Raw genomic sequence first — 66656 nt, 5'->3', positions numbered from 1 at the left:
TATTTTGGTATATGAAAAACATATAAAATGCTTCAACAATGCATACTAAAAACAGTGACAATAATGTGTGAAAAACAAATAGACATGAATTTGTTTATGGATGTTCGGAGCTCAATCTCTTACGTCACTCATTCTTTCTCCTCGAAAGGATCCACTAGAAGACTTTGATTTATACAACTCTTTGTACAAACCCAATCCGGTTTAGGACTTATCCAATGTCTAAACAAGAACTCCTAGAACACTCAATCGTAGGTCTCAACCTCACAATCCACATAATGTTTAACGTTTCTTATGCCAAAACTACAAACACAAACTTTATCAACTAATCTTTCAAAGAACATCTCTCGTATGTGTGTGAGTGATCTCTCTTCAACTGAAATTTAACAACATTTGGATGTGAAAGAGTGTTCTATAAAATGGGATTGGTGTGGAGGATTTAACGTCGAAAGCTCATCTATTTTCTTGTTTCTCACACCATGGGTTTGCTCTCTTCTAGCTTGTTTTGCTTCTATGATCTGCCCATGCTTTTTAGTTCCCATTATCTGCTCTTGTTTTGTCTTCAAAGTGTTGTATTTATATTTCCAAGAATGATATGAACGTTAGATTCAAGAATATGACCGTTTGGGAAGTTTTTTTGACTCTTTTTGAAGTTGCAACGGTCATATTTGAGTTGCTGGAGTTTTTCTCAACTTGAGCTGATATTACTGTCCATCGGGCTGGTTGATTGACCTGGTCAGATGGATCTGGATTGGTAAGAATTTGATATGGTCTGGTCCAACCGATATGGTATTGTGGAGACCCCGGATTCAAATAACAACACGATAAAAAACCATTCAAACCAATAATAATAAACAAGTTTTTCCCCTTACCGGCGCGGGCGCGCTGCCGCTGCGCAACCATGCACAGTGGGCGTGCTGCCGCCATGCAAGGGGTCGGCACGGCGCGCTCCCGCCTTGATTTTTGACCTGTATTTTTCAATTTTCTTTCCAAATCAAGCCGGACATGATGTGATCTCGATACATGATCAAAAATTATAATTTAAAGGGTTCAAAAACATGAAACGAGATAATAATACAACAATTTCATCAAGGTTGAAATACTAAACATTATTCAAATTACAGACCCAGTATAACGAGTTTAAAAATACACCCGGAGTACCATTTCTATACTTGAACCCAAACTCTAATTACCTTTGGTTACTCGGCCATGGTTCACTTGTTGCAATGGACACACACAAGACAAAGTAACAACCGAATAAACCAGTAAGTATAAAACCCAGTATGAACAGCGGAACAGTATAAATCAAATATGACATTTATAATGCATTTCAAAGTATGTCGTGATTTCATGAAATGCATGCTCAATAAAATGCTGGCTTCCAAACGACGGATAACAATCATCGAGGTTTGTATCCAACCCCGACATCGATATTCTTATTCAATCCTTGGTAATAGGGATCCCAAAACGGGGAAAGGACAACACAATCATCACCACCTACCCTACCTCTCGGGGCGGTGAGTTGGATTTCTTAACCCATGACTTTGGCACCACTATATAGAGTATGCTGGCGTGCAAGAAGCCTATGCTGCAACCTGACCCACTCCTATATAGGTCCAAAATGTCCTCTTGTTGCTTGCTCCTCAAACTGAAATAAATTTGGCTCAATATGTATGATATGTTGTAATGATGTATACAATTTATAGCTTGCTCTCGCTATATAAATTACTTTCTTGCTTGCTACTGTTGCCACTCATTAAATTCATCTCAACATATACATAACAACGATTCATGTAAAATAGCATGGAATAAAAGTCGATATCATGAAGTAAAACAAATATAATTTCATGCCATTTACTTCAAAAACACATGAATTGAATGAGCACATACAATAGCACATAATCTAGTAAAGTGTGTGATTTAAGGGGCTCAAGAATCAAACTCTTCTCGAGTAGTTAGTCCCCAAAATTTTCTCGTTTGGAGTGGCTAGTCCCGGATTACTATAACCATGTCTTGGTTATTCCAGAACCTCACTATAAACTGATAAGGCCCTCAATGTATTAATTACTATAAACTGAACACTCGGAATACTTATTCTTCCAAAATAACATCCAAATGGCCCTATTTATAGGCAAAATCCTCGATTACGATCGGAAGCTCCGTTCGGGATCGGAAGCTGTAGTGACCCTGCATGGAATCACCTACTAACTGGCAACTAATAGCATACATTAAATTTAATACAACATAATACTTAACAGAGTAAAAACGGGCGGAAACTTAACCATAATTTACACACCAGCTTAGTAATATAATAATCCAGGCTTAAATCTGTAAAGATACAACCATATCGAAATTCTTAAAAGTAAAGATTATACAGCTAATAAATCATGCTGTATAAAAACTCTTCAAGGCTCCTGCTCCCTGGTCCTGCTTTGAACTGCCAGCCCCGTCCATCCTGCGACCTGCCCCATGGAATAGGGTGTCCAAGATAACAACTAGGACGTGAGCGCTAACGCCCAGTACATAGACATGAGTAAACATATGTATATAATGCATGCAACATGATGACTGGTAAAAATCATCCGAAAAGTCATGCTCAGAACCGGCGCCATATGAGTGCTACCACCGCACGGATCAACCTCTGGGTGCAACCACACTCGTCTAATACACCAGAGTAGACAGACATAAATGCCCCCGCCGTCGCGGTACTCTCAGTGACAGACTATCGAGTATAGAGCTGAGCGACTCTATAATCAGGTATAACAAGGAATAGGCTCAACGTGTATATGCACATGACGTATGAGTATAGAAAACGGTAAATCATACATCATGCCATATAATAATGCCAAATAAATGCAACATATAAACATGTATACTCGCTGGCAATCTCAGTCAATGTGTACGTACCTCTAGGCTAGTTCAAGTAAGTAGATCCTAGGTTCCAAGCCTATATTCAAAAGTTCACCGTATCACTACACAAGTTCTATAAGCCTTAACTAAGCTAATAAGTACTCCCAAAACTTAAATAGATTCCCGGACCATACCTTCGTCCGTAGTAAGCCCTTTGAAGACGCTAGTTCCGGATGACTATAACCACAACTTGGTTATTCCAGAACTTCGATTATAACCGATAGGGCCCTCAAGTGTATATCTCACACTATATAACTGAAGAAGAAAACTCGAGAATTCGTAATTCAAACTGAATCAAATGAGCCCTATTTATAGCCAAAAATCTCGGCCATGATCGGAACTTCCGATGTCGGCATCGGAGCTTCCGATCCAGCTCATTCTGTGCATGTCCGACACGTCGGGATCGGAACTTCCGTTCCAGGATCGGAGCTTCCGATCTGCTCTATGATCAACAATTGTCAAAACTCACAACTGAGTCATCGAGCATTGCTGGCTGACAGAGATCGGAACGTCCGTTCCTGATCGGAGCTTCCGATCTCCGTGCATCCGATCGGCTTCCGAAGTGGTCAGGATCGGAGCTTCCGATCTGGGTTCGGAGCTTCCGATCTGGCCCAAATTCAAAAGCCCAAATTCTCTTCCGAAGTCCAATAACACTCCGAAATTGGTTAATTACCAACCCTTAATCATGTTTAACATATTATTATCTTAAAATGGTTTTTGGGTTACTACATTCTCCCCACCTTTAGATATTTCGTCCGCGAAATAACATCTAAAGACAATTCAAGATAACAATATGAAACATCAAACCATGTCTTATTACAGCAACGGTAATTACATATTACATGGAAATCAAAAGTACAAAGCAAATAACTCAGGATATTCCGCTCGCATACGGCTCTCAGTTTCCCAAGTTGCTTCTTCAATGCCTCGGCGCTTCCACTGTACCATCACAAGTGGTATAGTCTTGTTCCGAAGAACTTTCTCCTTCCTGTCTAGGATACAGATTGGTCGTTCAACAAAAGACAGATCTGGCTCTAGCTGAATATCAGTAGACTGAATCACATGAGATTCATCAGCTATGTACTGTCGAAGCAACGACACATGAAAAACATTGTGTATACTGGAAAGAGATGGTGGTAAAGCCAAACGATAAGCAACATCTCCGATCTTCTCCAGTATCTGGAAAGGCCCAATGTAACGAGGAGATAACTTGCCTTTCACACCGAATCTCATCACCTTCCTGAAAGGTGATACTCGTAGAAAAACATATTCACCAGGCTCAAACTGAAGTGGCCTGCGGCGAATATTCGCATAACTGGCTTGTCTATCTTGAGCAACTCTGATCCTATGTTTGATAAAATCTACCTTGTCTACAATCTGCTGCACCAATTCAGGACCCTCGACTTGCCGTTCCCCGACTTCATCCCAGAATAACGGAGTACGACACCGTCGACCATACAATGCCTCGAAAGGTGCCATATCAATACTACGATGATAACTGTTATTGTAGGCAAATTCGATCAAAGGTAATTGATCCTGCCAAGATAAGCCAAAGTCCATGACAGAAGAACGTAGCATATCCTCCAGCGTACGAATAGTGCGCTCTGACTGCCCGTCAGTCTCCGGATGATATGCCGTGCTCAAACTCAGAGTGGTACCCAACGCCTGCTGAAAACTACCCCAAAAACGTGAGGTAAATCGCGGATCTCTATCACTGACAATACTCAATGGAATCCCATGTAATCGCACTATCTCCTGGATATATAAGCGTGCCATGCGATCATAAGAATACTCCCGGTTATAAGGAATGAAATGTGCTGATTTCGTCAAACGGTCAACGACAACCCAGATAGCATCACACTGACGTGAAGTCATAGGCAAGTGGGTAACAAAATCCATAGTCACGTGCTCCCACTTCCATTCGGGAATCTCAAGATTCTGCAGTAATATACCTGGTCGTCGATGTTCAGCCTTGACCTGTTGACAAACCAAATATTTCGAAACAAATTGATACACACTTCGCTTCATCCCCTTCCACCAGAATCTAGTTCGCAAGTCCTTATACATTTTCATACTTCCAGGATGAACTGATAATCGACTCCTGTGAGCTTGAGATAGAATATCATTCCTGAGCTCCGCAACATTAGGTACAACCACTCTATTGGATTGGCACAATAAACCATCTGCCTGAAAATGGAATCCAGATGTATTAACTCCATTGGCTAGACGTGCCAATCGCTGAGTCTTAACATCAGATATCTGAGCATCTCTGATCCAAGAATACAATGCTGGCTCAGATAGAATAGTATACAAACGAATCACATTCCTCCCTTTCTTGTGCTTGAGCGTAAAACTGAATGAACAGCACTCTTGAATCATATGAGATATTTCATTAGTCTGAAGTGCAGAAAGTCTCACCTGCCGACTCAAGGCATCAACAGTAAGATTAGCAGAACTTGGATGATATTTGATTTCACAATCATAATCCTTTAGAAGATCCATCCAGCGTCTCTGTCGCATATTCAACTCTGCCTGAGTGAATAAATACTTCAAACTCTTATGATCCGTAGATATCTCAAATTTCTCGCCATAAAGATAATGTCTCCAAATTTTGAGCGCAAATACAATGGCGGCTAACTCGAGATCATGCACTGGATAATTATTCTCATGCGTCTTCAACTGTCAAGAAGCATAGGCAATAACATGTCCATGCTGAGTCAAAAGACATCCCAACCCCTGACCAGAGGCATTAGTATAGACAACATAACCTCCTGATCCAGAAGGTAGAGCTAACACAGGTGCAGTAGTAAGACGTCTACGCAGCTCGTGAAACGACTCCTCACAATCCGAGGACCAAATGAAGGTAACATCTTTCCGAGTAAGCTGAGTCAAAGGCCTGGCCAACTGTGAAAAATTCTCGATGAACTGACGGTAATATCCCGCTAGACCCAAGAAACTACGAATCTCAGCAACCGTTGTCGGACGAGACAAGTTCAGCACTGCCTCTATCTTACTAGGATCAACAGATATCCCTTCACTAGAAATCACATGACCGAGAAACACTACCCGATCAAGCCAGAATTCACACTTGCTCAATTTCGCATATAGCTGCTTATCTCGTAACGTCTGTAAAACAATCCTCAAATGCTGTGCATGCTCATCCTTGTCATGTGAATAGACAAGAATATCATCTATGAAGACGATGACAAATCTATCCAGATACTCTCAAAATACTTGATTCATCAGATTCATAAAGACTGCCGGTGCATTCGTCAAACCGAATGGCATCACCAGAAACTCATAATGCCCATATCTGGTCCTGAAAGCAGTCGTAGATATATCTGAGTCTCGTACCCGCATCTGATGGTAACCCGATCTCAGATCTATCTTCGAATAAACAGAAGTACCCTGTAGCTGATCAAACAGATCATCAATCCGCGGCAAAGGATACTTATTCTTGATGGTGACACGATTCAACTGCCTGTAATCAATACATAATCACATCGATCCATCATTCTTCTTGACAAACAACACAGGTGCTCCCCACGGAGAAAAACTCGAACGAATATATCCCTTATCAAGCAGATCCTGTAACTGATGTTTCAATTCCCTCATCTCTGACGGTGCTAGACGATAAGGTGCTCGGGATATAGGCGTAGTTCCTGGTACTAAATCAATACCAAATTCAACCTCTCGAACCGGAGGAAAACCAGGAATCTCATCAGGGAATACGTCAGGAAACTCGCTGACAACTGGTAGTTGATCAATACCCGGACTACTTGCAGACATATCAACCGCATAGATGAGGTAGCCCTCCCCACCTGACTCCAAGACATGACATGCCTTCAGAGCCGAAACAAGTGGCATCGGAGGTCGCGCACCCTCACCATAAAAGTACCAGCTATCACCCTCAACGGGATGAAACTGTACCAGATGCTGATAACAATCCACAGTAGCGTGATACAAAGTCAGCATATCTATTCCCAAAATACAGTCAAAATCCGTCATTGCTAATATCATCAAATTAGCCAATAACACATTACCCTCAAACTCCAGAAGGCAACCCATCACTAGACGCTTAGTTACTACCTCCTGCTCCAATGGAGTAGATACAACTAAATCCATATCTAATGATACGTAAGGTAATCTATGTTTCTTAACGAAGCAACGAGAAATAAAGGAATGCGATGCTCCAGTATCAATTAAGACAAGTGCAGGAATACCACATAACAAGAAGTTACCTGCCAACATGCGATCGCTTCCCTCAGTAGCCTGCTCCTGAGACAGAGCAAACATCTGCCCTTGAGTCTGGGAACGAAAACCAGAAGAACTCTGTGGTGCTGGCTGCTGACGTGGAAAAGTAGAAGCCTGAGATCCAACCTGAGATCCCGATCCACTAGCAGAACCCATGCGCTGAGGACAATCTCTCCGCAGATGTCCCTGCTGACCACAAATATAACAAGCCCCAGTAGCTCTCCGACATGAAGCTGCAGGATGCTTCCCACCACAGTGGCTACAAAACTCCTCCTCCTTCTTCTTCTTCCAAAAGCGAAAAGTACCTCGTGAACCACGAGAACCAGACGAATTAGTAGGAGTAGAAGAATACGTAGGTACAGATGGCACAATAGATTGAGCTCGAGGCTCAACAAATCCACTAGGCTGTGCTGGCATCATCAGCTGTCCACGCCTGTTGCTAGTCTCCACAAGACGGCAACGGTTCACCAAAGTCTCATAGGATACCGGGTCATCACAGACGACAACTTGAGCGTAGATATCTTGGTTCAGGCCTTACAGAAAGATATCATACTTCGACGCATCACTCGCATTGATATGAGAACTGAAAGGTAGCAGATCAAGAAATCGTTGTTGATATTGATCAATAGTCATTGATCCTTGCCTCAAATTAAGCAACTCCATAGATCGTGCTTGGTGAACAGCCGGAGGATAATATAATTTCTGAAACTCCCGACAGAAATCTTCCCAAGTAACCAGTCCTCTCTCAGTGCATGCCTGAGCAACCTTGGCATCCCACAAAAAACGTGCTCTATCCTCTAGAACGAATTCTAGAACTTCCAATTTCTACTCCTCAGTACACTCGAAAGCTCGAAAAGTACTCTCGAGTTTAGACATCCACCTCCTTGCCTGTTCAGGATTCTCGCCTCCCACTAAGGGTTTCGGTCCTACCTGCATAAACTTGTTAATAGTATAGCGACGTCGACCCTCATGAGGACGATGTCGATCATCCTGATGATGATGGCGACGATGATGATGACCACCTCCTTGGCCAACACTACCGTGACTCTCGTCAGCCATATCCTGAAAAGAATTGCACATTAAAATCCTAAATGCGCAAGAATTACTCAAGACTAAACTAAATCCCAAGTACTAATCCCAAAATCTATGCATGCTCTGATACCAAAAATGTAGTGACCCTGCATGGAATCACCTACTAACTGACAACTAATAGCATGCATTAAATTTAATACAGCATAATACTTAACAGAGTAAAAACGGGCGGAAACTTAACCATAATTTACACATCAGCTTAGTAATATAATAATCCAGGCTTAAATCTGTAAAGATACAACTATATCGAAATTCTTAAAAGTAAAGATTATACAGCTAATAAATCATGCTGTATAAAAACTCTTCAAGGCTCCTGCTCCCTAGTCCTGCCTTGAACTGCCAGCCCCGTCCATCCTGCGACCTGCCCCATGGAATAGGGTGTCCAAGATAACAACTAGGACGTGAGCGCTAACGTCCAGTACATAGACATGAGTAAACATATGTATATAATGCATGCAACATGATGACTGATAAAAATCCTCCGAAAAGTCATGCTCAGAACCGGCGCCATATGAGTGCTGCCACCGCACGGATCAACCTCTGGGTGCAACCACACTCGTCTAATACACCAGAGTAGACAGACATAAATGCCCCCGCCGTCGCGGTACTCTCAGTGACAGACTATCGAATATAGAGCTGAGCGGCTCTAAATCAGGTATAACAAGGAATAGGCTCAATGTGTATATGCACATGACATATGAGTATAGAAAACGGTAAATCATACATCATGCCATATAATAATGCCAAATAAATGCAACATATAAACGTGTATACTCGCTGGCAATCTTAGTCAATGTGTACGTACCTCTAGGCTAGTTCAAGTAAGTAGATCCTAAGTTCCAAGCCTATATTCAAAAGTTCACCGTATCACTACACAAGTTCTATAAGCCTTAACTAAGCTAATAAGTACTCCCAAAACTTAAATAGATTCCCGGACCATACCTTCGTCCGTAGTAAGCCCTTTGAAGACGCTAGTCCCGGATGACTATAACCACAACTTGGTTATTCCAGAACTTTGATTATAACCGATAGGGCCCTCAAGTGTATATCTCACACTATATAACTGAAGAAGGAAACTCGGGAATTCGTAATTCAAACTGAATCAAATGAGCCCTATTTATAGCCAAAAATCTCGGCCATGATCGGAACTTCCGATGTCGGCATCGGAGATTCCGATCCAGCTCATTCTGTGCATGTCCGACACGTCGGGATCGGAACTTCCGTTCCAGGATCGGAGCTTCCGATCTGCTCTATGATCAACACTTGTCAAAACTCACAACTGAGTCATCGAGCATTGCTGGCTGACAGAGATCGGAACGTCCGTTCCTGATCGGAGCTTCCGATCTCCGTGCATCCGATCGGCTTCCGAAGTGGTTAGGATCGGAGCTTCCGATCTGGGTTCGGAGCTTCCGATCTGGCCCAAATTCAAAAGCCCAAATTCTCTTCCGAAGTCCAATAACACTCCGAAAGTGGTTAATTACCAACCCTTAATCATGTTTAACATATTATTATCTTAAAATGGTTTCTGGGTTACTACAGAAGCTCCGATCGCTGCATGTGTGACACTTGTCAAAATCCCGTGATTAATCATTGGCACACGTCATCGGAAGCTCCGAACGCCACCGGAAGCTTCGATCTTCATCAGAAGCTCCGATCGCCGATCGGACATTCCGATCGCTTAATCACATATTACTTACTTATTAAACATGTAATTACTTAAATCGGGATGTGGGTTGCTATACCTGATACCTCAACTACTTCGTGTTTAGTTAGAGCACATTATCATGACATGTGTTTTTCTTAAAAAGAGCTTTTGCAGAACACTAAGGTATGTTGTCAATATCAACAATCAGTGAAAAACATAGGACAAAATGATAATGCAGTATGTATAGAGTTCTAAAAATGCATATGCATGTTTGATGTTGTCCTTTAGTGTTGGAAACATTTAGGAAAAACAGCCGTGAGTGATTATAATGAACATATGCTGACAGATTTTCTAAGACTGGATAATCTCTCAAAGTCTAATACTTTTGTGAATATATCAATAAATTGGTTATTGGTTCCAACAAACTCCATATGAATCATGAATTTCTCAACTAAATCTTGAATGAAGTGATGTCTTATGTCAATGTGTTTAGTTCGAGAGTGTTGCACTGAGTTTTTAGATATGTCTATGGCACATGAGTTGTCACAGTACACAATTGGAATTTCACTTTTGAGACCATAGTCTTCTAGCATTTGATTCATCCACAACAATTGAGAGCAACAACTTCCACCTGCCATATCAATACTGCGATGATAATTGTTATTGTAGACAAATTCAATCGAAGATAGCTGATCCTGCCAAGATAAACCAAAGTCCATAACAGAAGAACGTATCATATCCTTCAATGTACGTATAGTGCGTTCTGACTGTCCATCAGTCTCCAGATGATATGCAGTACTCAAACTCAAAGTGGTACCCAATGCTTGTTTAAAACTACCCCAAAACCGTGAGGTAAACCGCGGATCTCTGTTGTGAAAACTGCTCGCAAGCGTACGAGTGTCAAGTTTTAATAAAGTGATGAATCAAGTATCGTTCCCATAAGGAGAAAATTGAAATATTCAGTACTTGTAATTATAATAGTCTAAAATTTATCTAGAAAATCAAAATTTGAGAAGTTTGCAAAAAATAAAATATTCACTGAATTTTTTAATAGCACACACACAACTTTCAGAAATTATCAATCAAAGAAAAAATGGTATAAAAGTTTAGATTTCACCTGGTTTCAACAACAATCAATCTTAATTAATTTATCTTCATGAATTCCAGTCAATTAATAGCCAAGAACACTTAAGTTTATTATTTCCCTCTCTCGAGCAACGAATAATGTTTATCAACTACAATTCAATTCCAATATCCCTATTAAAAATTTAATTACAGTGATCTATGTAAAACAATGTTCTTTTTAAAGCTCTATTAAAATTATACACTCTCCCGAGCTATATAAATAATTAATAGTGTAATGTTTATTGGCCATATTAAAAAATCTCCTCTTCTGACTGCTAGATTTCAAATAAATATTACAATTTAATTATTGATCAGGTAATTGAAAATACATTCAAATCTAGAAAAACAATTAATCTAAAAAAACTCAATCTAATAAAATCAAAAATTCATGAAAATGTCTACACCAGGTTCCATTTGACATCTAGACTCTAAAAATTTAGTTCATAATAAAATTCTGATAAAAACAAAACATATTTAGAAATTCATACATGAATTCAGAATTTAATAAAGAAAATAAAAAAACAAATCCGTCGATCCGATGCCGTGTCCGGACTCTCGATCTCCGTATTTGTTCTTCAATTAAGAACCAACTTCTCCAAAAGGTTCACGATCAGCTCCAAATCTCTGTTGTACGTATGTGTGTGTGGCGGCTCTCTCAATTATTCCGACTTCAATTTGTTTTTATATGTTCACGCAAAAGCACAAAAGAAAGCCCAATAAAATAATTGCCCGATAATTAAAATCTCTCAATCCAGCGACGGGGCGGGCGCTCAACATAGCCAGGCGGGCGCGCATATGCTTCGAAATTAAACCTCTCACGTCTTCACAAAAGTAGTGTAGCGACCCTACCCAGATCCACTACCTAATCAGAGTTAAGAGCATAATTAAAACATGCATTAAATAAATCGCTGCGGAAGACTTAAATAAAAGCAGACCGGCAGAATACAACGGGTTAAAAAAATTCGATTTATACAATCAAATCGAATAAATAGCCTAAAGGCAAAACCTACAGCTAATCCTGCTGTCTTCACTGGTTGCTGGCTACTTCAAGCTCCTCATGCTCAATCCTGCACCTACAACTGCCCCGTCGAATGGGGTGTCCAGATACACAGAAAAGACTAGACGTGAGCTCTAAGCTCCATACGAAATCACTGGGTAAAACATACAAATATGATGCATGCAAATGATAGCGTATCCATATCTGGGATAAATGTATATAACTGCTCAGTAATAGCGCCTAGGACATGAGTGGTACAACCCGGGGAGCAAACCCTGCGTACACTGCTCATTCCTACTGGACGTGGACTAGGCATGCTTAAGGGTCCCGTCGGTCCGGTTTTGAACCGGTTCCGGCCGGTTCCGGTCATCCCGGTCCCGGAACCGGTCGGAACCGGTACTAAACAGGTTCGGTTCCGGTTCCGGTTCCAAGCTAAAAGCTTGGAACCAATTCGAACCGTAACCATTTTATTTGGGTTCCGGGCCGGTTCCGACCGGTTTCGGCCCGGTTTTTATTTTAAAAAAAATATCCCAAATTTTAAAATTTTATTTTAGAATATTTGTTTTATTTTTGAAAAAAAGCTGAATTAAAAATTCGATTGAATTAAAAAAAATTCGAATGTTATATTCACGTTTTGAATTTTCAAACACATATTTATTCATTTTCAAAGTAATTTAATCTTCCAATGAAATTTTTTTATTTGCATTAATTTTGAGTTTCAAACACATTTATTCATTTTCAAAGTAATTTAAGCTTCCAATGAAATTTTTTTATTTGCATTAATTTTGAACTCAAATAGTACATGATAATATAAAATTTTTATAAAATAATAACTTGTAACATTTATTTTCACAATTGTACATCTAAAATTCAACATCATTTACCAAAATATACTTCGAATATTCGTCGAAACTAAAACAATATTTTTTTAAATTGCAATTAATATTTAATAATAATATTTAATAAATACATGCAGTAGCCATTTGACAAGTCTGAATGATTTATTTTTTATTAGATAATTATGACCGAGGTCCTTACATAACTTGAAACGTTTAATTTTACAATTGAAATCTAAAATTCATCACGATTAACTAAAATATACTTCGAATACTCCGGTTCTTCGTCGGAGCTTGAACTTTGAAATTCGTCGAATGCTCCAGCGGTCCTATTCTTTTTTTCGGCTGCAAACCAGTCTTGGAGGCATGTCAACATACTAAGTGTTTCTGGCTTTAAATTAGTTCTTTGATCACCAATTATTCTTTCACATATTGAAAATGCAGATTCGGAAGCAACACTAGAACTTTGAATGGCTAGGACGTCTCGTGCAATTGCCGCTAACACTGGATAAAGCTGAGAATTTACTTTCCACCAATTTAGAACATCAAAACTTTCAGTAGTCTCAATATATTGGCTCAGATAAATTTGGATCTAATTGTAATTAGTTGTTGTAGCTTTTCCCTTCAACTTTTGTCTTTTCAAACTTTGAAAGAAGTTGATTGCTCCACTTTTGCCTATCTCCGTCGGTCTCTCATCCGACTGTGCACTCGGTTCACCCTGTTCTCTTGCATACAAATCAAATAATTCTTGGAGAGAATGTGATATTGACTTCTTTTGATCGTCAACATTGTTCCCAAGAAATTTAGCGTAATATTAAAAAAATATGTCTAATCCACCTTGGCTTTGACTAGGATCAAGTAGTGTTGTTAAACCATGCGAAATTGGGATATTCTCCCAATATTTCAAAAATTTATCTTCCATGTTAGAAATAAACTCATGCATAAATGAACCACCACGATATTCCATAAATTTAAATATCATATTGAAAATCAAAGGCAAAAACATGGGAGAAGTGGGGTAGTGAATGCCAGAAAATTTTTCGGTTGCTTCTTTAAAAATTTCTAACAAAGAAACAACATGAGTCAAAATATTCCAATCATCGTCAGTCAAGACTAAAGCATTTGCAGCAATATTATTATAGTATGGAGTAACTAAATCTTTAAAACGTAATAAAGTTTGAAGCAAATGATATAAAGAATTCCATCGAGTGTCAACTGGTGCAGGAAATTTTTTAAATCTAATCCCATTTGATTCTACTAGTTTTTTCCAATCACGTCCATATCTTCTTTCACGTAATAATTTTCCACATGTTTTGAATTTTTCTATTACAGTACACAAGCGATCATCCAATGCACATTTAACACATAAGTTGATAACATGACAAGCACATCTAACATGAAGCAACTTTCCATCTAAAATCGGTTTTAATGAATCCTTTATGTATCTAATTGCAAGAGTATTGGCACTCGCATTATCTAATGTAATAGACATTATTTTATTTTGTATTCCATAAGTCTTAGCAACATTACAAACATATCTAGCTATAGTGTATGCATTGTGTGACGATTCTAAATAATCGAGTGATAAAATTCTTTTTTGCATACACCAAGTTTCATCAATCCAATGACATGTAACAACAAGATAAGATTCAAATTTAATATTAGTCCAAATATCAGTCGTCAAACTAACTCTACACGAAATATTTGAAAGATGCGATTTTAGTGTTTCCTTATATTCCTTATACATATCGAAACAATATTTTTTAAGTGTATGCCTAGAAATATTATGAAAACCCGGTTGAATAGTACTAGTAAATTCAACAAAACCTTCTTGTTCGGCTAGTAGGAAAGGTTGACAACATTTCGTAACAAATTTAACAATGGCTTTTCGAGAAATATCTTTAGTAATCGTAAAAGCTCTACCACTTGAAGGATTAATTTGTTGTTGAGTTGGTTCTCTACCGAATGGTTGTAGAGTATCTGGGTCAAGTTTATGTACCTTGACTAAATGTTTTTTCAAAGTACCAGTAACACCGGAACCACCACCAGTTTTGTAAGCTTTACTTCGTTTTGCTCGGCTTGTCGTCGTACTCGTTGAAATCGTGTTGCTTTCCCGAGCGGAAGATGGTGTCCCGACATCTAAATTGGGGATTTGCATTGCTTCTTCCTCCTCGTTCCTAGGTTCGACTTCATCAAAGTCGGGTATATAGGAAAAATCTTGAGCAAGATCGAAGACACGTTCACCACCACGACCACCACCACGGTTTGAAGATGATGCCATTGAATGTAGAGAAAGTAGAATTTAAATAAATATATATTTGAGATATAATTATAGAGAAAGTAAAGTAGATAATTGTGAGAAAATGGTTGTGTCAAAATAATTAAAAATATCTAGTATTTATAGAATTTTTTTGGGTATAAATTATAATTTTTTTTTAAAAATTGGCCCCCTAATTTGGGGGCCAATTTGCAATTAAACCATGCAGTAGCCGTTGGCAACGGATACTGCATGGTCAACAATATTGTATCCGTTGGCCAATTGTTTTTTTTTTATTTTTTTTTTATTTTTTACCGGTTCCGGATCCGGTTCCGGGTCGGATCCGGACTTATCCGAATTCGGTCCAGGAACCGAAACCGGAACCGGAACCGGATGAACCGGTTATGAAAACCCTGAACCGGTTCAATCCATTAGTAAATGGATTGGGTTCGGTTCCGGGCCCGGTTCTTCCATACCGGGTCTGGTTCCGGGCTTATTGGGTCGGGTCCGGTTCGGTTCCCGGCCGAACCGGCCCATTAAGCATGCCTAACGTGGACCGTGTCCCCCAGATGCTAATCACCCATGACCCGTCAGTCACTGAGTACTAGACATCAACCGTCCAAACAGGGCTGAGCGGCCCTACATGACTCATCTCAAAGGATGGACAAACACAATATGATATGCACATGCTACATAATAATATGACACAAATGCAACATATAAGCATGCAAACCCGCTGGCTATCTCAGTCTGTACTTACGTACCTTACTACAGGCAGTTCCTAGCAGTCCCACTCTAGGTTCCAAGCCTACATCAGCTCTACAATGCAAATACTCATGCATCAATAATTAAGCTCTAAAAGCCTTAACTAAGCTATTGCATACTCCTAAATAATTTAAGGAGACCATAGCTATACCTGCGTCCGTCGTCAGCCCGCTGATGACAATTGCCTCAAAACTAGGCCACAGCTCCGCCTCGACGCCTGGATCGCTATGCCACTTCCGGATTTCCAATAGGATGCCTAGATCTCCCTAGATCTGAGTTATAAGGCCTAGGAATTGAGAGAGAAAAGAGGGAATGAGCGAGTTACAATTGAACCTCGGCTCCTCTATTTATAGACGAAGTTCGGGCCGTCCGAACTCGACTTCGGGTCATCCGAACTGGTTCGGATCCTCCGATCCCAACTTCGGGCCCTCCGAAGTCACATCAGTGACGTCACCAATGACGCATTATTTCAAGACAGCTGGCTGGCTACTGTTCGGGCCGTCCGATCGGTCTTCGGATCGTCCGAACTCCTCGGGCCTCCGATCCTTGGCTCCGGTCACGTTCGGGTCCTCCGAACTCAGGTTCGGAGCATCCGAACCTTCCGAACCCTCGCCACCATTTTCAAGTGTCCTGAATCTATTTTCGGACTCCGCTAATCCGCTTTGGAATTTCCTTAATCATGTTTTACTTAATCTAAGCATGATTACACGATTAATATATTCATTAATCGCTAATTACGGATACGGGTCACTACAAGTAGCGTGTTTGATATTTTATCTTCTTCTTTAGGGCTTCTTTAGCGCTAAACTCTTCCTTTCTTTTTATTTTCTTTTTTCTTTTCTTTTATTCTTCTTTACAGCCTTCTTTTTTCCATTATTTTTTCTTCTCTCTTATTTTCTTCTCCTTTCAACAACAATTCAGTAATTTCCTACAAACATAAAAAACAACAAAACTCGCGCATAAATCTGCTCGAAAAAATAATTAATAATTAAAATCATAATTAAATTAAGTGTATAAAATACACTTATCAAATACTCACAAACTTAGACTTTTGCTAGTCCCGAGCAAAACTATTAAAACAATCCAACCAAACCAAATAAACACCACACCAACAAAGATAAAATCAATTAATCAAACCAATCAGCCTCCGATAACCAACAAATAATCCATGTACAGTTAAATTTCTCAAGAGTTCTCGTGCGTGTGTGAATTATCAATCGTATCTATCCACTTAGCTTTCGATCCACTAATATAACAAGCTCGTTTCATAGAATCATCAACTCCGCTCTCTAGTTTCAAAACACTATCCACCAAGTTTTACTTCTACTAACCAAGATCAAAAGGACTTTTCACTTTATTTCATATTATTTTATAAAATTATCGGATTTTGCACCCAGTTTTTATTTAGCCCCATTTTATCCGCATACTTAACTATAACTAAATATAGGATTCGAATTTCAATCCTCTCGTCTATAGCCCGGATGGAACATCAACTTCATTATTAATTTTTTCGAAAACTTAGCAATGGAACAGTGAATATAATTTCAAAAACTTTCCAAGCCCGGATGGAGTTGTTAAATTTTTCAAAAATTAATTGCACTTTTGCAACCACATTTATTCCGCATACTTAGGCAAGACAAATGAATTAGGATTTCAATTCCTCGTCAAGGACCCAGATGGAGCTATTATTAATTATCATATTTTAATGCCTAAATCATTTCTAGGCTCGTAGAAGTCTACCTCAGTTTCAAGTATAAAGCACCAATGTTAAAAATCAAATCATCCAATTCACTCACAAAATCATAAAGTTTCTCTAATCACTAGGGTCTAGACAATCATGATATAGTGCATAATTTTGTGAAAACTCAAGAAAAATTTCAACAATACTAGATTTAAAATTCAATTTCCAAATCATTCATCTTCATAGGCCAATTATCACTAATCAACATCAACATATCAAATATATCTAAACATAAAAATTCAACCTCAACAACTTCAACTTCACTTAAAACATGCAAAAATATTTATTCACCCCATACTTATTAAAATCATTGTCCTCAATGATTAAATGCAATTAAAAGAACAAGGGACGTGTACCTTCAACACCGAGTATCAGGACTCGGCGTCATCATCATCATCATCTCCATGGAAGATAATTCTGCAACATGAATACCACGGTGGAGGAGGTGGATAACAACAACCACAAAAATTTTAATCCTGTAAGAAAACAAGAACATGGTCAGATAATAGCACAAAGGTGAAGCTCAAAGCAAACAAGACAATAGATATCGCTTAATGTATGGGAGAAGAAGAAGGGAGTGCACAGAGTGAAAGAGCCCAAGAGGGGACTCTATGGCCCATGAATAATAGCCTTGGAGAGGCGCGATTGCGCATTGAAGTGCAGCTGCTGGGAAATTAATGGCACAGGTTTACACACTTTGATCACACATTAGGAGTTGATTCAAGCGTTGTTTGGAATGCGCTGCTGGGAGTGCAAACTGCGTGATTGCTCTTGATTGATATGATGTTGATGGAGTTGTTGGCGCATGGAGTGAGAGTTTATGGGTATGCGCTGAACAGGAGCGCTAATGATGAAGGAGGAGGCGCGATTGCGCTCTGTGAAGAGCAAATGGTGATGGTTAGCGCATGGAGTGATGCGCGTTTGCGCTTGGTGAAGGGCTAGTTAGCGCATGGTTTGCTCTGTTGAGGATGCTTGTTTTCGCTTGGGGTTGTGCGGAATAGGTGCACGATAGCGCATGGTCATGCGCGGTTCGTAGCTGTTCTTGCATCAGTGAAGCGAATAGGTTGCGCGGGCGCTCAAGAGACATGGCGCGGGCGCGCCGTTTGTGCACTCTTCAAAATCAATTTCTTTCGCGCGGGCGCTCAGATTAATGGGGCGGGCGCGCCGCTTGCTCGAATTTGAGATTTTTTAAGCCTGAAAATTTTTGAAAATTGACAAGAATTAGGCTTCAAAAATTGATAATAATATACTAAACTAATTAATTAACAAAAATTAGATAAAATGAAAGAAAAAGCAAATAAAATAAAAGAAAAATATTGGGTTGCCTCCCAAGTAGCGCTTGGTTTATAGTCGTCAGCCCGAATGTCACCGGTTTTAGGTTTTCACCTTTTCTTTTACACGCCAAATATATTCCACGATCCTCTTTTTAAATTTTGCCTTCTTTTTTGTGGTTTTCTTCTTTGGTAAATCTGGCGCTTTCTACTTTGATTCAACCTCTATATCGGCTCTTTGACAGCACTCCAATTTCACAACTGGCTCAATTAAGCACAATTTTTTGATGGGTGGATTAAGTGTCTTCATGAATATGTTGAAAATTACACGTTCGCCTTCCACACCCATCGACAATTCACCTTTTTTTACCTCGATCTTAGCAGCAGCAGTGGCCAAGAATGGTATCCCAAAAATCAGTGGCATCTTCAACAATAACAAGTGGATATGGGATGTTCCTATCTGCCAAGTACAATGTGATCATGGTCGATTTCATATCTCCCAACTCCAAGGCCCTGTAAATAGATAATGACGTTAAATTAATACTGGCCCCTAAATCACATAATGCAGTAATAAAATGAGATCCACCAATAGAACAAGGAATAGTAAAAACTCCCTGGATTTTTCAGCTTTTGTGGCATCTTTTTTTGTAGCACCGCATTGTACTCTTCCGTTAAATTCACCACCTCGTTCTCTAGAAGCCTCTTTTTTTTTTTGGCATCACCTCTTTGATGAACTTAGCATAGTTAGGCATTTTCTCCAAAGCATCAGCAAAGGGGATGTTGATATGAATCTTCTTAAAAATCTCCAAGAACTTGGATAACTGCTCATCGAGAGTCTTATTCTTGAATCTTTGGGGATATGGAAGTGGAGGCTTGTACATCGATTTTTGCTCAGTTTTAAGCTCCTTCTCCTCGATTTTCTTCTCTTCAACAGCAAATTTTCAGATGTCTTGCTTTCAGGTTGGCCTTCTTCATTATCCATTTGCTTCCCACTCCTCAACTCTATGGTCTTACACTGTTATATAGGATTCACCTTAGTATTGCTTGGAAACTGGCCGCGGTTGTTATCTTTCAGTGCGTTCTTCAACTGCCCAATGCTAGTCTCCATTGATTCCAACACAACACCCATGTTGGCCACGTGCGTCTCTAGGCTGTCAAAGCGAGTCTCAGTCCTTGTCATCCTCTTGCTTGATTCCTGCATAAAAGTACTAACAACATCCTCCAAAGATGGCTTACCTCACCCTTATTTTTATTGTATCCCGAATGAGGATTCAACACATTTTTATTATTAGCATATGAAAAATTTTCGTGATTTCTCAAACCTGGGTGATAAGTATTTGGAACAAGATTACCTCTGTAGCCTCCATAACCTCTTTGATTTACTTACTGCACTTGTTCAGAATGATGAGATTCGCCCATAGCACCCGACACACTTGTTGATTCTGCAACACTCACTTTATTCAACGCGGCCACTTGCGTCGTCAGTGCAGATAATTGTGCAGATATTGAAGTTAGAGGATCCAATGCATATACTCCAACTGGCTTCTTGAATCCCATACACTCAGATGGCCATTGGAAGCTGTTAATGGTCATCTGTTCTAGCATCTCATATGCCTGAGCTAAATTCTTTGCGAAGATTGTACCTCCAGCAGCAGAGTCCATAGAAATTCTTGTGGGCGCATTCAATCCGTTGTAAAACCACTCGATCTGTTCCCAATCTGCAAAATTGTGGTTAGGACAACGTCTAAGTAACTCTTTATACCTTTCCCACGCCTCGTAGAGCTGTTCAGAATCCATCTGCTTGAATGTGCTGATCTCAATCTTCAGTCGGGTGGACTTGGCATGTGAAAAATATTTTGCAAGAAATTTTTCTGTCATCTCCTCCCATGAAGTAATGCTCCCTAGCGGCAGTGATTGTAGCCAACTTCTGGCTTGGTCCCTGAGAGAAAAAGAAAATAACCGTAACCGTATAATATCCTCAGAAACACCATTAAATTTTACAGTTTCTGTTATCTCCAGGAAAGTGCGCAGGTGTAGGTGAGGATCAGCAGTTGCACTCCCATTTAGGGGTATAAACGAGTCGAGCTACTCGTAAGCAGCTCGTGAGTAGCTCGGTCAAAGCTCAACTCGAGCTCGGTTTGACCGAGCTCGAGTCGAGCTTTGAAACTATGTGCTCGAGTAGCTCGCGAGCTACTCGATAAGCCACATATATAAAAAATATAATATAAATAAATATATATATATATATATAAATATAATATATATTATATAAATATAATATATATTATATAAATATAATATATATTATATTTATATAATAAAAAAATTATTTATATTATATATATATATATTTATTTATTATATTTATAATATTTATTTATTTTATAATTTATAATATATATAATATTATATTTATTTATTTATTTATTCATATATTTTTAATTTATATATATATATATATATAATTTTTAAGCTCGAGCACATATTTTACTACTCGATCGAGCTCGAGTAGTAAAATATGAGTAGTGTGCTACTCGAGCTCGGCTCGACTCGATAACACCACTACTCTCATTAAACTGGTTATGCTGAACTATGTTGATCAATGCAAGCTTTAGCTCAAAATTGTTAGCATTGATAATTCCACGAGCTATTCCAGAGTAGTGAGCCTGGATTCCTGGCCTGAAGTTCTCTCTAATTGGCACCAAGGGAGCTTATTGTGCATTCTCTTCAGCCATGTTATTGATTTCTTTTCTTCTCGCTCTTCTCAAAGCACGTGCAGTTCGCTCGATCTTCGGATCAAAAAGCATAGAATTCACACTTTGAGATCTTTGCTTGAACTGCAATAATGAACAAAAAGAGATCAATTAGTAACTTAAAATAAAATAAATAAAAGCTCTAAATTAAAACTTAGACGAATTGGTAACAAGACTAAACAAAATCAAATTTTACTCCCCGACAACGGCGCCAAAAACTTGTTGTGAAAAATGCTCGCAAGCGTATGAGTGTCAAGTTTTAATGAAATGATGAATCAAGTATCGTTTCCACAAGGAGTAAATTGAAATATTCACTACTTGTAATTATAATAGTCTAAACTTTATCTAGAAAATCAAAATTTCAGAAGTTTGCAGAAAATAAAATAATTATTGAAATTTTTAATAGCACGCACACAACTTTCAGAAATTATCAATTAGAGAAAAAATGGTCTAGAGATTTAGATTTCACCTGGTTTCAACAACAATCAATCCTAATTAATTTATCTTCATGAATTGCGGTCAATTAATATCCAAGAACACTTAAGTTTATTATTTCCCTCTTCCGAGCAACAAATAATGTTTATCAACTACAATTCAATTTCAATATTCATATTAAAAATCTAATTGCAGTTATCTATGTAAAACAATGTTCTTTTTAAAGCTCTATTAAAATTATACACTCTCTCGAGATATATAAATAATTAACAGTATAATTTCTATTGGTCATATTAAAAAATCTCGTATCCCGAGTGCCAAATTTCAAATAAATATTACAATTTAATTATTGATCAGGTAATTGAAAAGACATTCAAATCTAGAAAAATAATTAATCTAGAAGAACTCAATCCAATAAAATCAAAAATTCATGAAAGTTTCTACACCAGGTTCCATTTGACCTCTAGAATCTAAAAATTTAGTTCATAATAAAATTCTGATAAAACCAAAACATATTTAGAAATCCAGACATGAATTCAGAATTTAATAAATAAAAGAAAAAAAACAAATTCGTCAATGCGATGCCGTGTCCGGACTCTCGATCTTCGTATTCGTTCTTCAATTAAGAACCAACTTCTCCAAAAGTTTCACGATCAGCTCCAAATCTCTGATGTACGTATGTGTGTGTGGCGGTTCTCTCAATTATTATGACTTCAATTGCTTTTTATATGTTCACGCAAAAGCACAAAAGAAAGCCCAATAAAATAATTGCCCTATAATTAAAATCTCCCAATCCAGCGACGGGGCGGGCGCTCAACATAGCCAGACGGGCGCGCATATGGTTCGAAATTCAACTTCCCACGTCTTCACAAAAGTAGCGCGTTTGTTCTTTTCTCTTTTTCATTAGCGCTTCTTTAGCGCTAAACTCTTCCTTTCTTTTTCTTTTCTTTTTCCTTTTCTTTTATTCTTCTTTACAGCCTTCATTTTTCCATTATTTCTTATTCTCTCTTATTTTCTTTTCCTTTTCACAACAATTCAGTAATTTCTTACAAAATACAAAAAACAACAAAACTCGCGCATAAATCTGCTCGAAACAAACAATTAACAATTAAAATCATAATTAAATTAAGTGTATAAAAAAACACTTATCAATCTCTATCACTGACTATGCTCACCGGAATCCCATGCAATCGCACTATCTTCTGGATGTATAAGCGTGTCATGCGATCATAAGAATATTCTCGGTTGTAAGGAATGAAGTGTGCTGATTTTGTCAAACGGTCAACAACCACCCATCTAGCATCACACTGACGTGAAGTCATGGGTAAATGGGTCACAAAATCCATAGTTACGTGCTCCCATTTCTATTCAGGAATCTCAAAATTCTGCAATAAACCACCTGGTCGTCGGTATTCAGCCTTGACCTGTTGACAAACCAAACATCGAGAAACAAACGATATACACTTTGTTTCATCCCTTTCCACCAAAATCTGGTTCTCAAGTCCTTATACATTTTCATACTTTCGGGATAAACTGACAATCGACTCCTGTGAGCTTGAGAAATAATATCATTCCTAAGCTTCGCAACATTAGGTACGACCACTCGATTAGATAAGCACAATAATCCATCTGCTTGGTAATGAAATTCAGATGTATTAACTTCATTGACTAAACGTGTCAAATGCTGAGTCTTAACATCAGACATCTGAGAATTTCTAATTTGAGAATACAATGATGGCTCAAATAGAATAGTATACAAACAAATTTCATATCTCTCTTTCTTGTGCTTGTGTGTAAAACTCAACCAGCAACATTCTTGAATCATATGAGATAATTCACTAGTATGAAGTGCAGAAATTCTTACATGCCGACTCAAAACATCAACAATAAGATTGGCAGAACCTGGATGATACTTAATCTTGCAGTCATAGTCTTTTAGTAAGTCCATCTAACGTCTCTGTCGCATATTCAATTCCACCTGAGTGAATAAATATTTCAGACTTTTATTATCCTTGAATATCTCAAATTTTTCGCCATAAAGATAATGCCTCCAAATCTTGAGCGCAAATACGATGGCGGCTAACTCGAGATCATGCACTGGATAATTCGTCTCATGCGTCTAGCATAGGCTACAACATGTCCATGTTTTGTCAATACACATCCTAGTCCCTGACCAGATGTATCAGTGTAGACATTATAACCTCCTGATCTAGAAGGTAGAGCATGCACATGTGCAGTAGTAAGACGTCTGCGCAGCTCGTGAAATATTTCTCACAATCCGAGGAACATGTGAAGGCAACATCTTTCCGTGTAAGTTGTGTCAAAGGCCTGACCAACTGTGTAAAATTCTCGATGAACTGACATCAATAACCAGCTAGACCCAAAAAACTACGAATATCATCTATGAAAACGATGAAAACTATATTAAAGGAGATGGGGCACGACCCATTAAAAACCATTAAAAAGATTACCTAACAAAGCCACAATATATATATACACTAAATTTTTTTTTAAGGGGTCCTAAGGCACTAGGTGCCTCCGCCCCTACTCATTTCCACGTTTTATACAAATATTTCAATTTTTAGATTATCTAAACTAATATTAACTTATATAATTATAATAATTATTATATCGTTCTAATAAAATATAACAATCGTTTCATTCCAAAATTGATTTAATTGCTATTTTATTAATTTCCAATTACAATTCTAAATACTATATTTTAGATATCCAAACAGTGTTATCTGCTCCAACGTTGGCTTGGTTTTTTAGTTTTATATTTTCTGAAACTTGGTTTCCCTGTAATGGCGAAGAATAGGGTTGCATGTGGATATTATGTTGATTTTGATTCCATAAAGTGTATGGATGATTCTGGGTACGCTTCTATGATGGCACTTGTAGAAGCATCGGGGTTGAAAACATATCTTACAGCTGGGACAAGAGTTTATATGTGGAGTTTTTCAGTAATGCCAAAGTTGAGGAGAACACCGTGGTTGGTGTCAACAGTACGAGGTGTGCCGATAACCATATCTCAGGTGATGTTTGAAAACTCTATTTCTCTGCCTTGTGTTGGTTTAACCAGTATTTTAGATGTTTCCGAGCAGTCCAAGCGAGATGCGTGGAATATGGTAGCAGGTGATAATATACCTTTCATTTCTGCACCTTCTCAGAAAATGAAATTGAGAAAAGAGTTTCGAGTGTTGTGTGATATTGTTGCGAAACAAGTAGAATATAAGTCGGGTGATTTTGGTCAGGTGACGAAAAGCAAATATTGTTGTATTGTTACCGGACAACAGGTTAATTGGAGTTTTATTCTGTTTGAGAGAATGCTTGAGATGATTAGACTTACTCCTTCAAAATTGGGTTTTGGTTTAGCCTTGTCTCGGATTTTTCAGACGTTGGGTGTTGAATTAGAAATACCACCATCGATTCATCAGTTTGGAATTTTGGATTCAAAAACTTTGGTAAACCAACGTGGGAATCATAAGAGACCTAGGAAACATGTTAGACATAATGACACTGCAGATAACGAGAACTCTACCAAAATTGAAAGAGGAAAATCAATATTACAAATTTCTGCTGAATCTGAATCTGAATCTGAATCTGAATCTGATGCTCCTCTGATCATCTGTACGGTCAAGACACAGAAATTTAAAATTAATGTGTCGTCTCCAGTTCTTAATCCTTCTGAAGTTGATCATGAAGTTGCCCTCTGTTTGAAATCTGTGAGAGACAAGGAGAGTTTATTAAGGAATGATTATGAGAATTGGAAAATGAGTCGATTACAACTTTCTTTTTCGGAGCTCCAGCACAAAATCCAGTGTATAATCGAGTTGGAGAATAGATTGCTAACAGTTCTGAGAACAACTTCGATAAAGGAATTATTAGATGAAAATACTTATACGATTCTGAGTTTTAGATTACAAAGTGAATGGATTTGTGCTCTCATAGAAGAAAGGAAAGAACATTTGGTTGAGGGTGTTGATCAGCAGCATTAATTATTAGTTATTGAGAAGTTGAAATGCATCTCAAATAATTTGCCAAGTAGTATAGAGCTTCCGGGAAATAATGAAGAACATGCCTCTGGACAAATGGAGAACACTCATGATCATGCAACTTCTTTATCTTTCAATATCGAAGGTAATTGGTTGTTTCATAAACTATCAAATAATTTCAAGTCTTTACAAGATTTAAAGATATTTGATAGTTCTAATTTATGTAGAGTCCCCTAGTGTGCAACCAAATTCAGTTTGTATTGAAAGTAGTTATGCAATTCTACATGGAGAAAGCTTTGTTTTAAGGAATGTGCCCAATATTTTCGCTGTGATATCGAAGGTAATTGGTTGTTTCATAAATTATTTTTGAATGGTATGATTAATTTTTTTAAGAACATTTTTGTCTTTTTGCTGTAGAACTAAAGAAAATCTGTAATGTTGCAGAACTTGGTAATCGTAGAAATGGGTAATGTTAATACATTTTTTTCAGATGATTGTATCATTTCATTTGCTAATTTCATTTCCCAAACTGCGGCTTGCATCAAATTCAGTGGATTTGACAACCCATGAAATTTGTGTCTATTGCATGTTAGAAAGAAAATAAAGCTGTTGTCGTTATTAAATCAATCGCCCTGAAATATTAGCTGCAATGGCTGCAGAACAAATCATTGCATCTTCCAGTAATCCAAGGATACTTAAAACATCAAGTTTGCATGATGGGATGCAATCCACGGTTGATATCATTGGAAGGACCGAAAACCTGCGACCAGGTACTATTGTCTCCCTTTCAACGAAAAATATTTTTGATGAAATAGATTTAACACATAAAAAGAATAACAACATTGAAGTTGTTGTGCAAAAGAATGTTACCATCATTGGTTAAAGAAAGTGTCATTGTCTCTGTTTTAGAGCCGAGGAGCGAGGTTATTTTGGGGTTGCTGATGTGGATATTGCTGCTGCTTCTGCTTCCCCCTGTACTGCAGTTGTTCCACCCTCTGACTCAATCATCCAACCGATTGTTGTGACTACTGACTCACCTGAGGCTTCTCTGCCTCAAACTACTGCTGATACTTCTATGTTCTCGGAGGAACATCAGCAACGAGTGAGGGAATTTGATGTTGAGGATCCAGAACCAATTCTTCCATCTATTGAGGAACCAGCACATCAACCCACTCCGCTTGCTTCACCACCAACCCCTCAGGAACCCCAGCTTCATTTTACTGATGCCGCAGAACCTTCTTCTGCTCTGGCCGTTATTGTCTGTACAAACCCCATCAATCTTGAGGAACCTCCTGATAATCATCCAGCCACTTGTGCTGCACAGCTTTCTGAGGTTCAACTAAGGCTCCAGGTTCAGGAAACTGCAGATTCTCCTTCTGAAATTGCCCCTCCTTTTGAAGAACAGCTTGATTATATCAAGAAGAGTTGTAATAACCTTGAAAATCTCATGAAAGGCATCAAGTACGAGCAGCTTGAAGGAAAACTACAGTTCAATTTCTTCAAGGAGAGGGTGATGAAATATATTTTCAATATTGAGAAGGATATTGCTGCAACTCAAGTGTCTGTCTCTGGCTTCAGAGCAAATTACATCAATTCTCAGACTGAAGTCATTTTGAGCCAAAGCTCTTTGAGTACTACAGTCCATGATCAATCTGCCTCAATTCAAGCTCTGGATGCTAAGGTTGATAATCTCTCTGCACAGATTGCTGAATTGTTCTCGTTTGTGAAAGATGGTGGTGCCAAAAAGAGGGAAAGGACTGATCTTGAATCAGAACCCTAGAGACATATATCTTGCTCCCCCTCCTCCCTACTTTTGAATAACTTATCAGTTCAAAGTTCAGATGAAATTTAATTGTTAACTTATCTGTTGTACTGATGGAATTTGTGAAATTTTTATGTAAATAGTGGTAAAATATTTTACCTGTCCATATTATCCTTGTATATTTTGTTAAATGTCATCATGCCCTCCACCCATTTTTCACACTAACTAAAATATGAACACAAACGATCTTCAAGATTTTACGTGTACTTACTTGGAGAAAGAAGGAAATATCCTTTGGTTTTTTGCACTATATCATAATATCAATATTACGCAGAATCAAGAAAACCAATTACTAATTTACAAAACCATTATTTTGAAATAACACTTGCGAAAATCTAAATTCGTATTCTGGCTAAGTCACTTATATACACTGATTCTGTGCCGGTTTGTGAGTTCTTCCTTGCATTCTTGAGGTTCCGCAATCTCATCATTAGCTGTTGCCTTTCACCCTCCACCTCTGCAAACTTGAGGCTTATTTCTGAATATCTTCCCTGCATTTCTTTCAGTTCTTCTTCCATGTCTTTGTTCTTCTCTTTCAGTAATGCCACTTCGTTTATGGTTTCACCGTCTCCACCATTAGTCGCAGCATCTTTTAGCACCTCACTGCTGTAGAAAATGCATCAAGGATTAGCTGGGATATCAAATAATCAGAATTATAGTTAGCTACTAGCATACCCCTTTGTCAATGATGGCGCAGAATCGTTCAGTGTTGAGATTTCAACCGTGGGATTTAAGTGTTCGTCACAACTTATTGATTCTTGGTTCGAATTAAAGTTTGGAGCCACCTGCATCTCAAGAGGAATCGTTATTCGATTTCAAACTCTGGAACAGTTGTTAGCCACTTGTGTTTAATGTATTCTAAAACTTACAAACGGCACAAAAGGGAAATTTTTCGTAATTTGATCACTTATCAGGGCAATCAAGTGCTACTACTAACCTTTCCGACTTTATTGTCAAACAGATGAGCACTGCTTCTGTTGAGCGCTTCTAGTGTTGCTTCTAACTCCTCGATTTTGCTATGAAGATCTTTTTCCTTCTTCGAAAACAAGTTACTCGATGTCTCTAGAGCATTTTCCTTTAACATGATCTGATCCTGTACAACATGGAAACAAGATCAGAATCTAAACTTGTACAGAACCAGATAAAATTTGAGTGTGTTTCAAAAATATGCAGATTGACCTCAAGCAACCGTATTCTCTCCTTAAGATTTGTGATCTCTTTGTTTCCCCGATGGGTAGGCGTGGATTTTCCAGTAGATCCATGACTAGAGCTATCCTTTACCTTCCTCTCCATGCTATGGAGTGCATCTTCTTTCTTCTTCAGATCACCTTTTAATTGTGAAACTTGCTTCCTCAAGATGTCTCTCTCCGATTTATCCTCCGATAAAGAATGTTTCAATTCATCATACTGCGATCGAATAGCGTGGAGTTGGGACTGCAAATTCTCGACTAGTACTTCTTTTTCCTCCAAACTACGTCTCTTTTGATTTAATTCCTGCTGCAACTCTTCAGCTTCATTCTTTAGCAATGTAACCGAGCTTTCCAGTTTAGATTGTTCCTCATTCCCTTTCTGCATAAGCAATGCCATTTCTTCGCTTGATTTTCTCAAATGTCCCAATTCATCTTTTAAGGCTAGAATTTCCAAGGAAAGGACCCTCTGAGTTTCTTTATCTTGTGCTTTCTTTTTTTCCAGCTGCCCAAACTGATTAAAATTTAACACCATTTGCCTGGAAAGCTGAGCCAATCTATCCTCGTAACAACCTTTTACCGATTTGTGTTCCTCAGAAGCATTTTGGAGAATTTCTTCCAGATGGGTCTTTTGCATGCGGAGCTCGTTTGCTTCGGCCAGAGCTTTGGTGGCAAGTTTCTCATTGGCATCAAATGTCGAGGCCATCTGCGCAGAAAGCCTTTTAAATTCCCCTTGCAGCCGTTCCGCCGTATTTGCATTTTGACATCTCGTCTTTCTCAATGTTTCCTCAGCTATTATTGCTCTTTTTTCCTGCTCGATTTTGGCCCGTGTCAGAGCTTCAAGATCAGCTTCGAAACCTTGTGCCTGCTTTTCAAGTTCTTCCTCTAAGCTCTTTACATGAGCTTCAAGTTCACTTATTGTAACCAAAGAATCTGTAAATTCTTTTGATCGACTTTTCAGTTCATTTTCCAGATTTTCTACCTGGCATTCGAGTTCATGAACAATTTCAAATGAAGATGAACATTCATACTGAATTTTCAGCTGTTCCTGAAGTTGGCTCTGCTCTAGCTTATACGAAATCTCGTGATTCTCCTGTTTCATAATCTCATAATCGAGGGCAAGCTGCTCCATTTGCATCTCGAGTTCATCTTTATCCCTCCTGTAGATCTCAATTTCACTACGCAGGTCGATCATCTGCTGTTCAAGAAGATATGATTCCTTCGCACCGCTGTGCTCCTTAACGAGCTCTTCAAGTGCTCTCTGTTCTTCATCGTTTGTTTCACACACGGAGTCCACTTTGCTCGACTTTTTGCCCGTATCAATTAACACCAACGATCTGTCACCAAGATTCGACGTTTCCTGATTTTTCTGATCCAACATCTCCTCCAGATCTTGAACAGCAAGAATTAATTCAGAATTAGATTCTTGCGTCTTTTGAAGTTGGATTCGAAGGTTTGAATTTAGTTCTTTGGCATGATTTAGTTCTTGTCTGAGTTCTTTGACGAAAGTTTGAGAATCTCCTTCAAAATGCATATGAATTTTATTTTTTGATCCATCGGAATGTCTCAGGGACTCTTTAAGTTTTTCACATTTGTCCTTCAAGGAATCATTTTCCTCTTTCGAGCAAACAATCTCCTTCGAAAGATCCTGCCCCCGTTTACTCTCTTTCACAATTTGTTTACGAAGAGTCTGCAGTTCTAATTCAGACATCTCCAACTTCCTGGATAATGCAGTAACCTCGGATTTGAGATTATCAATCAAACTATCTGATGCCACTTCAGAAGGCTGCCGGGAAAATGTTGCTCTAGGAGTGCTTGAAGAGTCATCAGTGCTAGCTTCAAGAGCAGCATTTCCAAGCCACTCCCATTGTGATTTCTGATTCTGCTCGTATATTTCCATCGGAGTATCAGATTTTGATCCACTGTCAGAACTCGACAATGTTACATCAGATTCACTAGATGCTCGACGATTCATGTTCAAATCAGGCACTTTACTAACAGCCACATTAAATTGCATGTCCTGGTTTTAAGAAGAAACACCAAGGGGAAAAAGAACTAGAAATTGTAATCGATTGGATATGTTTTAAAATGTTGTTGAACGAGACCCTGTCGGTGACATTACCTCGACAGCATCTCTCTTGACGGATCCATCTTCATTCCCGTTACCAAAATGTGTCCTCAAGCTGTAAATTTTGGGATTCAATTTCGCATTCTCAATTTCATCAACGTCTCTGAAGAGAAGGAATCAGCAGAGTAACTATGTAATCACAGATCAAGCTATTGATATATACGCACTGGTAAATTAAATACCAAAAGACTTGGTCTAAAACAGCATTTTATTAAGCATTACTTTTTCACGTGATTTTTTTTTTTTTAAAAAAAACAACCAGAAGCAGTTTTATGTTTATGTATGGCAGTTAAATAACACTATTGTTTTATTTTCTTGACAAGAAACGAAATTAAATGGAAGCAGTCAACAATAAAATCTGATTCAGACTTTTAAAACACGTTTAAGCTAGAGTTTCTTTTTTTAATTCGACTTCTTTAGTAAGTAAGGTACGGATCAGCACCTTTTATCAGTTGACTCATGTATCCTCTGAATTGATACCTGTTGAGACACATCGATTCAAATGAAGATAAAATACCGATAAAATGTAAATTAAACAATCGTCAATCAATTTCAAAGATGCATAGACATTAGAATTCCAAAGCAACTAATCTATCTGTTACAGATTCGTGCGTGCAGGTGGGAAACAGGATAGATAACAGAACCAAGATTTTCATTAGGAAGCAGAAGAAATTCCTACACACAATACTATTTTAAAACATTAAACAAACAGTGAGGATATTACACTTGTAAATAAACCACACAAGAAAAGTATGTTTTATTTTTATCTGAAGATAGGCCGGTTGAGGGACTTACGTGCAAAACCGCTTCTGTTTGTGATTTCTCAAGAGGAAGAGACACCAGGGAGACTTTAGTTGCTTCAGCAAAACTCGAAAAATCAAAGGATGCTTCTCCAAAAACTCCACCTTTAGATGCCCCCTAAAATGCACCATTAAGGAAATTCAACATACACAAATCACTTGGGAGCAAAGCAAAGTATAAATTCCATTGCCACATAGCATTTCTTACCGTCCCTACAACAAAGTAGTATATCCTCTCAAGAACCTTTCCTGATTTAGAATCCCGATTAAACCTCACAGTTTCGTACACTGGATTCTCCCAATAGCAGCTCCCATCTCGAACCACCGCCTTGTCTGATTTTAAGGTTGGCTTTCCAGTATCAGCAGGAACAAGAGAAATCATCCATGTCTCCCCTCCAGCTTTGGTCAACTAAAATTTTAAATGGTAGATCAGTTGACAATCGTGAACAAAATTTTGAAGAGATATATGAACATATTTTTATGATTGTCAAGAAGACATAGCAAATGTGAACCAGGATGACAGCAATCTTAAACTACTTTCCACTTTTCTTTTTTTTCTCACATTTGTTTTCCCTTTCCTTTCGGTATCAAATTACACTATCTAGGTAGATTGACAGAATTAATCATAACCCTCCTTAAAAAAGTATGGCTTTAAATTTATTGTAAAAAGAAGATTGAACAAGAGTAAATAAAGTCCCACAGATTCGGATGCATAAATTAAAATCTGGATTACATTCATATCTATCTTTTCAGTGACTAGAAATCAATTCACGCTTATCAGAAAGACAAAATTTCAACTGTTCGCAAAGTGAAAGAAATCCACCATGCGTTGTTTCAATCTCGAAATCCCACATCCTCACCAAATCAAGAAGAGAACAATACAATTACACCAACAAAAATATGCAAGAAAATCAAACAATCAACATACATGAGCCGCATGAAACTGCAGCTTGAAAACAACTTTGACTTTGTTCTTGTCACTCCTCCATAGCCCCGACTTGAACATCTCTCCGGCACCCGCCGGAGCTCAGCTCATTCACTCACCGGAGCTCCGGCGTCCACCACCAGAAAACCACCATGCAAGTAAAATCCACCTATCCCCCCAAATTCCCGAATTCCCCTCACCAAATTTCCAGATAAATGTCCAAAACAATGATACAGGGAAGAATTCAACCGCCCTCCGCAGTTGACTCTATAAATAAAGGCTGCGTAATTCAAAACAATGAAAACCCAGTAATCAAATACAAGAAGAAGTGATGGAATTAGCACCAATGGATCCAAAGATAGATTCTTTTCCCCTTTCTTTCCACTCTTTCAAGCAGCCTGTGCTCTGCCCACAACTCTAAATGCCTGCGCTTCCCTCTCTCTCTCTCTCTCTCTCTCTCTCTCTCCATACATGTCTTTATTCTTTACGTATCTTCGTATCTACAGAAGCAGTGCACCGACGAGTCCACAATTTTTTTATACGCCGGGTTTTAAATCTCAAAAATTTGCATCAAAAACCATATTTTTTATAAATAAAGATTGAATCTTTGGTTTGATGTACACATGAGGGAATAAAAAAATCAGTGAAGCTTGTGAGTATTATTTATTTATATTAAATATATCATTTAAAGAGGGTGGTCTGAATTTATGTAGCAGAAGGAAGGTGGTATGTGGGAAATGACACAATTGCCTATTTTTTGGCATGATGTATTTGAATTTTTTCTATTGTGTATTACCATTATTATTATTTCTATTATTATTATTATTATTATTATTATTATTATTATCCCATAAATACAGTGCAATAATTAAATATATAGCGATGTTTGGGATTATAACGTTAGCATTGGATTCTGGAGCGCAGAGAAACAATCATGGGTAACGGTTTTCTACATTTACTCGACAAAAGAGGAAAGTTTTATCTATGAATTAATTTATATTTAGACGTGTCAAAAGTTGGTAGCGATCTGGATCATCCTGCGAGTTTAGTACATGTCGTCTGCAGGGCATTGCCCGTCGAATGACATGTAATCCCATGATTGGACAAAATCAGTGGGTCTCACGTAGGACCCATTGGTTTTTACCAATCATGAATCACCACGTCACCCGCAAGGCACTACCCTGCGGGTAGCATCGACTCAACCCATCTTGCGATCGTTTTTTTTTTGTTGGTTGAGAAATTAGAATTCAATCCACCTATTTCAAATAGTGCGGGATAGATTTAGCTAAATTTATATGTCATTTAGCGGGATACGTGGACATGCTATTTTGACAATTTATTCATTTTTTATATCTATGTTTATACCAAATTTACTTGAAGTTTATTTGATATCAATTTTGGGAGAATGTCTTGGATTGTAATAAACATCTACTCTATCTAAAAGAAATACTTATCAAGATATTACCTAAGGTTGAGAATCAAAATGTAAATATTTTGTTTGCTTTTTTTTTTCTTAACAACCACGAAATTATAAATAAGTTTTATATATATCAAAATGTAAATATTTTGCTTGCTGCTTTTTTTTTAACAACCACGAAATTATAACCACGAAATTATAAATAAGTTTTATGTGAAATATATATATATATATATATATATTAAAACTAATGATGATTGTTTGAGAGGATAAAATGGTAATTATCCCGAAATCAAACTTTTGGATTTGACTAATTTCAAGGCGACATGAAAGTTAGGTTAATGAAAGATTTAACACCTTTTACGCAAATAATGTAAAATGTAAAATCGCTGAAAAAGATTTAAGTGGAAACAAAATTATTTGATTCCAAGCAATAATTAATGGAATTCTATGATCGAGGCTAAGGGAACGGGACGGGTTTAAAAATTACCTATAATTATCACATGTCACTTGTATTATATAAATAAGTTTTGATCTAATACGACTTTGAATTAATTATTAAGGTATTATTTGATCATGAATAGTCATTTTCCTTCAAATGGAACGCAGATGACAGCCAATTTTGTTGACATTTCTTTCTTTCTTTCTTTTTTTAAATTTGTTTTTCCCTCTAATTTCTCATTCGATGTAGTAGATTATGGATTTATGAGAAATATCATGTTACACTGGATATGACATATCCGATAGACGATCGATAGTAATTGGATATTTTTAAAATATTTGTGTCACACATAAAATAACTTTGTAAAACTACCGAAGTAACATTCAACTTATCACGATTCGCAAAACTAGGAATAAAAGTATATAGGGATCAATACCAGTTGCAACTATAATTTTAAAGAAATTAACTAAATCTGGCCAAATTGAGTCTCACGTAGCTCATTTTCTCATCTCAAATCTTTCCCCATTATCTTTTTCATTTAATACTAATTTTCTTGGCATTCCCTTATACCAAAACATAATATAGGATATCAAAAATATAAAAATATGATTAAAATAGAAAATATATAATAAAAACAAGATTATATTTTATAATAAAAGTGAATTATACATATAAATTTTTAGGTGCCTTTGTCCTAACGGGAATAACAGAATCGGGAATACCTAACGTTTGGTGTAGGTTGTTGCGTATTGGTGGCCGTCATATATATTATACATCCTATCCTAATTTAATTAAAATTTTAATTATTAAATATAATAAAGATAACTAATTGAAATTGTTATTTGCTTATTTAATCAGTTAATTAATTAATTTTTCCTATTACCATTACTGCACAAATTAACCTTTGACTCCGATGTCGAAGCAATTATTTATTAAATTCTAAGAACATGTTACGTGTTCAAGTATATGACTTTCCTTTCTCCCCCATTATTGCATTAATTTTACGTACTATAACTTTGCAATAATTATTAGATCGATAAAAATAGCTGGGCAGGCTTCAAGTGTACATAACACAAGTTTTAATTTAATTATAATGGTCAAGTATTCCTAGCTAGCTAATAAAAACAAATTAAATATAGGTCAACCATTGATCGAGTTCTCTCTTTCAATTTTTGTTGGTTTTCATACAGAAATTTGTAACGAGCCAAATATGAAATTAAACTTAGATTTTTTTAACCTTTTTTTTTTTTTTTGCCAGAAAACAACATATGGAATTGAAGTATATATGTTTGTCTTAATTGCTAGGCCTGTCTTAGAGCGTATGTTTATATATATATATATATATATATTCTTAAAAAAATTAAGCCTCCTATATTAATTACTTTGGTGTGTAGGTGAAAATGAAAACTTCTATAAATAATCTTAAATCTTACTTATTCAAATTTTCATCACCTTTATTTATTCTCCCTAATTATCTATCTTCAATCATTTTGTATATACAAATTAATTAATACTTAATTTATAGGAGGAAAAAGTTCGTTGGTCATGTTAGGAGAAAGGTAGATAAAATTTAGAAAATTAGTATCTAAAGAGGAGGTGAGGGGTGGGGGGCGGGGGAGGTGAAGGTGAAGGTGAAGGTGATACCTTTATTTATTAATTAATTTATTATCTTAGCTTCCAAGAGGATCATATGTTGATTGTCAGGGGGTTCTTAGACTTACCCGTGCCACACCATTCTACTGAATTTATTCCTACCTTTTTTTATTTTTTTAATTCAAAACATTGCTTTACTAAAAGTTTTATACTAAAATAATAAAGTTTTTTTTCATCAAATATATAACTCATCTTCATCTACTTCAAACTTTGTAGTATGTACGATAGTTATTTTCTTAATTTGATAAAATACCTCTTTATAAAACTATATATATATTTATTTATTATTTTTAGGTTCAATGCATTTAAATGATATTCTCATATTAACTTAGTACTATAGTAAATAAAACACCACAGATGAATCAATTTAATAAATCGATTAAAAAACTTAAATGTAGATTATTTTAATTGAGTTTGTAAGATTGAAATATTATCGTTTTATTAAAATTTATAGTTTGTGTTAGGCAGGGTTGCAATTCAAAACACTTCAATTGTATAACAATTCAAATACAAGTTTCCGATCATTTTTCTAAAAACAACAATTTTAACACCCGACAGATTTCATATGACATCATCGCAAGTAACTAATATTGTACCCAAAAAAACCTAATATCGTGTAAAAATTGTTCGTATAAAATAAATTTATAATGTAAAATAGTATAAATAAGGATGATTTGTAATTTTATTAAAATGTAAAATTTAACCAATATATATATATATATATGTTCCAAATATATCAAGTCACCCCAAATCGTGCCACTCGGCGTGGCTTTCATGTCATCATTTCTCGTCGATACGGCCAACTTTTGAACCCAGCGAAGTCATTTTCATTCAATTTGATCGACGCACTTATTTGTCTACCCAAAACAATCTGTTGTTTAGTTGAAATATATTAATAAATATTATACAAAATTAACGTATTTTCAAAAATTTGAGGGTATTTATTATAGTAACAAGAATTTCATATGTATATAAATCAAAGTGCTTATTTTGAAATCTAAATAATATTATTCATTTTATTCCAACCACTCGATATATACCCACCACAAGCCTACTTGATCAGTAGAAAAAAAGTGGGGCATTGCATTGAGGAAAAAAGGGGCCACATTATTAAACTTTTTGGTGGAGAGGGGCCAAAATTTGTGACATTAATTCACCCAAAAAACACATGGTCGCATGCACCACCATAGTTGCCTTGTGTGCACACAATAAATACAAATTGTTAATCAGTGTCGGGACACTAAATCCATGATATATTTTGTCTAACAAATATAATTTATTCTGTCTAAGCTCATAAAAGTTTGATGTTTTTCAATATTAGAGGCTCTGTATGTCGTCCCGCGATGTATCAAATGAGTCTTGGTCTACTCATGATTTTTTATTTTTTTTTTGAGTTTTGATCTACTATTAATAAGTTTTCAAATTTTTACTACGGTATATATGATTGCAATTAGCTCAAATAATTTGCAATATATATGTATATATATGATACATTATCGTGACACAACATTTCTTAATTAAAAATATGTATAATGTATTTATAATATTAATAATCATATAATAGCAAAATGTAAAATATGAACATAAAAGATAACATCGTTGGTGGGTAAAAGAATAACTTTTCAAAAAAGGATTTTACAATAATAGATATTCGAGTTGGTAGAACAAGCAAATGTTTATTGATCATAAAGTTTCATTCTCTATATCAACACATTCTCGATCGAGCGAACCTATCGTACATAAGTTATAACTTTTTTATTATAGTTTATTTGACTAATATGATTTACAACTTTATTTGTCAGTTTAGAAGTTTATCCAATGCAAACGGAAAGTTGTGATTACACTTTACAACGTCTTAACAAAATTGATAATGATAATATTTCCATCAAAAGAAAGCAATAATCGTTACCAAAAAAAGAAGAAGCAATAATCAGAAGGTTGTTGTTAAATTAAATTAACCAAGCATTAATAAATCAAATCATAACTCACGTAAAAACAGAAAATAATAATCGTAATGGGATATTATTTATAAGAAAAAGTAGAGCACTAAACGGTTGGGCAATTATCCTTATTTATATATTTATTAATTATGAAATCTGATTTTGACGCCATCATACGTCATAATATTCAACAATACGTGTCACCATATTCTAGGGGGATAGACACACGCGTGTGAAAATATGAATAAACGTGTTGGTGGTTCAGTTTTTTTTTTTTTTAAGATGTTGATAGTGCAGTAACTGAATTCCAGTTTTTAGGGAAGGTGGTGTATAGAGATTGATGTATTTTCAAGTTAGATGCTTTTCAAAATGGGCACAATTTTTTTTTTTTCACGAAAAGAGTAAAATGAAGGGTAAAATGGGAGAAAAAAAACTTGGTATCCCTACGTTAGATGAGAAGAAGCAGTTAATATATCTATCTCAAATTTAATAAAATAGTAGAGATATATATATCAAAAAAAAAAAACTTTATATATATATATATATATATTCAAACCAAAAATATAAATAATTAAATTTAAAATAATAAGTTCAAAGTTAATTAGTTATTACGAAATAACTGAGGCGCATAATTAAAACTAGTACCCGGACGCATGAGTTGCGTGCCTTTTATTGTATATTTTTTAATTGAAAATAAAAAATAATAATAATAAATAGTGAAATTAAAAAATGACATTTTTTGTAAATGACAAAAAAATATAATGAAAATGACATATTCGTAATTACATAACTATTGAAGGACAAAAAAATCAAAAGGGTGTTCATACAAAGAGAACAGTTGCTCTTACATAATATATTGTAATAGATAAATAATAAGCTAAAATACAATTAAATAAATAAAAATATGATCTTAAATTTGTTGAATATATAATCTATTTTGTGCCAAACATGGTGTCCCTATTAAACACGAATCAGTTCAATGTGAGGTAAGGATCATCTTTCGAAAGTCATTTCTTGACATTAAACATTGCCAAAATTATAATTAAGTTTCCAAAATTAATTTTTCTAACTGATGTTATTGAATACCTATTTTAATCAAGAAATAGGCTTGCAAGGGGTAACGATTATAATTTTCTAGTTCAAGAGTTAATTTTGAGGTGATGAATTGATTTGAGGTGATGAATTGAACATGACATTAGTCAAGTCATAACCTAATATTAGTTTGAAATGTACTCTAAAATCGACAATCATTTATCAACCATTTCACCAATAAATAAAGAGATATTGTCAAGAAGGTTTTTATGTCAAATTAATATATGAAGTTTATAAATTAGAGAAGGGAAACTTAGAATTTGTATTATTGGTGTTGAATGTTTTTGTTTCCATTTTGTTTTGTAATGCTATCAAATTTCCATATTTATCTTATATATTTCATTTTTTTTTTGTAATTTTAGTTATTTTTCATCGAGAATGTTAATGTGACCTATATATATGGGCGATGCATAGTTGTCACACTAGCGCTATGTCGGAGAGAAGAACTAAAACTAGGCAAAAATAACAAAGACGAACTAAGACTGAAATTGAATAACATTGAAGATCAAAATAATAAAGAGACAAACATACATTGCAAAAATACAATTTTTTTGAAAGGTTATATTTTCTAGTGGGGTTCCTAGGAGCAAGAAAAAATGTACTATTTTTTTAAAAAATGCAAATAAAATTATAAAATATTATTTTAAAAATGAGATAATTACATACATTATCCATGTTAAATCTTGTGATTGTTAAAAACTCTTTAAGAAAAAAGAATGATCTATTAGGTCCTTGTGTTTTTTAATCTTTAGCACATACGTCCTCGTGTTTTCAAATTTTGAGCACACCGTCAATCCCTTGTCAGTACATATTTTCAGGAATATGTGTGCTCAAAATTTGAAAACACAAAGATTAATAGTCATAGAAAGTTTCAGCAATTTTGTGAATTTTCAGAGATAGTCCATGCAATTATACCTTTTAAAATCAAAAATTACTTGTATCTTGTATGTAAGATCAGTTTGTATTTTTAGGCCACATGTTAAGATGGGATATCTAAATACACAAGTTATCAGAGTTGTCAAGTGGGCTAATAAATAATTAATTTATATTCATAAGAAAAGAAAAACGAGAAAAGAATAAAGAAGAGGAATAATTGAAAGATAGAAAAAGGTACATACAATCACGAAGGATAGGTTGGCTAAAAGGAAAGGTCCCCAATATGTGAAGGTTGCAATCATCAGACGATGTAGTCGTGAGGGAGACAACATAAAGTGCTCGATTGACCATTTTTGGTCCATCATCCATCATGCCAATTAATGCACATTTTGCCTTAGAGTTTCCTAAATTATTATTATTATTATTATTATTATTATTATTATTATTATTATTATTATTATTATTATTATTATTATTATTATTATTATTATTTTCTTAATAATCAAACCGTTTTAATCTAAATTGCCAAGAAATTGATAAAAATATAATGTATTGAAGGACAGAAAGATATACATTGTATGTATGTGAACACCAACTATCATAAACTCATTTATACATCATTTTAGAAAATAAATAAATCTATCATGTTAGCCAAGGGTTTACACTATGCATATTGAAAAATATCAGCATTAGCTCAAAAAAGCCTGTAATGATTAGAAGCCATGGTCTTAGAAACTTTTTTTGAAAAAGAAAAAATAATAATAATAAAAGAAAAAAGAAAAAGCCAATAACGTGATGAAAAATATCCTTAAAGCCCAAGCTCGCACTAGTGGGAAGTCTGCTACGAACCAGCAAACTTCCACCAGGCCCAGAACAAAACTATAGGTCCGTTTAGATATTTTTAAAATGGAATTGTGGAATACAAACATAAACAATATTACTTTTGAGATGTTAAAATATTTTTATAAAATAGTTGTCAAAACACATATTTATTTTTAAAACAACTTTTAGAACATTTTATAAAAAGTTTTTTAAAAAAACTTTATAAAAACGTTTTATAAATACATGTCCAAACGGAACCTAACATTTTTTTTAAAAATAAAATAGAAACTAAGACTTGTTATGTTTGAGTTTTGCAAAATTTTTTAATGAAACTCAATTTTTACACTTGCATTAGGTTTGATCAAGGATTAAATCTTGTTAGGCTCCATTTCGATTGGAGAATCTGATTTCAGAAATATGGATCTTAAAAACCATCTATTTCAAATGAGTACTAATTGAAGTAAGAATTTGAAATCATCGAAATTAACTAAGAATAATAACTAAATGATTTCAAATTTAAAGAATTTAGAAACTAAAAGGCAACTTGAGATGGTCTGTTTGGAAGATTTGAATCATTCCAACTCCCACCATCCAAATGCAACCTTATATATCGTCAAATGGATCAAATAAGTTCAAATTCGACTCAAATCCAATTCGACTTTTAAAAAAAAAAAAAATATTTACTGGATAAAAAAAATGGGAACTAGTTATTTAAGAATAGTTTTGTTTTATCCAAGGAAATCGTATTGCGCTATTTTGGAAGTTGATGATTCGATATTTAACAAAGTATTACGAAGATAGTTGTGTGATAAATGCGAAAAACATCGCTGCTAATTTGAAACATATACAAGAACATAATACTATGAATAATATTTTGGAGAAATATTCTTTGAAAAATAAAATAAAATATTTAGACTCTTCAAGCCCACAAATCAGCGCAGAGCCAGAGCCAGTGGTAGGATTTCTGCATTCATTCTTAAATTATCGATCATACTCGAATCAAATTTAGTTTGCAAGTTCAACATAGTGTTTGCAAATACTCAAATAAAAATGATTATCAACTTTCCATAATCATTTTATTTTATGCATTTCCAAACACTGGCGACATCCATTGCCCAACGATTTAGGAATGAAATAGTTTTACAGTAGAAACAGGAATAAACACGAAACCCACTTAATCTTAGAATTCAACCCTATAATCATAATCCATTCAAGATTCTTCCAACTGTTAGTTACTAGTTGAATAATGATACAATTCAGAACTACGTCAGAAAAACCTACTCAATTTTTTGCTGATCAGGAAAACACATTATAGCAAGAGAATACAAGCAAAGTCGTATGTAACAGCATTACATAAATAAAACAACTACCAGAAAAAACATGAACAGCAGTACAGCACGCAACGAACACATTAGATGCAATGATGGAGAAAACTCCAGATTTTTGGTTGATCGTGCTTTCAAAAAATAAAGCAGTCTCCCAATTACCCAAGTCAATCCAGATGTCCAAGCCTCCAGGTAGCAAATGAACCATCGCCGGTTTCCATCTTGACTGAGTTGCACAAAAACATAATCAAGAACATGGAAACCCCCAATCTTTATTTGGCATCCTAAGAACATACATGAAAATTTAAATAAGAGAGACATACAAGTCTTGATAGAACCACCTCGACACACTAGGAAACGGTACATCATCTAAATAGCAAATGCTCGAGGAACTCACCACCATATGGTTCAGGTATCACTGACAGTAGACAGCTTGATCAATAAAAGGAGGAATTTGTTTTATTTCTGTACCCAGCTCCTGCTCAATCCTGTACCTGAAAGAAAGGGCAAGGCAAGCAGAGAAGAGGGGGAAAAAAGGAGATTAATACCGAAATTTAGTCTCTTACTATCAATGAGGTGAACGTGTTTCAAGTGCAAACCAAAAAAGAGAAATCAAGCAAAAGCTCTTTTAGGGAGAAAGATTAGACATACAGTTTGAAGCGATCTTCGTAAGTGATCAAATTGACAGCCAATCCGAGATGCACAAATCTCCCCGAGCGACCCACCTAAACAAGTAGACATACCAACATTATTTCACTATATCGAGTTCCAGTTCTTGGATCAAGTCCCAAGTATTCTTTGGCGAGTTGTTCCTTCAGAAGTTAATTCCACATACCCTGTGAAGATAAGTTTCTGAATTCTTAGGAAAATCAAAATTGATGACGACGTTGACAGCTTGTATGTCTATTCCTCTCGTAAATAAATCTGTAGAATACACGAAAGAAAATCTTGATATTGCCGAACATAGTGTTTAAGCACACACAAATACTAGTGTCGCTTCCATTACATTGATGTGACAGACTTTGAGCAATAGAATTTCATCAAGGCAGAGAGAAAAATCAGCAGTATACCAGTGCAAACAAGATTCCTGCAAGCACCATTTCGGAAGTCATGAAAAACCCTGTTGCGATGATCTTGCAGCATCTTAGCATGAATATAGAAGCAAGAATAACCCAACTCAGTGATTTTCTTTGCTAGCAACTCCACTCGATTCACGGAATTGCAAAAGATTATTAACTGGTTAATTTGCAGCTGTAAATGTGTAAAAAGTGTTACAAATTTCCCATAAAGAAGAAGGCTGCCATAAACAAGACTTGAGAAGTTACAATCAAACCTTAGAGAAAAGTGTATTCAGGCAATGAACATTCTGTCTTTCTTCTACGAAAGCATAATACTGGGTAATACCTTTGAGTGTGAGTTCGTCCATTAAATTAATGACATAAGGTTTATGCAAATATCTGTCTTTAAAATCTTTCACGGTCACTGGAAATGTTGCCGAATACATCAAAATTTGCCGATTCCGAGGAAGAAAAGCTATCAGCTGCGCTATTGAAGGTTGAAACTCAGGAGATAAAAGCTTATCCTCCTGAAAAATTAAATCTATTAAAAAGCTAGCATATTTTGAACACCAGAATAAGCAAAAGAGAGTCACTATAATATTTGAAACTATGGGTTTGGCAGTCATAGGATACATTGAATCAGAATGATACAAAAGAGGAATACTAAATAGCCAAAATGAGGGAAAAGAGTAACAAGCCACAAACCTCATCCATAACAAGCATCAAACAATCCTTCAAAATGCATAACCCTTTTTTGGTCAGATCGACTATCCTCCCCGGAGTTCAAACCAGTAAATGGACAGGTTGATACAATCTCATGATATCATCCTTCAGGCTGGTTCCTCCTGTGGTCACCATCACTTGAATTTCCAAGTGCTTTCCTAGTTCCTTACAGACTTGAGATGTCTGAAGTGCTAATTCTCTAGTTGGTACTAATATAACAGTTGCATTCATTAGTAAAAACACATAAAGCTCAGAATAAGGACATAAAATCAAAGTTGACTACATCAGATTTAATTGATGAATTTTCACAAAGATAATCGATGATAAACATTCACCGGTCAAAAAACGTAAGACATAGACAGAGCAGGAAAATGATATCTTTCAAGTCAGCCGATGTTTTGATGACATTAGTGAATAAACAGTAAAAGCCAACACTTTAACTAATTAGAAGTGTCTTTGATAATTAATCTCTTAAGAACTACAAATAACTTCATGGAAAAATGAAACCAGATAAAAAGATAATCTAATTACTCTGTGCCAGATAAAACAAAATGGTAAGTGTTGTTGATAGCATAACCAATTGGGGAAAACTAAAAACTTGTGCATATAAATAGTTTTCAGGGAACCATCAGTGGAGGTGTGAACATTTTTTACATCATCAAATGTAAAAAAAAGTTTCAGGTACTACATCAGCAGACACTAAAATCCTTCTCTACAAAATACAGATATAGTTTTTGAGCCAATAATTTGACCTTTTGTAGTTTGCCCACAGAATCGGATTAGTCAAGTAACAAAATTCCATTGGGTCTTACTAATGATTTTTTTTAGTAGATTCAGATTGATTATCAGCAATTCAAAATTTGGTTAAAATTTCAATTAGGTTCATAACATTGAATGATGATTGAATCAGACAAGGAGTGAGGCAGCGATCCTTGACCTGTCAACTCATGTTTTCTATATTTTGACTCACATTCTTTATCCCTCCCTAGTAGTGATCGAAAATTCAAATTAATAGATTAAGGAAGTTTCATAAAAAAAATACTAGTTTATTAGAAAATTGCAATATTTCCTCAACCAAACTGGATTGAAAAGGCAGAGTTAATGCTCGTTTACTCAAAGATTCGCTAGTTTTGAGGTATTGTAATGAAGCAAGAGAAATTCCTCCCGCAAATCACATCAGTAAACACTTTCACAGGTTAAAACGAAAGATTGATTATATTTAACATACTCTGGTTAAAATGACAGATTGACAATATTTATTTTCATACAATATTTTGAACGGCTACCCATATTAACACAACAAAGAAATTTTCTGTACAATTGGATAAATAGTTCTTTCTACCAAATTATAACAGGTGCATGGATACCTTGAATGACATTGTTATCTGGATCAATTTTTTCCAATACAGGAATGCCAAATGCAGCAGTTTTCCCGGTACCATTTTTAGCCCGGGCAAGGATATCCCTACCGGTAAGAGCACCTGGATGGGAGAAGGCCTCTCAAACCCCTTCTCGTATATTCCCATCAACAGTTCACGTTTCAGAAAGTAATCTTCAAACTCATTTCCTTTTGTTGCAGTTACATCCGGTACGAAATACCCAAATTTTCATAATATGAAATTCCAGAAAATTACTCATAAATCCTGAAATTAATATATACCAATTCTAACACATCTAACCATCAAAATATAGAGTTAAATAGCTCTTAACATTCAAAAATCTCAACTTGTATCAATCTGAATTTTTCCAAAATTCCACAATTAACGCTGGAAATTGAGTTCGATACCTCGAATCACTAAAGTGTACGTTGTTCCTACACCCAAAACAAAAAAATTATCAATTATTTGGATCGAAATCAAACCAAAAATCTCATAATTCGAACTAAAATTATTCTCACCCCAAAAACAGCCTGAAGTTGTGATTAAAGACTAAGTATTAAACTCAAATCGTCCCAAAGTAGAGCACCATGAATACTGGCGGTGATGGAGGCGGTAACTGGCATAAAACATGGATAGTGGGGTGGCTGGTTTTCAAGTGTCACAAGAAAACCTTACAAAATGGGTATCACTAGCTAGCCCTCATCGCGAGGATTCCGAAACTATGCATTTTCGAAAATCGATCACGCTACATTGATTTCGTGTGACGGGAAAAGTTTGAAGAAAAAAAAGAAGGATCGGAAAATCTGGGAAGATGATGATGAATAGGAGGATAGAGAAATGTATATATATATCTACATCTACATCTACATCTACATATATGAAAGTGTACTATTTCTTAAAATGGCCATTTAACTCCCGGTCTCCCGTCCGCCACAATTACACGCGTTTGGCTTTCCCCTTCTCACAAATACACGTGTCTTGTATCCTACTTCTCCATCGATTTACACAAAAAAAATGATTAAATGTTATTCGTTTTCACCGTCTTCTCTGCGCATACATATCAAACTTATCGATTTTCTCACTGCTCCGTTCTTTAATCGCTTGGCTCTCGTTTTTTACCGTCTACGTCGCCTCTCCTTGTGCTTTTCACGATTTGCTCACTGCTGGGTTGTCATCCTCGAATCGGTAGGTTTATTCTGGTTTAACGAATTGAGTTGTGTTCTCTTCTCTACGCTTACATCTAAATCTTCCGTGTTTAGGTTACGACACCGATTTGCTCCGATCTACTCGCCGATTTCCTCCGATCTGCTCGCCGATTTCCTCAGTGCTCCGTTCGTCAATCGCTTGGCTTTCGTTCTTTACTGTCTTCGTCACCTCTCCTTGTGCTTTTCACGATCTGCTCACTGCTGGGTTCTCAGCCTCGAAATCGGTAGGTTTCTTATGGTTTTACGAATATAGTTATGTTCTCTTATCTACTCTTACGTCTAAATCTTTCTTATTTAGGTTTCGACATCGATTTGCTCCGATCTGCTCGTCGGTTGGTTTTCCGACTGTGTTTATGACACGGATCTGCTCAGTTGTAAGTCTTCCGATTTTGATTCGCTTGGTTTACATTTACTTCTGTTTTCTTTGATCTGCTCAGTTGTAAGTCTTCCGATTTTGATTCGTTTGGTTTACATTTACTTATGTTTTCTTTTCTGCGCATCTGACTTCAAACAGCTTGGTTTATGTCCTCGCATATCTTTTTTTTTTCTTTCTATTTGTTCCTGACCTCAAAAACCTTAGTTTATGTCATTTCTCTTATTTTCCTGTAACTTAATTAATGCACTTTGAATTACTTGTTCTGTCTGCAACTTACATTGTTTTTAAATACAACATAACCACACATGCATATGGAATATTCGGCTACCATTTAACTGTGTCTTCACTTTTTATTTTTCCAACCTAGAATCAAAGGACTGTTACAGACTGAACCATTAACTGGTTTGTTATTTAAGATTACGATAAAATATCAACACTTAACAGTTGTCTCTTTTATTTGTCAATTCTGAATTCTGAAATTAAAAGGACTACGAAATAAAGACATGCAGACTGATTTTGTATCCTATGTTTCATCAAGTTGCTTAAATCTGACTACTAATATTATTAACCTCCAGTCTGCAATTATAGATTACCTTTATCATTTCGTCAAATGATATTCCTGGTGTTTTTTTGTACTAGGTAGTTTGATAATATATGTTCTTACAGATATTTAATGGACTGTAGTTGAAAAAAAAAAATTAAAAAAAATTGTTTCCTTGCTGCTTTAGTCAGTAGCTTCAACTATGATTATATGTAGGGTTATTTAGATTAATTAAATTAAACTCTATCTTGTACTATTCTGTTAACTTTCTGTCTTTGTGTATTTTACTTAGCTGTAAAAAAATTATTTAATCTTAGAACATCACATTATTTAAATTTTTACTCGCAGGAAATACAAGTTCCAAAATATTTAGCCTATATTGTCATACTTTTTCTACCTTTTGACGTTTGCAATCATGTCAACAAAAACTCAAAAACGAAAATACAATAGCATAGAAGATCGTAGAGTGGCTAAAAACAATCGACGACAAAAACAGAAACAACTTTCAATTTCAAATACAATTGACAAACAAAATGTTGATGTTGACCCATTAACATGCAAAGTCAGCAGTCCAAATTTACTGCCTGATGTTCCAAACTGTCAATATTGTGGTGCACACCGTATTTACTTGGAACCACCTACATTTTGTTGCTCATTAGGTGATGTAAATCTTCTCAACACTGAAATGCCTACTGACTTAGTTCGATTATATCTTGGTAATGATCAGAATGCCAAAGAATTCATTAACTACGTCCGTAGTTACAATAATATGTTTGCATTCACATCAATGGGTGTACATTGTGACAAATATTTAGCTATAAAAAATGCTGGGATTTATACATTCCGTGTACAAGGCCAAGTTTATCATTTTTTGGATCAACTAATACCATCAAACAATCAGAACCCTAAAAATATGCAATTGTATTTTTTTGACACTGAACACGAGATCTTGAATAGAATGTGTATTAGTTCTAAATTTCAAGAAACTCTCGTACAAAAATTAACTCATATTTTAAAAATAAATCCAAACGGAAATTTCTTCCGAAGTCTTAGTACAATTCAGAACTTAAACGAATATAATATTGCTTTACAAGCCGACCCTATTGTTGATCAACGTGTTTTTAACAAACCTACCATATCCCAAGTTGCTGGAATTTGGTTAGAAGACGATGAAAGCCACCAGTACTCAAGTCAACACATACAAATATATCCAAAAAACAGTCAACCTCAAATAATTAAACATTACTTTGCTTGTTATGATCCTATGCAATATCCTCTTATTTTTCCAAATGAAGAATCCGGGTGGCATCGAAATATTAAAAGATTGAATGAAAGACAAAAAAAATGTTACTCCAAGGCCAACATGTAGTGGTGAAAACATTTATGATATTCAAGATTCCACAACTACTAACTGCTCCAAAAAAACAGAAAACCAAAAGGTCAATCGTGTCTTGTCGTGAATATTATTGTTATAAATTACAGATACGTGAAAACGATAAATCTTTCTTGCTACATACTGGTAGGCTTTTACAACAATATGTAATAGATATGTACATTAAAATTGAAACATCAAGACTAGAATTTTTCAGAACTAAAGACATGCAACATCGTTTACGCAATGAAATATACTCTGGATTATTAGATAGTATGACACAAGGGTTTGAAATGGGTTCTGACATTGGTAAGCGTATGATATTACCTGCCTCTTTCATAGGAGGACCTAGAGATATGCGTAAGACATATATGAATGCTATCACTTTAGTACAACGTTATGGAAAACCTGATATTTTTCTCACAATAACTTCAAACCCAAATTGGCCAGAAATAAAAGCTTTATGTCTACCCTTTGATAAAATACAAAATAGACCTGATTTGATTGCTAGAATATTCCGTGCAAAACTTCAAGTTCTGAAAAATGATTTATTTAAAAATTCTATTTTTGGTCACGTGATTGCCTATACTTATGTTATAGAATTTCAAAAAAGAGGGTTACCACATGCTCACTTTCTAATTTTAAGCCAAGCATCGAAAATGTTTTGCCCTGAAGCATTTGATAGAATTGTTTGTGCAGAATTACCTGATCAAATAACACATCCATATTTATTTTCATTGGTGGTTAAGCATATGATACATGGACCTTGTGGTTCTCTTAATCCATCATGTCCTTGTATGAAAAAAGGCTCATGTAAGTTTAATTATCCAAAAGATTTCTCAGAAAATACTAATTTTGGTATAAATTCATATCCAATATACCGACGTCGAAATGACAACCATATGCTCACTATTAGAGGCTCACAACTTGATAATCGTTGGGTTGTACCATATAACCCATATCATCTAGCTAAGTTTAATTGTCACATCAATGTTGAAATATGTTCAACTATTCAAGCCATAAAATATATATACAAATATATTTACAAAGGACACGATAGAATTTTGTATACATTAGCTAATGATGAAAAACACTTATTGGTTGACGAAATAAAAAATTTCTAAAGTGCAAGATGGATTTCACCTCCTGAAGCAATTTGGCGAATTTTTTTAGTTTTGATCTTCACCATGTTCATCCATCTGTAATATGTTTACCAATTCATTTAGAAGGACAACAATTAGTAACTTTTACTGCCACTCAATCATTATCTACCATTACGAATAATCCTACGATAAAAAAAACTATGTTAACACAATTTTTCCACATGAATAAATATAATGAGCTTGCTTGTTTACATGTTGAATTTCCAGAATACTTTACTTGGCACCATGATATAAAGGAATGGGAACCACGTAAAAGAAATGAAGTTATATCTAGAATTTTTAGCTGTCATCCAACATACGGCGAAATTTTTTATCTGAGGTTGTTACTTATGCACATTCGAAAGCCTACTTCATTCAAAGATTTACGAACAATCAATGAAAAAACCTATGCTACATTTAGAGAAGCAGCGCAAATATTAGGATTAATGGAGCATGATAATACTATTGACAACTGTATCGAAGAGGCAACTTCATATTTGATGCCTACTGCTTTACGATAATTGTTTGCTACTGCCCTCGTCTACTGTGACCCAGAGAATCCTAAACAATTATGGTTGAAGTATGCAAATTTCTTATCACAAGATTTTGAACAAAATAAATCTCTCAATCCTTACATTATTAAACAGAAAGTACTAAACAACATTGCGTATCATCTATACTCAATTGGAAAAAGATTAGAAGATTTCTTCTCAGTAACCGATGAAGTATTTCTAAGTTCTGTTGATAATTTGACAAAAGAATTACAAACTGAAAAAGATATAACTATACCTAATGAAGACTTGCTTGCTGTTGAGCAATTAAATAAAGAACAAAAATATGCTTACAACCAGATTTTATATTGTGTTAATAATAATTTGTCTCGTGTATTCTTTGTCGATGGTCCTGGTGGTACTGGAAAAACATTCTTATACAAAACAATTCTTGCCACAATTCGTTCTGCTGGTCATATAGCACTTGCTACAGCAACTTCAGGTGTCGCAGCATCTTTGCTTCCAGGAGGACGCACTTCCCACTCAAGATTTAAAATTCCTTTGGACGAAAATAATTTCAAACCTTGTAACATAAGTAAACAAAGCACAATTGCTCATTTAATAAAAATATCAAAATTAATAATTTGGGATGAGGCTACAATGGCTAAACGCAGTATCATTGAAAAATTCGATGAAATGTTAAGAGACATAATGAATACACAAACAATATTCAGTGGTAAAACTATTGTCTTCGGTGGAGATTTTCGCCAAACATTACTAGTGATTCTTAAAACTAATAAGGATGATATAATAAATTCGTCAATTGTTATGTCACCTTTATGGAACCATTTTGAAAAATTAAAACTGAAGCAAAACATGCGAGCATTACTTGATCCGACATTTTCTTCTTACTTATTAAAAATTGGTGACGGTGTTGAAGAAACGAACGAGAAAGATGAAATTCTAATTCCATGTGAAGCAAACATCCCATTTATAGATGAAGCTACATCTTTAAATATGTTAACAGAGACAATGTTCCCAAATATTACCAATGTTAATTTAGATTTCTCTTTATTTGTTAAACGAGCAATACGCACCACACGAAACGAGTTTGTCAACGACATTAATGATGTATTGATTAATAAATTTCCTGGAGAAGAAACTACTTATTATAGCTGCGACGAAAACATAAGTGCTTGTATTATACCAGACCAAGATGAACTATTCCATTCTTTAACTCCTCAAGGACTTCCTCCGCATAAACTAACTTTGAAACTAAATGCTCCAATCATACTTCTCAGAAATATTAATCCAATCGAGGGACTTTGCAATGGCACACGCCTTCTTTGTAAAGGTTTCAACGCAAATGTAAGCTACGCTGAAATATCAGTTGGTATACATGCTGGAAAGGCTGTCTTTATTCCTCGTATCACATTAGAAACTCCTCATGAAAATTTTTCGTCCATTCCATTCAAAAGAAAACAATTTCCTGTCCGACTATGATTCTGTGAGACCTCGGTTCTAAACATCTAATCAAGGAGTAAACAATAATTAAATAGACAAGATCTAATGACTAAAAGCAAAGCCAAGCAAATCAAAGAAATTTTTTTTTTAAAGGTGGGGTGCGCTCGGTCTGCTAAAACATGCAGACCGTGCGCCTCCCAGGCAATAACTTGTTGCCTCTCTCGGATAAAGTGTGCGCTCGGTCTGCTAAAAAGTGCAGACCGAGCGCCCCCTGCTGCAGAAACAAGGCAGCAGAAAAGCAACATCCAAAACAAAATCAAGCATTTCAAAAGCCGTTCTTTCAACTTATACATGAAGTTCTAGAGTTTAACAACTACTCCAATTAGAACATGCAACGATAACATCTCGACAAAGCTTGCATAAACAATACAACATAACAACGAAGTTCGTTATCTAAACATGTTCCAATATAACTAGGTAGACATGTTGACACGACTTCTAAACCGAGTCTCACTACTAGCTCTCCCTCTTGAAGCTAACCATGCCTCTTCTGACTTGGTCCTGCCCCACCTGTTGCCAAGTACACATACAAAAAAAGCAACAGCCGGAAAACCGGTGAGAATGACATTCCCAGTAAAAGCAACATATCATGAAATACAACAGGAAACATGCTTTCAATACAATAACGCAATCAATAACAACGTAATGAAATGCATGTCTTTAAACCGGGATATCAAATCTGATAACGAGGGATTACTGCTGTGCTTTTGGGATCCCGAGGATAAGATCACGTAACAACTCACCGACTCTCCCAATCGAGGTGGTGCCACGTATCTCACTCCTCTAGACTTTGAGCAACTATAATGAGTATGCTAGCACCAGACGAAACGACTACAACCTGGGCCACTCAATCATAGTTCCCAAACGTCTAAACAAAAAGGGCGGTTCTGCCCGCTGAAAGCAAGATTGGCTCAAGATGAATGCACAACATAAATATAACACAAAAGCCATTTAACAAAAGCCAATATAATCAAACAAGACACAAGTTCTTCATGCTAGAACAAGTGTAGATGCAAGTATGTGATTTCAAAAGGGAAAACTCGAGAACCACAGTCCCGAGTATGCTATCCCGCTACGATGACTGCTTTTACCTTTCAATGCAGTAGCTCCCAAGTCTAGATACGCTACAAAGAGATTGTATCAAAGTCTAACCAATTTATACAAAAACAAGGTAACAGTGCAAAGAATTTCTCTATACCGTTCTTCGTTCAAAACTCTGAAACGATCAAACAGCTGCTAACTCAGGGCTTGAAAACTCCAAACGAATCTGTTCAGATACAAGAGATGATTGATCAATAACCATGACCAACTTACAAGCCAAGTTCATAACTCAAAACGGTTCGAAATTCCCAAAACTCTAACCGACGGCATAACGGCTATAACTGAACAAACCGGCAACGCAGACAGCAGTTCAATACCGATATCAACTCGATTCAAAGCTAATACAACAACAACAAGACAAACCCAACAAATCTCAAAAGCTAGATTTTCGAATAATACTTCCAAAAATCATAACAATTCCGAACGTCGCTCTATTTCAAAACTGACAGATAATAAACGATCAGAACTCTGTAGAGAACAACATACTCGAATCTAACTCGATTCTAACAACATCCAAAAACTAGAATGCGTCCGATCGTAGAAGAACTTACAATATAACAGAGCTCTCACTGCTGTGATCGATAATCTGCCTTCAGAAATAATTTCCAACGGCTGGATCGACCGGAAATCAAAATCACAAAGCTTGGAAAGTGTTGGAGGCGTCTTCAATGGTGGAGCTCGGTTGTGAGGAGGAGGAGGAGTGCTTTCAAAGTCAAACAAATGAGTAGATAATATAACAAATCCAATATTTGCGTTTTAGTCCCTGAAATTTCTAAAATTTGCAAAAAGGACCCTGATCAAAATAAAGTCGGCTCGTGAACTCTGCAATCTCCGATTAACTCAAATAAACTCATTTAAGATAAAAACGGGGCGTTACAATTCTCCCCCACTAAGAAGAGATTTCGTCCTCGAAATCAACGAGAACCACAACTCATAAGATAGAATAAAGAACTAAAGACAGTAAGAAGAACTCACGTCATCCGAACAACTCTGGAAAACATTGTCTCATGTCAGATTCTGTCTCCCAAGTCGCTTCCTCGACTCAGTGACGGCTCCACTGCACTTTCACCAACGGAATCAACTTGGTTCTGAGTTGCTTTTCTTTCCGATCAAGGATCTGAATCGGTCGCTCAAAATAGCTCAGAGTCTCGTCTAACTCGGCTACGTCAGGCTGAAGGATATGAGAAGGATCTGGATGATACTTTCGCAGCATAGAGACGTGAAAAACGTCGTGAATACCAGATAAAGATGGAGGAAGTGCAAGTTTGTAGGCAAGATCGCCTATCTTCTCGAGAATCTCGTATGGACCGATGAATCTCGGAGATAACTTTCCTCTCTTACCGAATCTGACGGTGCCTCTGAACGGAGAAATCTTTAGGAAAACACGGTCTCCCTGCTCAAAACACAGAGGTCGACGCCTGACATTCGCATACTTTGCCTGTCTATCTTGAGCTGTCTTCATTCTGGTCTGAATGATCTTAACCTGCTCTGCCATATCTCTAAGCATAACCGGTCCCAAATCTGGTGACTCGGACAAGTCATCCCAAAACAACGGAGATCGGCATTTCTTACCGTACAATGCCTCAAAAGGCGCCATACCGATACTCGCTTGGAAACTGTTGTTGTAAGAAAACTCGACAAGAGGCAAAGAATCCTGCCAACCAGTGCCAAAGTCTAGCACTACCGCTCGTAGCCTATCCTCCAACGTCTGGATAGTCCGCTCTGACTGTCCATCTGTCTGAGGATGGTAAGCTGTACTCAGGTGCAAACGAGTACCAAGTGCCTCCTGCAAACTGTGCCAGAAGTGCGAAGTGAATCTAGGGTCTCTATCTGAAATGATCGACTTCGGCACCCCATGAAGTCTCACAACATTGCTAACATAAAGCTCAGCCATCTGATCGTGACGATACGTCATCCTATAAGGAATAAAACAAGCTGACTTCGTCAATCGGTCGATCACTACCCAAATGGCATCGCATCCTCGAACGGATCGTGGTAGCTTTGTGACGAAATCCATAGAAATGTGATCCCATTTCCATTCAGGGACAGATAGGCTGTGCAATAGACCACCTGGTCGCTTCCGCTCTGCTTTCACTTGCTGACAGTTCAAACACCAAGATACAAACCTCGAAATGTCGCTCTTCATTCTCTTCCACCAGAACTGAATCTTCAAATCGTTGTACATCTTACGACCTCCAGGATGAACGCTAAACCGACTGCAATGAACCTCTCGGAGAATACGCTGTCTCAACTCCGAAACATCAGGCACAACAATACGGTTATTCACAAACAAGACGTCATCTCTAACCTGGAATTCAGACTGATGCCCAGTTCTGACTTTCTCTACTGAAACCTGAATGCTCGGCTCAGACTTCTGTGCTTCTCTGATCGCAACAAACAACTCTGGCTCGGCTTGAATAGCAAACACTCTGATAGTCTCCCTATCTGTTTCAAACTCTAAACCAGCAGTGCAACAATCATCAATCAACTGAGAAACACCGATAGTAGAAAGAGATAAAGAACAAAGCTTTCGGCTCAAGGCATCTGCAACTGCATTCGACTTCCCCGGATAATACTTTATTTCACAGTCGAAATCCTTCAACAGATCTAACCACCTTCTCTGTCGCATATTCAGCTCTGCCTATGAAAACAAGTACTTAATACTTTTATGATCAGAAAAGATCTCGAAAGACTCACCATAAAGATAGTGACGCCAGATCTTCAGAGCAAATACAATCGCAGCTAGTTCAAGATCATGCACCGGATAACGAGTCTCGTGCGGTTTCAGCTGCCTCGATGCATATGCTATCACATGCTTATGCTGCATAAGAACACAACCCAAACCTCGGTTAGAAGCATCACAATACACTGTGAAACCTCCAGTACCTTTTGGAATAGCAAGAATAAGAGCACTGGTCAGTCTCTTCTTCAGGTCAACAAAGCTAGCCTCGCAATCTGTAGTCCAGACAAAAGGCGCATTCTTCTGAGTCAGCTGGGTAATTGGCTTGGCAATAGACGAGAAACCCTCGATGAAACGATGGTAATAACCAGCTAAACCCATGAAGCTTTGGATCTCAGGTACTGATGTTGGTCTAGGCCAATTCATAACCGCTTCAATCTTGCTGGGATCGACAGAAATCCCATCTTCAGAAATGATATGACCGAGAAAGACAACTCGATCTAACCAGAATTCACACTTGGACAACTTGGCAAACAACTGCTCAACTCGCAAAATCTGCAAGACGATTCTCAAGTGCTCTGCGTGGTCAGTACGGTTCTTCGAGTAGATAAGAATATCATCGATGAAAATAATGACAAACTCATCAAGATAGCGCTGAAAGATACGGTTCATCAAACCCATAAAAACAGCTGGAGCGTTAGTCAAACCGAACGGCATGACTATAAATTCAAAGTGACCATACCTCGTTCTGAATGCGGTCTTAGGAACGTCTTCCTCTCGCACTCTCAGCTGATGATAGCCTGACCTCAGATCAATTTTAGAGTAGACAGAAGAACCCTGCAGTTGATCAAACAAGTCATCTATTCGGGGTAAAGGATATTTGTTCTTAACTGTAGCCTGATTCAATTGGCGGTAGTCGATACAGAGCCGCATAGAACCATCCTTCTTCCGAACAAAAAGAACAGGAGCACCCCAAGGCGATACACTAGGTCTGATGTATCCCTTGGAAATCAAATCCTCAAGTCGCTCCTTCAACTCTTTCAATTCAACAAGTGCCATACGATACAGAGCTTTTGAGATAGGTTGAGTACCTGGCACTAAGTCAATGCTGAATTCGATTTCTCGAATAGGTGGTAAACCTGGAACATCTTCCGGAAACACATAAGCAAACTCTCTAACCACCGGTAAATCTACCAAAGCTGGGCTAGATTTCAGTACATCAACTGCATACACCAAAAATCCTTCTGCACCTCTCTGTAGCAAACGAGTCATAGATAACACTGAAATCAAAGGAATTCTAGATCGAGAACCCTTACCAAAGAATTTCCACTCGTCTGCCATTTCAGGTCTGAACCTGACAACTTTCATAAAGCAATCGACTGTTGCCCTGTACTTGGTTAAAGCATCTATACCGACAATACAATCAAAATCTGACAGTCCAAGTACAATACAGTCGAATTCTAACAAATTTCCTTCAAAACACAGTTTACAGTTCCTGATTAATCGGACAGAAACAATTCCTCCACCCAAAGGTGAAGTAACAGCTACTACTGTAGGCAACAACTCAGTAGGCAAAGCATGCAATAACACAAATTTCTCAGAGATAAAGGAATGGGAAGCACCCGTATCTATCAAGACATGAGCAGAATAACAAAAAATCGAACAGTTACCTGCTATAACATCATCAGGTGCTGCTTGTGCCTGATCCTCTGTCAAGGCGAAAAATCGTGCCTGCTGTCTCGGAGGCTGATTTGCACTGGTACTACCTCCCTGTCTGTTCTGCTGCTGCTGAGGTTGGAAAGAGTGAACTGCAGGAGACTGTCTCTCCGGCTGAGCTGCAGGTCTAGACGAATTCCCGCTCTGAGCTCTATCTCTGTTACGCTGTGGGCACACTTTAGAGAAGTGTCCCGGTTGCTGATAGGTGTTACAATTGCCAAAGACTCCCACACACTGGTCCGGTGAGTGTCTTCCCCCACACTTGCTGCAGTACAAGGATGATGATCTAGAGCTCTGTCCTGAACCAAACTGTCGGGAACCACTGGAACTAGACGAACTGTTCCCCTGCCTTTTGAACTGTTTACCTCTTGCTTTGTACTGATCTTTTCTGTTTCCCCCACTGCTACCACCTTCATACCTTTGCTGCTGGTTCTGATGTTGAGGTGGCTGATTCTGGTACTGAGATGGTTGGTTCTGATACTGTCTCTGCTGCTGAGGCGCCCCCTGATTACCTCTTTGCCTCCACAAGCCTGATTCTGCTCCCTTTGCGTGATTCATGGCATCCGCAAAGTTGCTAGGCCTGTTGGTGTTAACCAACGTGAAGACATCGGGGTTTAACCCGTTTATAAACTGATCTGCCTTCGCTTCTTCATCTCCGGCAATTAGCGGTGCAAAACGCAACAGACTATCAAACTTGGCAACATACTCTTCGATGTTCAGATTCCCTTGCCTCAGATTGGCAAACTCTGCTCCCTTATCCTTGCGATACGAGATAGGGAAAAACCGCTTATAAAATTCAGATTTAAAAAGAGTCCAAGTAACCTCAGTACCTCTGCTTTCCATTGCTTTCTTTGTCATGATCCACCAGCTCTTAGCAACCCCACGTAGCTGATGAATTACTAACCTGATTCTGCGGTCATCAGTGTAGTCAATGGAATCGAACAGTTGATCAATATCATCCAACCAACTTTCACAGTCAACTGGAATTTCTGAACCTATCAACAACGGCGGATTAAAAGACTGAAACCTCTTCAGCAGGGTTTCCATAGGTGTCGCTGTAGCATCCATCTCAACCGTTTCAGTGCTAGCTTGCTCAGTTGGAGGGATAACTGGCGGTGAGTTTCTGTTTATTACTCGACGAGGACCCATCTGATAATCAAAGGTTAGGACACGAGATAATTCAATCGCTGCAATTCAGTGCCCTTACAACCGCTTGGGATATCAGATACTAGTCGGTCACAGAAACAGTTATATCTCAAGTAGATCATGCTTTATAAATTAAATCACAAAACCATGTAATTCAATAACTCTTAACAATAAAGCATGCTCGCATGGAATTAAGTACACAGTTAAATAATTCAAACACATGCGAGGAGCCAATACACGCAAACTCGATCTACCCCGCTCACTCTAGTTCGACCAAGAATCTTAACTCTCTGATACCATTTAATGTGAGACCTCGGTTCTAAACATCTAATCAAGGAGTAAACAATAATTAAATAGACAAGATCTAATGACTAAAAGCAAATCCAAGCAAATCAAAGAATTTTTTTTTTTTAAAGGTGGGGTGCGCTCGGTCTGCTAAAACATGCAGACCGTGCGCCTCCCAGGCAGTAACTTGTTGCCTCTCTCGGATAAAGTGTGCGCTCGGTCTGCTAAAAAGTGCAGACCGAGCGCCCCCTGCTGCAGAAACAAGGCAGCAGAAAAGCAACATCCAAAACAAAATCAAGCATTTCAAAAGCCGTTCTTTAACTTATACATGAAGTTCTAGAGTTTAACAACTACTCCAATTAGAACATGCAACGATAACATCTCAACAAAGCTTGCATAAACAATACAACATAACAACGAAGTTCGTTATCTAAACATGTTCCAATATCACTAGGTAGACATGTTGACACGACTTCTAAACCGAGTCTCACTACTAGCTCTCCCTCTTGAAGCTAACCATGCCTCTTCTGACTTGGTCCTGCCCCACCTGTTGCCAAGTACACATACAAAAAAAGCAACAGCCGGAAAACCGGTGAGAATGACATTCCCAGTAAAAGCAACATATCATGAAATACAACAGGAAACATGCTTTCAATACAATAACGCAATCAATAACAACGTAATGAAAGGCATGTCTTTAAACCGGGATATCAAATCTGATAACGAGGGATTACTGCTGTGCTTTTGGGATCCCGAGGATAAGATCACGTAACAACTCACCGACTCTCCCAATCGAGGTGGTGCCACGTATCTCACTCCTCTAGACTTTGAGCAACTATAATGAGTATGCTAGCACCAGACGTAACGACTACAACCTGGGCCACTCAATCATAGTTCCCAAACGTCTAAACAAAAAGGGCGGTTCTGCCCGCTGAAAGCAAGATTGGCTCAAGATGAATACACAACATAAATATAACACAAAATCCATTTAACAAAAGCCAATATAATCAAACAAGACACAAGTTCTTCATGCTAGAACAAGTGTAGATGCAAGTATGTGATTTCAAAAGGGAAAACTCGAGAACCACAGTCCCGAGTATGCTATCCCGCTACGATGACTGCTTTTACCTTTCAATGCAGTAGCTCCCAAGTCTGGATACGCTACAAAGAGATTGTATCAAAGTCTAACCAATCTATACAACAACAAGGTAACAGTGCAAAGAATTTCTCTATACCGTTCTTCGTTCAAAACTCTGAAACGATCAAACAGCTGCTAACTCAGGGCTTGAAAACTCCAAACGAATCTGTTCAGATACAAGAGATGATTTATCAATAACCATGACCAACTTACAAGCCAAGTTCATAACTCAAAACGGTTCGAAATTCCCAAAACTCTAACCGACGGCATAACGGCTATAACTGAACAAACCGGCAACGCAGACAGCAGTTCAATACCGATATCAACTCGATTCAAAGCTAATACAACAACAACAAGACAAACCCAACAAATCTCAAAAGATAGATTTTTGAATAATACTTCCAAAAATCATAACAATTCCGAACGTCGCTCTATTTCAAAACTGACAGATAATAAACGATCAGAACTCTGTAGAGAACAACATACTCGAATCTAACTCGATTCTAACAACATCCAAAAACTAGAATGCGTCCGATCGTAGAAGAACTTACAATATAACAGAGCTCTCACTGCTGTGATCGATAATCTGCCTTCAGAAATAATTTCCAACGGCTGGATCGACCGGAAATCAAAATCACAAAGCTTGGAAAGTGTTGGAGGCGTCTTCAATGGTGGAGCTCGGTTGTGAGGAGGAGGAGGAGTGCTTTCAAAGTCAAACAAATGAGTAGATAATATAACAAATCCAATATTTGCGTTTTAGTCCCTGAAATTTCCAAAATTTGCAAAAAGGACCCTGATCAAAATAAAGTCGGCTCGTGAACTCTGCAATCTTCGATTAACTCAAATAAACTCATTTAAGATAAAAACGGGGCATTACAGATTCGCAATGACAATTAATAAGCTCAAGATCAAACTCTTGATTTTGTTGGTGTTTATTTGAAGGAACCTGTTTTCTCACACGGACAACTTTATGTTGCATTGTCAAGAGCAAAGACTATGGATCAGTTAAAGGTGCTTATTAGACCATCAACACCATTGATCCAGAGTACTAATTATACAAAGAACGTTGTGTACCATGATGTTTTACAGGCAGCGAGTTTTCTTTGAGATAGATATATTCTAACCTACAAATCTTTCATTTGATGGATTCTCAATTCTTATACTCATTTAATTGCTATCAACACTATCAGGATTGAATTACAGTTTTTAAATTTCGTCAAAGTTGTTTAATGATGTTTCAAAACTCCAATTAAAAATTTTTCGCCTCACATTTTTTATTAAAAAAAAATATAGGCAACTACAATTTTTACCTTTCAAAACTGCACATAACATTCCTTCTTAGCCAACATTCGTTTTATTCATTACTTATAGATGATTATTTGTTCTCAAAATTTTGTTCATAAATATCTCAGAAATTTAAAGTTGTTTAATGTTGTTTCAAAACTCCAATTAAAAATATTTTCGGCTCACATTTCTGATAAAAAAAAAATTATATAGAAAACGATCTCTCAAAAGTTATATGAAAAATCATACCAAAGAAGAAATCAGCCATCAGACTCTCAAATTCGAAGATCAATCAAATCCACATTTTGACTAAAACGGTAATTTTCATTGACAATTTAGTTTCTCTTTACTTAAATCTCATAAAGAAATATTAACATAACTACATTCCCACTTGCAGGTAAAATCTTTTTGGATGAAAACTACACTAAAAGTCTCAGAGCCACAACATCTTCTATACTTTTTAGCCTGCACAGATTGTTCAAGACCTTGTGGAGCTATATATGGATGTGAATTCACATGTCTATATTGTAGTCGTGACTTTCCAAGGCCAAAACTACTGTAAGTTATTTAATAGCTTGGAAACTTGAACCACAACAGTTACAATGCCCAAATATTCTTCCTAAATGTGGCAAACCAATTAGTCCACCGTCCATTATCACTTTCTGAAATGAAGTAATCCCGAATATTGTATGCAAATACAATGAGAATATTTCTTTGCTAGGTGCCTTCTGACTACCTCTTTCTTTGCAATAGTTACTTTTACGTCTTGAAGACAGAGTTGCTTTGACTTATGTAGTCGGTAGCATTTTATGAAAATGAAGCGCCCAAAGGTAGAGTTCTTGACATCCTTTTGTATTGTATCTAACAAAGCAGCTCGATTGCTCCGCGCTTTTGGTTCATGGGTTGCAAAGATTTTGACTGTTGGGAGCTTTCTTCTGGTCAGGTTTACCTTTGGTATCCGCTCAATATTGTATCAGGAGGCACAACTGCAAAAATTATTGTTGCTACAAAGGACAGCCTTGTGGGGAAATATATATACAAAGATACTCTAGCCAGGAACCTTGCAGCAGTCATTTATAACGTGAGTTTTCCACTGCTGTTATGGCTTTCATATATTTGAACTAGACTCCACGTGGTATACTGATGATCCTCAAGGATGAGGAAAGTTGTTCTATCTTTTGAAATTTTAGTTAATTTCGAGCAATTATTATTTTCTTTCGTGAAAATTTGTTTGCTGTTGTAAAATTGTGATGGTTTTAGTTGTTAAGTGCTTCAACCTGCTCCACGATCTATTGTCTTCCTTTTCTAAATGATTTTTCTATTTTTTTTCTGTTTACTGTATGACAGTGTTTTCCAATCTGATACATTTCTCAGAATATCGTAATGACCATTTTTGGTCCATCATCCATCATGCCAATTAATGCACATTTTGCCTTAGAGTTTCCTAAATTATTATTATTATTTTCTTAAAATCAAACCGTTTTAATCTAAATTACCAATAAATTCATAAAGATAGTGTATTGAAAGACAGAAAGATATACATTGTATGTATGTGAACACCGACTCTCATAAACTCATTCATACATCATTTTAGAAAATAAATAAATCTATCACGTTAGCCAAGGGTTTACACTATGCATATTGAAAAATATCAGCATTAGCTCAAAAAAGCCTGTAATGATTAGAAGCCATGGTCTTAGAAACTTTTTTTGAAAAAGAAAAAAAAATAGAATAATAAAAGAAAAAAAACCAATCACGTGATGAAAGATATCCTTAAAGCCCAAGCTCGCACTAGTGGGAAGTCTGCTACGAACCAGCAAACTTCCATCAGGCCCAGAACAAAAACTATAGGTCCGTTTGGATATCTACTTTAAAAATGTTTTTATTGTTTTATAAGTGAAAAAAATTAAAGTATGTGTTTGGATAAAAATTTTGTAAAATATTTTTGAAAAATAATTTTTAAAAAGTGTTATTCAAGTATAGTTTTTAAAGAACATTTGAGAGGTGTTTTTAGATGTTTTTAGAATAGAACTGTAGAAGACAAACAAGAACAATATTACTTTTGAGATGTTAAATTATTTGTATAGAATAGTTGTCAAAACCTGGAAGGCTTTGCCTACACACCAGATCACTCAGCGACTGAGCCCACCGTAAACTCATGCAGGGGTTACAATAGGACTTCGTTAGAGTGCTGCTTGAGTGAAGAAGCCCTGGGGTGGGATTCTCTTATTTTAAGAATGAACTTTCTTTGACTGCATCCCACTCTTCCTTTTTTTCTTCTTTCGCTTCTGTCTTTGAATATACTTATTATCATTTTAACATACTTCGGATTCAGGATTGGTAGAAAGAGTAGCAGTTAGCTGATGAAAAACGTGATCTTGCAGGGTGTGCGAACTCACATATTTATTTTTAAAACAACTTTTAAAACATTTTATAAAAAGTTTTTTTAAAAACTTTGTAGAGACGTTTTATAAATACATGTCCAGACGGAAACTAACATTTTTTTAAAAAATGTAAAATAGAAACTAAGACTTGTTATGTTTGATTTTTGCAAAATTTTAATGAAACTCAATTTTTTACACTTGCATTAGGTTTGATCAAGGATTATATCTTGTTAGGCTCCATTTCGATTGGAGAATCTGATTTCAGAAATATGGATCTTAAAAACCATCTATTTCAAATGAGTACTAATTGAAGTAAGAATTTGAAATCATCGAAATTAACTAAGAATAATAACTAAATGATTTCAAATTTATAGAATTTAGAAACTAAACAGACAACTTCAGATAACTAGAGTTCAACCTAACATATGAGTACTACCCCAATAATAGATCTAATGTCTCATGATTTGCCACGTCAACAATATGTCATTAATTACGCTTAAGATGATCTTTTTGAAAGATTTGAATCATTCCAACTCCCACCATCCAAATGCAACATTATATATTGTCAAATGGATCAAATAAGTTCAAATTCGACTCAAATCCAATTTAATTTTTTTTTAAAAAAAATAAAAAAATTACGGATCAGAATCTCCTACTGTATATCCCCCACAGTAGGGGACGTGCCTCTTCCTTTTTATTTTTCTTTTTGTTTTTTTTTCGTTTGTTTTTTCTTCTATTTTTCCAAGTTTTTCACTTCCTTTTTATTTTTTTTCTTTTTTGCCTTTCAAGTTTTTGTATTTTGTGTATGTTTAACTCAAGTTACTAGACAGGTTTCTTCTTCTTTTTTTCTTTTTTTTAAAAAACAAAATTGGCTTTTATTATTTTCTAATTTATCCAATTTTATTTCTTTTTACAAAAATTGTAGGGGCTACAAAAATTTTTGAAATCCCGAATCTTCTGAATTGCATCTCATTCCCGTTCCGAAAAAAATAACAATCCAACATTTTTCAAACCGAGTTTTTGCAATTTTTCTCGTCTAGATTAATATCGGAAGAAAGATCGGGAATAAAACCTTAATTATCCCGAGGGGATTCTCGACCCCTTCTGAAATAATATTATAATATATTTTAATAATAGATTGAACTAAATATTATTGTGTTTCAACACATATAACAATTAATTGTCGACTAAATTCACGTAATTTTTTATTTTTGGAACGATCATACAGTAGAATCACGAAATAATATTTTATTTTTGTGTCTTTTTTAATAATTTAATTAATTAATATTTATAATTATCTAATTAGAACAAATATTTAGAATAAAAGATGCAATTTAATCTATTTACTAAAATTTATCCAGTAATTTTTATCATAATATTTTATTAATAATTATATGATATATCGTATGATGTTCTTATTTTAACAAAAAAATTTAAACATTATATATAATAAATATTTTAATATTATATGCTTTAAATCGAATATTTATTTTATATTTAGAAATATAAATTTTTAAATAGCATTTTTAAAATAAATAATCACTTTTTTGTGTTTTTTGAACGAAATATTGAAAACGAAAAAAAATGGGAATTTATTCTTCCTATAAGAGAGATCCCGAATATTCGCGGTCCGAAAAACTAAATTTTTTCTTTTTTATTGTAAATTTAAAAATACTTGAATTGAAAAGGAAAAAAAAAATAGTTCAACTCGAACATGTAGAAATTGGATGCAAAAAATTGTTTTTTAATTAAATTGGATTTAAAAAATTGAAAAGGAAAATTGGATAAATTAGAAATAAAAAATAAATCCAATTTTGTTTTTTGTTTTTTTAAAAAATAAGAAAAACAATTTTTTTGAGTTAAAGAATAAAAAAAAATTACAAACTTGGGGAAAAAAAAGAAAAGGAGAAAACAAACGAAAAAAAGAAAAAGAAAAAGGAAGAGGCACGTGCCGTTTCCTCCACAGCACCCTCTACTGTGGGATCCCTAACAGTATGTTCTTAGGATACCAAATAAAGATTTCTGCATTCATTCTTAAATGATCGATCATACTCGAATCAAATTTAGTTTGCAAGTTCAACATAGTGTTTGCAAATACTCAAATATTAATGATTATGAACTTTCCATAATCATTTTATTTTATGCATTTCCAAACATTGGCGACATCAATTGCCCAAAGATTTAGGAATGAAATAGTTTTACAGTAGAAACAGGAAAAAACCCGAAACCCACTTAATCTAAGGGCATGATTGGTATGAAAAAATGAAATGAGAATGGAATGGGCATTTCCATCTCATCCTCATACATATGTTTGGTATGACCCTTGGAATGGGAATGACCATTCTCATGGGAATGGTCATTCCATCCAAAAATGGATGGAATGCATTCCCACTCTCCCTTTTTATTTTTGTAAAATATTTTCTTCTATATTTAGTTTATTTCTAACAATCTAACCATTTATAATAATAATAATAATAATAATAATAATAATAATAATAATAATAATAATTAATATTATATGTAAAACAACAAATTATTATATAATTATTTACTATTATGTATAATAATTATTATCACATATAAATCCTTATTAGTATTATGATTTATTT

General features: G+C 36.1%; 3 protein-coding genes and 1 pseudogene across 5 annotated transcripts; 2 read left to right on the top strand and 2 right to left on the bottom strand.

Moving 5' to 3' along the window:
- Positions 1 to 26311: 26311 nt before the first annotated feature.
- On the top strand, positions 26312 to 27856 carry LOC140876364 (uncharacterized). 2 transcript variants are annotated; one of them, XM_073280313.1, is made up of 3 exons: positions 26312 to 26413; positions 26733 to 26843; positions 26983 to 27856. In XM_073280313.1, the coding sequence occupies exon 3, from the start codon at positions 27149 to 27151 to the stop codon at positions 27851 to 27853; it is 705 nt and encodes a 234-aa protein (XP_073136414.1). In that variant the 5' UTR covers positions 26312 to 26413; positions 26733 to 26843; positions 26983 to 27148; the 3' UTR covers positions 27854 to 27856. The 2 variants fall into 2 exon arrangements, with proteins under 2 accessions (XP_073136414.1, XP_073136413.1); XM_073280312.1 differs by lacking the exon at positions 26312 to 26413 and having other exon boundaries at positions 26551 to 26843.
- A 235-nt stretch (positions 27857 to 28091) lies between these two features.
- Positions 28092 to 33581, bottom strand: LOC140878259 (uncharacterized). Of its 2 annotated transcripts, none has more exons than XM_073281859.1 (9): positions 32939 to 33581; positions 32219 to 32419; positions 32006 to 32128; positions 31653 to 31690; positions 31205 to 31313; positions 29075 to 31102; positions 28833 to 28988; positions 28571 to 28680; positions 28092 to 28501 (listed from the first exon to the last, which is right to left on the bottom strand). In XM_073281859.1, the coding sequence occupies exons 1-9, from the start codon at positions 33014 to 33016 to the stop codon at positions 28231 to 28233; spliced, it is 3114 nt and encodes a 1037-aa protein (XP_073137960.1). In that variant the 5' UTR covers positions 33017 to 33581; the 3' UTR covers positions 28092 to 28230. The 2 variants fall into 2 exon arrangements, with proteins under 2 accessions (XP_073137960.1, XP_073137964.1); XM_073281863.1 differs by having other exon boundaries at positions 28092 to 28498.
- An 8782-nt stretch (positions 33582 to 42363) lies between these two features.
- LOC140871481 (DEAD-box ATP-dependent RNA helicase 8-like) lies at positions 42364 to 45887 on the bottom strand (annotated as a pseudogene).
- A 5562-nt stretch (positions 45888 to 51449) lies between these two features.
- LOC140871474 (uncharacterized) lies at positions 51450 to 52292 on the top strand. The gene has a single exon (XM_073274006.1). It carries the CDS (start codon positions 51450 to 51452, stop codon positions 52290 to 52292), a length of 843 nt encoding a protein of 280 aa, XP_073130107.1.
- Positions 52293 to 66656: the final 14364 nt, after the last annotated feature.

The sequence above is a fragment of the Henckelia pumila genome, chromosome 1 (genome assembly GCF_033568475.1).
Source record: "Henckelia pumila isolate YLH828 chromosome 1, ASM3356847v2, whole genome shotgun sequence".
Taxonomy (NCBI): Eukaryota; Viridiplantae; Streptophyta; class Magnoliopsida; order Lamiales; family Gesneriaceae; genus Henckelia; species Henckelia pumila.
This window is presented reverse-complemented; position numbering and strand designations above follow the sequence as displayed.

Coding starts and splice junctions, on each gene's coding strand:
- LOC140876364 (XM_073280313.1), top strand. CDS start 27,149: ATGTTCTCGGAGGAACATCAGCAACGAGTGAGGGAATTTGATGTTGAG.
- LOC140878259 (XM_073281859.1), bottom strand. CDS start 33,016: ATGTTCAAGTCGGGGCTATGGAGGAGTGACAAGAACAAAGTCAAAGTT. Junction 31,691..32,005: donor AAACAGAAGCGGTTTTGCAC/GTAAGTCCCTCA, acceptor GTGTCTCAACAG/GTATCAATTCAGAGGATACA. Junction 28,989..29,074: donor AGAGAATACGGTTGCTTGAG/GTCAATCTGCAT, acceptor CATGTTGTACAG/GATCAGATCATGTTAAAGGA.
- LOC140871474 (XM_073274006.1), top strand. CDS start 51,450: ATGGCTAAACGCAGTATCATTGAAAAATTCGATGAAATGTTAAGAGAC.